The sequence below is a fragment of the Gobio gobio genome (genome assembly GCF_949357685.1).
Source record: "Gobio gobio genome assembly, chromosome: 22".
Classification (NCBI taxonomy): domain Eukaryota; kingdom Metazoa; phylum Chordata; class Actinopteri; order Cypriniformes; family Gobionidae; genus Gobio; species Gobio gobio.
The window spans coordinates 7,630,366-7,702,454 of NC_137118.1; the positions used below are offsets into that span (position 1 = coordinate 7,630,366).

At 38.8% G+C, this 72,089-nt stretch overlaps 2 protein-coding genes across 2 annotated transcripts in view; both read left to right on the forward strand.

Annotated features, from left to right (window-relative positions):
- med13a (mediator complex subunit 13a) overlaps positions 1 to 1,629 on the forward strand; it is a 105,122-nt gene extending 103,493 nt beyond the window's left edge. Inside the window, exons 29-30 of the mRNA XM_079804804.1 lie at positions 1 to 14; positions 109 to 1,629. The exon at positions 1 to 14 is cut by the window's left edge and continues 87 nt beyond it. Of these exons, the coding sequence (XP_079660930.1) occupies positions 1 to 14; positions 109 to 241 (147 nt within the window). The 3' untranslated portion in view covers positions 242 to 1,629. The remainder of the gene's footprint in view (positions 15 to 108) is intronic.
- An 809-nt stretch (positions 1,630 to 2,438) lies between these two features.
- Positions 2,439 to 38,573, forward strand: ints2 (integrator complex subunit 2). Its single transcript, XM_079803902.1, has 25 exons — positions 2,439 to 2,822; positions 3,411 to 3,704; positions 3,872 to 4,010; positions 4,751 to 4,853; positions 5,112 to 5,225; positions 16,199 to 16,329; positions 16,429 to 16,599; positions 16,682 to 16,902; positions 18,430 to 18,555; positions 20,254 to 20,325; positions 21,200 to 21,314; positions 23,186 to 23,254; positions 23,659 to 23,793; positions 26,412 to 26,582; positions 27,277 to 27,385; positions 28,494 to 28,598; positions 28,881 to 29,045; positions 30,836 to 31,037; positions 31,129 to 31,254; positions 31,767 to 31,968; positions 32,059 to 32,352; positions 33,253 to 33,360; positions 33,920 to 34,025; positions 34,486 to 34,662; positions 37,608 to 38,573. Exons 2-25 carry the CDS (start codon positions 3,412 to 3,414, stop codon positions 37,778 to 37,780), a joined length of 3,627 nt encoding a protein of 1,208 aa, XP_079660028.1. The 5' UTR covers positions 2,439 to 2,822; position 3,411; the 3' UTR covers positions 37,781 to 38,573.
- The last annotated feature ends 33,516 nt before the right edge of the window (positions 38,574 to 72,089 follow it).

Consider the following 72,089-nt stretch of genomic DNA (forward strand, 5'->3'; position numbering starts at 1 on the left):
TCTGATGTTCTCAGGTAACGCTCCTCTCAAGTGTTTGAAAAGCCATCTTCTATAATACAATTGAATGATAGCTAATATTGAATATGCCAAAATGTTTCTCTTTCGCAGATTTGTGTTGGAGCAGTACAACGCCCTTTCCTGGCTGACCTGTGACCCTGCGACCCAGGACCGCCGCTCTTGCCTGCCCATCCATTTTGTGGTGCTCAATCAAATGTACAACTTCATCATGACCATGTTGTAACACTTACAGAGCAGAACTGAGAGCAGGACCTTATCAGGGAACGAAAAGAGGAGAGTGGAGAAAAGGAGGATCTAAAAACAACCCAACAGATAACTACAGTGCTGGACTTTATATGTACGTGAGTTACAACGGAGACGATCTGGGTAGGCAGTCACTACACCCAAGACCCAGCACTGTGGAGGAGAATCAGGCGTCTGGTGTTTATAACACTCAAAGAGAAAGAGAGGATACGGTAATGAGTTTTCGGCAGTGTGGAGGCCAAAGAAAGAAGACGAAAGTGCTGACTGGTGGTGTTCTACATCCCTGGTTCCACGCGCGGATCCTCGGTCATCATGGATTCGGCCTCGGTTCTATAATCAACATGTATGGAGAAGTAATCTGTATAGAATCAGATGGAAAGGGACTTTGATGCTCTATGAAATGAGAGAATGAATTCTTGGTTTTGAGACCTCTAATTCCCTGTTTCTTTTGGATGGGATTATATCCAAATGAAATGCCTGCATCTGTCTTATTTATTGTAAGTTTTTAAATGTATAATTTGTCTGATTTCTTAACCTCTTTTATATATAAAAGTTCTAGAAGGTTTGTATTGCCTTCCTGCTTTAAAGCAATTGGTCAAAAATATATGTAATCGTCTTAATTACAAAAACAAACCAACAAAAAACCCACTAAAAAGATGAATAAAATAAAGTTACGGTAGGTTGCTTTTAGAGTATTATTTTTTGTAAGGGAGACAGATTATTTGTATTGTCACGATGTACAGAGGAGACCAGATAGGAGGTTTCTGTCCGCGCCTTTGCGTGTGGACACAATTACAGCTAATCTTTAGCTGCACGGGACTTGTACAGCAATGAAGTTCACTGTGTTTAAAAATAAAGAGGTACATTGTCGTATATTGTATTTTATACCACACATTTAGACACAAAAACGAAAAACTGCAATATATAAATAATTATATATGAATGCCGCACCAGATTTGGGTGGCACTGCTTCTGTTTTAGGAATAAAAAGTCAACTTAATGTTTTTCCTGTGCTTGTGTTTTTTGGGGGCTGTTTGGGGACTGTGATGTGAAATCTGATTGTAGTGACGGAGACTTGCGGCTTTGATGAAGATGAAGACCCATAATAAGCTTCTAGCCCCCCCTTTAGAAGTTCATTCATTTCACTTCACCTCGCCCTCCCTGATTGGCTCTCCTGTTTGCACCATTTCTGAGTGAAAATGGACACTTTTAGACCAAAATCACTTTTCTTTGAGTGTGACAAAGAAATGTGTGGTGTAAATGGACTTTACAATCGGATCTGGGTGCTTGTTGGAAAGACAGTGTTTGTGCACAGAGAAAGATCTATTTCCTGTATCTTACTCTGTTCAGAATAAACTGTATGCTGATATTCAAAGACCCTGGGATTTCTCTTACCTCCCACACCAGTTCTACATGCTTTCCAAATGCAAGTGTGTGAAGAGCTATAGGGTCAAGCACTTAAGGGTCAGAGCACACTTTAGTTTACACTGCATGTGTGATGTTTTCACCGTTTACTCTTATGAAAATCAACTTAGTGTAACTATAGACAGAACTATAGTAGGTGAGGAGCATATTCTAAAAAATAAGTATTAATAATAATAATGGCCATCTACTAATAATTTAATGAGGCTATTTGCAAACTACCACTTCAAAGGTACGGTTTTTCATGACATCCCATATTTTGCTTTATGGCTATAATAATATAATCACATTTGATCTAACAATTATTTTGTAGGCTGTACCCATTTTTACTATGGTCTTCCAATGAATACCACATTTAAAGGAGTTACAATGACAGCTGTAGTAAATTTGAACAAAAATACCACATTTAGACCACATTTACTGTGCTAAAACTATTACACAATATATATATATATATATATACTTAGTAAATCTGGAATACAATTGAATGCGAAAAATAGCTACAATTTAATAGTAAAACGATTCTCCGCTGTCTTGTCATGGTTGTGTCTCAAACCTTCTTGGGTTATTAATTTAGACAGCATTTTTGTCCATTGCAGGCATATGTTCGATTTTTATCTGATATGTAAATATTAATATATATTTTTACCTTTAGTGTAATGTACAATACTTCTGGCACTGTTACCATAATTTAACTAAGAACACGCCTATGATGTCCAAACAATGGTGCCTGGATAGGCGGCTAACTAGGCTTTGAGACGCAGTCCAGTTCAGCATGCACACCGCAGGGAAGATGAGCGCTTGTGCTAAAATCATTCACCATTCTACCTTTTAGCTTGCTGTCTGGAAACAGTCTGATGGACACATATCGTTTTAATGCAGAATAAGTGAATTATATGAAGCATATACATATTAATCTTGTAATTATAGTGCTTCAATTGGTTAAATCTTGATGAATGGATATCTTGTTAAGCGGGATAGCTCTAGCAGCTAGCCTGTTAGCTTACCGGTGAACTCTGCTACTTTGACCGACGACGCTCAACTTCCTTTTGGCGTAAGAATCACGACGGACCGTGGTCTCGCGGGCCTTACCGGGGTTTGTGTTTCCATTTGTATCCATCGGCTGTGGTAAACTCCAGGTAAGACGGTCCCACGGCTGTCACACGGTCCTATGTGATGCAAAATAGGCTTGTATTAGATTGTTAAATTAACGTTTGAGCCAAAGAGTTTTATACATGAAGCATAAGTTTGTACTTGGTTATGCTGTGTATCTGAGGACACAGTCTCTCCACAGTGAGTCTTCAAAGTGTTTTAAATATTAATTTAAGCATTTTTAGATCAACACATGTTAAAACTGAAATATAAATACACCTAAAAACGAAGTAAACTCACTCTTGTACAATGGTACTGTTTTATCCATGTACTATAGTATTTAAAGACGACTACTACTGCTTAAAGGAATATGATTGTATTACCATAGTACATGTCCAGAATATTGTAAGTCCAAAACATGGTAATAATAGCAGCACAGTACCTTTGCCAGTGTGGGTTTTAGTCACAACTGTGATTAAAAATATAGTTTTAATAACTTGAAACAAAAATCCCTTTGGCATTTATTATGATTTTACAGTAATAGCAATACAAGTATTAACTAATATTGTGTGGTTACTGTAGATATGTTTTTAAAAAGTTAAACGTCCTTTCTCTTTCCTTTTTCTTCTCCGCAGAATGGCAGACAGTGCCAGTCTTCAGTTTGTGAGCCCATATGCATTCGAGGCAATGCAGAAAGTAGATGTGGCCAGACTAGCAGCTTTAAGCGACCCAGAGCTGCGGCTCCTGCTGCCCTGTCTGGTGAGGATGGCTCTCTGCGCCCCTGCGGATCAGAGCAACACCTGGGCACAGGACAAGAAGCTCATCCTTCGACTGCTGTCAGGTGTGGAGGCGGTGAACTCCATCGTCGCACTGCTTTCTGTGGATTTTCATGCTCTTGAGCAGGACGCTAGAAAAGAGCAGCAGCTTAGGTGGGTTCAGAAGAAATTTCTTCAGGTTGGCCATTCTGTATCGTTGGCATAATATATCTGCTTAGTCAGTCTCGCTCAGAAGTGCTCTGAGAAGCTGAGAGGGATTTTATGGATGGGATTCTGCTTGGATATCTAATTATATATCTGACCAAATTTTCTCCATACAGGCATAAGGCTGGAGGCTCTAACGGTGAGAGCATCCTGGTCTCTCAGCTACAGCATGGTTTGACTCTGGAGTTTGAGCACAGTGATCCTCTCAGGAGACTCAGACTGGCTCTCAGTGAGCTGTTGGCCATTATGAACAAGGTTTAGTGTTCTTTTATTAACTCCTGAATAATGATCTGCCCTTCAGATTCTTGTGCAGTTTAAAGAGGAAATGTGTCATTTTTCTTCAAATTGAATTTTTACAATCTAAATGTAAGCAATTGACATCGGACTTGCTGTTTGGTGTCAATAGTTGTGCAGAAATGTTTAAATATTGTAATTTCAAAACATATGAATATATAAGGCATTTATAATGTTACAAACCATTTCTATTTAAAATAAAAGCTGTTCTTTTGAACTTTCTATTCATCACAGTTTCCACAGAAATCTTAAACAGCACATCTGTTTTCAACTTTGAAAATACGAAATGTTTCTTCAGCATCAAATCATCATATTAGAACGATTTCTGAAGGGTCATGTGACACTGAAGACTGGAGTAATGATGCTGAAAATTCAGCTTTGCCATCACAGAAATGAATTACATTTTAAAATTAATATTAATTTAATATGAATTCATATTAAAACAGAAAACGGTTATGTTAAAATGTTAATATTTCACAATATTACAGGTTTTTGTTCTGTTCAAATAAATAAAACATAAAACGCTTCTTACCAAAACATTAAAAATACTGACTCTATATAATACATTTAATGTGATTCTTTAGTTTTCACAACACTGCAAACCTGAAAAACTACATTTTAAACAAAAAAATTATAAATATGCTATGTATCTTTATTTTATTCTATCACACATCAAAATAGTGTTAAAATATCTTCAACAGGTGGCTGACTCTAATGGAGAGTTTTTCCTCAAGTCCTCCGAGCTGTTTGAGAGTCCCGTGTACCTGGAGGAAGTGGCCGATGTTCTCTGCATCCTACAAGCAGGTGAACGGTGTAACTTTTTTTAATGTAAAACCAAAATCGTTTAGCAAACTTGACAACTAGAGAACAATCATCTCAGTAAATATTTCCTTCAGCATGTCAGAAATGAAGACCTAGCTAAACATTTTCTTCAGCTTTGCCTGTAATTTGTCTTTATCTAATGTTTTGTCCTTTTATTTACTGTCTTTAAAGATAAAACTATAAATCGGTCTTAAACGAGGAAAATTACTTCTTGATTTTAAGTTTATCTGCTCCCAACAGAGCTGCCTTCTTTGCTGCCCATCATTGATGTGGCCGAAGCCCTGCTTCACGTGAGGAATGGGGACTGGTTCTTGTGCCTGCTGGTGGCAAACGTCCCAGACAGCTTCAATGAAGGTATGTCCATCACCTACTGAAATATTATGATTTACTTTAAAACCTCAGATATGTAACTCAATCCATTAGCTTTCCTATCCTTCAAAGACAACATACAAAATCTATGTTTATCAGATTTGTTTATTAATTAAACAGTGATCCACCGCTAGGGTTGTAATGATACACCAATGCCACGGTTCGGTTCACATTACAGTTTTGGAGCCAAGTTTCGGTTCGGTTCTGTTTGCTGTGGTGGCAGGGTTCATGGCAGGGCACCAGCAATAATAACACTAGATTCACTTTTAACTTAATAATAACAACAGAAAAAATGTAACTTATTAACTTTTGTCTTTATTAACTTTATACTTTGGCTTCACGTTTTCTTTAGAGCAGTTAGCATACCCGAGTAAACTAAAATGAAATTAATGCCTTCACTGTAGACTAGTCAGAAATAATCTACTAATTTTACCATTTACCGTAATGTAAAAAAAAAACAAGCAAATTTCTCTGAGGTGAAAGAGATTTTTTTAAATCTCGTAACAAGCTACGAAAATGATGTTGCTGGGACTCCACGGTAGTATTTAGCCAACCTGGCTAAATGGGGAAACTGGCTGTTTTTGTGCTTCCACCATGCAATTTGAGCGATCTCCCAAGTCACGTGACATGCAAAGTTAGTGTATATTTAGTAAATAATATTATGATAATAATATTTAGTAAAAATACAGCTCTTATTAGTTGTTAAAAGTGTACTATTTAATCAAATGTTAAGGAAGAAAGTAAAGTGAGAGCTGTGCTGGGGCAGCAGGGGGCGAGGCGCGGCGCGTGTGGTTCGACCAAGCGGCAACCTCCCGCAGTTTCTCTTGAAGCAAATACGGAAGTGACTTAAACTGCATTTCATCGACTGGCCTCTAGGGACAGGCTCCAGAAGGGAGCAGAATCTCATTGTGCCCCATGTTAAAATGCCCAACTTTACAGCAGAATAAAACATGTTTACAGCCTGGTACAAATTGTGCTTTTGGTCTAAACGGCTAATTTTGCCCTTCATGACGACTGTGCGGGGGGTGAATTTTTTTATAACTCATTCGTTTACATTATTTAAAGCATTAGAGTTCTGCATAATTAAGGGAGTGGCCACTTTGAGTGACAGGTGGATAGCCATTTATCTGCTGTCTGTTAGTCATCGCGTCACTTCAGCTCCGCCCACGTCCCTCCTTTTTGCCCATTTTCTGTTATCCGGGAGTGACGCGCTGCCATACTTTGTGCTTCAGAACGGCTCATCAGAATCCTATGGGTGATGTCACAGACACTATGTCCAAATTTTTTTACAGTCTATGTATCGTGGTTTTTCGATTCGGTTTGAATATCGTTACACCCCTATGCACCAGTCATGATTTTTCATGGCAGATGAAGTGAGTTGGCCAATTCTGAGACCAGTTGCAGATTTTTTACTTTTATTTGTTGTAGAGATGCACTGATTGCAATTTTCTTGGTCATTTCTGATTTTCTCGTGTGACCTGCCCAATACCGATTTTCTTTCTAATGGTGCGTTCACACCGGACGCGATTTGCGCGAGTGATTTACATGTTAAGTCAATGCAGAGACGCGAAATGGCATTCTGCGGCGCGATTCGCAATACAAATACAAGACGAATTATAGCTTGAGACACCACAGAGACATCAGAGCCAGCGGCAGACGTCAGAAGGACTGGCCGAGGAAAGGTTGCTCTCGCCGGCGTTGACAAGCGCTGAGCGCCGCTGATCCGCTGGAGCTCACAACTCCGAAAACGCCAGATAAAATGTTCAAATAGGCACTCTTTATACAAATAAACCACAGATTTGAGCTTTAAACAACTACATTAACCCTCAGAGCCCGACGGCATCGCCCACGACGTCACACGGCACCTCCGATAAATATCTATATTATTTCATGAAACTTTTATCGATTTTCTTACCGTTTTTTCCAGCAGAAAGCTAACGAGCTAGCCATCACGGGGGTGTCTTTGGTGTCTTTGTAGCCTTTACAGAAGGTTTTCTATCCAGCCTGGAACATGTGCATCTTTTTGGAGTTGTTCAGCAATAAATCAAAACGCTTACATCCAAGATATATCCACTTGATGTCCATAATTTATAAATTTTCCGTCATTTTTGCCGCTAGCGCGATGCTAGCTGCCATTTTGGATGAGGGTTTGACCAATGACAGGCTGATCCGTCATCCACGTTGGTGTGCGTCATTACGCATGAACCACAGCTCTGTTATTGTGAAGAGAGAGAGACGCACGGCTAGTGTTGAGGAGAGAGAGAGAGAGACGCGCTGCAGTTTTTAGTAGTTTTGTGGAGAAAGTTTGAGGAAAAAGTTTGAGGAGAAAGTTTGAGGAGAAGTTCCTGATAGGAACTGTTTTGAGGCTTGGCACCAGTAAATATCCAAAATCCAAAGAGGCCAAAAGCGCCTGGACTTTTTTTGGAAAAATGTAAATAGTTTTGGTTCTGTATAAGTTATCATGTTTATTCCTGAGTTCCAGGACTCTAAAGACTTGAACAAACTGTTTTCCAGAGGAAATATGCTTAGCTTTTATTTATTTGTGTGTGTTTTCAATAAATATTTGAGTGATTCAATTTCCGTTTTATGTTTTCATTTGTCTTTATGGTCCCATAACTTATTTTACATTCAGGTGACATCAATGCAACACAAATATACTGACAGAGCAACTTGTCTTGAAAAAAAAGAGGTATGTCAATTGTCTGTGCACAACAGGGTTGATGTTTTACAAGCTTTTTTAGTAAATAACACCAGGCGGAAAATTAATTGTAAAAATACCCTTAGGTCTTAAAGGGTTAAAGGTCCCGGTTTTTGTGTTTTTTTTAAGCTTTGATTGTGTTTACAGTGTGCAAAATAACAAGTGTTCATGTAGGGTTATGAAATTTACCTTGCGGTTATTATGGGTGGCTCAATAGCGCGGTCTGCGGTATTACCGGCGTTTTTTTTTTTTTTTTTTCAAACCTAATTTATCCTGATTTTACTGCATAAAAAGCTCTGTTGTTGAGTTATTATGTAGCATAAATTGTTGCTTTTTAACTGACAAAGAGACACGTTTTAAAACATTTTTGTTTATTGTTAAATGCAAAACAGCAACAAGAACATGCCTTTTCCCATTTAAAAAATAAAAGAAATCAAATAATTTTAACGTATCACATAAGAAAATGCATGTTCGATTTTGAAAAACGAAAGAATTCTAAAGTAGGCTATCACATGAAAACAACGTTTGAAAAACCCCCCCCGTGAAAATACAGAGAATAAACGAAATTTTACTTAAGCGTTAACGAAAGTGATTTAGACCTGGGTTATCATGTCCTTGTTTCGCGCTAAGAACACCAACATATTAACCTTATGTGGTTTCAGGGAGGATCGCATGGGGGTAACGATATTCCCCGCGTCACTGAAAACTCTTTCTGACGGTGTGCTCGTTGCACAAATACACATGTATTTGCGCGCGACTTTGGACAGCAGCGGAAATCTAAACTGATTATCGCGCCACCAGGACAGTGGATTCACGTTGGAGTCGATGCACTCCTCATGCAGATAGCGACTGAGCTCGTTATCTGCTCGCACTCACTTGGGTATGGGCGCTGACGCAGAAGTTGTCCGTGACTTCAGTAGGTCTCCTAGCCTGGGAAAACCCAGACAACTTCCGGCAAATTTAGATTTGCTCTGCAAGTAGTCTGGCAAAGACCCCATTCAAGCCCATTTCTAAACCCTAGAAATCGCGGCACCAATTAGAAACGTTGGGGCGGGCTTTAGACGATGACGACAGCGCAGCGACATTGAAGCAGATTTGCCGCCCGCCGTGGAGCATCACTCGTTCGAATCAGCTATCGCATCTGTTTTAAGCCATTTAAACTTTTCCTTTTCGTTAAAACCCGAGCAAAGAACAACACTCGAAGCCTTCATATCTAAAAAAGATGTTATCGCTGTCTTACCGACTGGATTCGGCAAAAGTCTGATACCAGCTTGGCCCTTTGGTGGCTAAATGAATGGGTCTTAGCGAGAGCCCTCTGGTAGTGTTAATGTTTTACAAAATATAGTTTAAGTCCTTTTCAGGCGTGAATGTAGTTGTTTAAAGCTCAAATATGTGGTTTATTTATAAAGAGAGCGCCTTTTTTTAAATTTGTTCTGCCGTTTTCGGAGTTGTGAGCTCCAGTGGTTCAGCGGCGCTCAATCGATCATTCAGCCCGCCGAGAGGCGCCTTTCCTCGGCCAGTCCTTCTGCCGTCTGCCGCTGGCTCTGATGTCTCTGTAGTGGTTAAACCGTCTCGTCTTGTGTAGATCTAACGGCTGATCTTTGCTCTCATTAATCTATAATTTGTTCCTAGACAGATCGTTTTGTCTGAGGGCAAAGTGAAGTTTCATAACTTTATATTTTTAGGATATTAAACTTTACCGTTGCAGTCTCCTAGCGCTGACTTTGACTGAATTGCTTTATTTATTGTATAGCTTCTTACACCTTTTACTTATACTTTTATAATTGCTATTGATGATCACACATAAACTGACATTTAACAAAAAGAGACTGGGTTGTGTTTTGTGTCATATTTAATTTATTACAGTGATAATCATAGCCTATATTATGCCTATAGTGTGTGTGTGTGTGGGTGTGTGTGTGTGTGTGTGTGTGTTTTTAAATGTAAACGAAAAGTTTATATTTCGTTTTGTTATAAACATGCATTGACGATAATATGCATTGCCTGCACTACATATATACTGAGTGATACTGTCAAGAACGCTGCTTGTCCATTAGCAGAGTAGGCGGATTAGTGTCCTCCCGTCCTCGGGAGTTCATTCTCCGGAGTCAAACTTGGTAAGTCACGGACGCAAGTCAGAAAAAAATTTTTTTAACATAATAATAGCCACACGAATGTGGTTCAGGCAACGCGTAGCTAGGCCTACATTGATTATCTTATATATTTATAATAAAACTAAGTATAAAACACCCTGCCTCTTTTCGTTTACATTTTAAAAATAATATATTAAACATTAATATGTGGTTTAGGTAAGGTGACCAGATTTCTGAAATGGAAACCGGGGACATTTCCTATTTGAGAACACAAGTACAGACAAGAACACATATTGAGAAACGGCCAGAGTCTCAGATGTTTCTCCGTCGCTCTGCATACGTCATCTCCCTCATCGCTCTGATTGGTTTTAGGTCTATCCAATTGCGCCGAGAGGCATTTGAGCGACGCCCGTTGGTGACGCCCCTTTGGAAATGATTTGTCTATGAAGCTTTGCCAGACCATAACTCAGTTACCACTGAGAATGGTCTGGTTTTAACCAGGTTATAGGTCTCCAAGAGTTTTTTTTCTTTGCTGCAGGTGGCACCTCCACTTGCCCTTCGTCTCCAACCACTGACGCACTGGCAGCGGTCTCTTCGATGAGTGCGGATTTTGTCTCCGTGTCATTGATAAAATTGTCCCTATATCGAGGATCTAAAAAACTGGCCTTTGCCAAAAGTTTTTGTAAGGCAGCTGGTTCATACTTCCCCTGTAGAACACTACACATTGTGTGCTTTATGTCCGATGTTAAGGTGGAATCCTCGCTTGATGGTTTAAGCATATCTTCTGTCAGGAGTTTCAGGACGGGTTTGACAGAAGACACTGTAACGTAGCTTTCGCCAGACAGCAGATCCGTAAACTCAGCCGCGGGTTGGGTACTCGTGTATCATTATTAATTTATTTAACATAAAATGCACATGATGAATTGTAAAACAAGGCCACAAAAAAAAAAAAAAACTGAACACTGCGGTTGCCACGGTTTCTGCGGTTGCTTTCCTTCCTCTGCGGTTGGCTTGTCAATAGCGCGGTTTTACAATATTGCGGTTACCGCGACAGCCCTATGTTCATGTTTCATGTTTAAAAAAAACAGTATTTTTCACACAATTTACTTATCTGTATACTGCTGTTTTCACTGTCCTCAAAACGGCCTGAGAATTTCCTCGTTCTATGAAGTCCCTCCTTCAGAAACACGTAACGAGTTCTGATTGTGCCAGCGGTTCCCGTGTTGTGATTCGACAGCAGCTTACGGCACGTTGCCTGGGAAGGTCACGCCTCTTACCATAACGGGGAGATGAACGCGCTCAAACTACAGCGTTGCTGGCCAAAGAAAGGTGATTTGACTCCGGGATGAAAATAACAGCGTCAGATGGCGACAAACGCAACCGAACCGAACCGAACGCAACACTTCCTCTTCTCCACGAGGGAGAACAAGACCACGCCCCCTTTTTCGCGTATTCTTGTGGGCGGAGGTTAGTCAACAAACTGTTCTACTGACGTAATTAAAGCAGGATGTACATGGATGTAGTCCAAACTGGCCGTTCGCTGTAGGCTTTGAAAGGGAACTTCTGTTAAATAAAATATCTCGCTTGGCATTGAACTTTGAGCTTTATAATTTTACAGGTATTATTTATGCTCTAACAGCAACATTACACACTAACTAAAGTTTGAAAAATGGGATCACGAAGAACAGGACCTTTAACGACTGAAAAAGTCTTAAAACTACGTTTTGTCACACATTAACAGTAGATTTTAACAAAAAAAGACGTGTAAACACAGCCCATGTCAGACATTTCTCAACGAGACGAGCTGCTGGCAGAAGCCCCTCCCATGACGCGTCTGTTGTGCAGTGAATGTCACACGCGATTCGCGCGAATTTCACGCGCAAATGAAGCGAGTAAACTCAAAATGTTCAAGCGTCCACCTTTGCGCGAATCGCGTCCAGTGTGAACGCCACATAAGAACTATAATTGAAAGCATATATATATATAAACAAAAATCTACTTTTCTTCAACGTAAAATTTTATTTTCATAAAAAATGTCCATAATAAAATAAGAACAAATAAACAAATTGCAAACAACAGCTCAAATAAATGCAATAGAATAAAGAGAGATATAAAATAAAACATGCCTTTTAAGTTTTTCCGGTGGGTAGTTTATTACAGTAGGGTTATTATTCAGGTAAGAACTACTATAGAAATGAATCAAATGTAAAATAACACTGGATGGTCTTCATAGTAAACATTAAATACAAATTAATGCTTACAATTAAATGCTTTTATGCAAATTCATGCTTTTGTTCTGAGATTCACATGACAGACAGCAGCAGGAATATTAGGCTGCTGTCACTTTAAGAGCTTATGCATGGATCCAAACACTGTTACACAACATGTTATCTTTCTCAACTATTAACATTCCAAAACGGACTGTATTTATCTGAATACTTGCCAAGACAGGCATTTTGACATTATTTTGTATGCATTTGACTGTTTAAGCGCAGTAAGCCACTCATTTTGGTACTTGCGACTCAAGCTGTTTGAGAGGCGGCTTTATGCGAGCGCCACTTATAGATCAGAGGTGTTCACACTTTTGGTGTGAGCACGAAACCTGCGGGAATTACAAAAATGATGCACAATACAAGCACTATTTAACAGGAGCGAATGAGAGAGTGAGTGAGAGGAGTGGACGCAGGTGTCACTTCACCATTGGAGGAAAGCGAGCTAGAACGCACAGCTAACGTTATTGCTTGTGCCGCTGGCTGTTCAATCCGAATGACAACAGACAAGATTTTCTTGTCTGACAAAACTTCTCTGAGTCACCTGAACGCTTACAGCGCCCCTGTGAGGACATGTAACAAACTCAACTTAACACTAGCAATAAAATGGACCAGCTCGGAATAGGAAAGACGTGAGGCTGACCGGCCAGTCACCGGTCCGGGCCGATCATGCAGAAAATCGGTTCTGGTCCCTGTCCGGTCAATCGGTGCATCTCTAATTTGTTGTTTACTTGTACTCTATAATAGGGCAAACTGGCCTTAAGCAAAAAGTATCTTTAGCTATTTGAAATTAGAGGCAACTACTGTATTTTAATCCAAACAAAGATGCTACACACATGTAGCATGAACAGTTGTTTTTGATTTGAATTAGATTGTATCATTTCAAGATTCAAAGCAGAAACACAATGGTCTGACTTTAGATTTGTGAAATTATGCTGCATAAGACACACCTGCTCAAAACAAAAACAGCTGACAGTGCAGGGATGACGTTCAACCCCACCCCCTGGTTCCCTCGAGATTTTCCAGTGGGGGTTTTCAATTAATGAATAAAATAAAGCCTGTGGTAAACTGACGATAGCTGACAATACTTTGACGTTTTTTTCTACAACATAAATTGCACATGCCCATACTGAAAATGTGCATTTTGAAGCAGTTTGCGGAACAAAACTGTGAGGTTATGTTTACCACAGGCTTTATTTTACTCATACATTGAGAAAACTCATTAAAATATCTCGAAGGAACCAGCTTCGAATCAGTCTTCAGGGTTCTGATGTCAACCCTGCTTCACTCAATTGCGAATTGTCTTTAAAATCAGTTTAAATGAGTTGTATTCAAGTGTTTCTGGTTTTTGACTCTGGTATGTACGATTGTTTTCCTTTTAACATACCAAAATATAATAATGTTTCGTTTTTCTTCATTGACTGTAAAGCCACATGAGAATCAATTTTACTTTACATTTGATCTGCCTTATGTGGCCATTGCACGATCATCCGAGAGGTGCTAAATTTCCTTTTTGATGAGTTTGGCTGCTGATTATGTGCAATTTGGGCTTAGGTGTGTTTTTTGCACCTCTTTATGTGTATGTGGGTTTTCCTCAGAGAAACCCGAAGTGGAAATAAAAACATCTCTGAGTGTCTGGTATCCTTTCATCACTCCCAGGTCCTTGTTGAGTCAATAGCTTATTTGTGCGAGGCCCCATTCAGAGCCAGTTTAAAACATTTCATATTATTGAATGGCCAATTCTCAAGGCTCATTACCTAGACAGGATCTTTCATTGGGAGAATATTCCGCTCAAGGCTGAATCATTAAGGGAAAGAGCTTGTCTATAGAGATACACTGTAATCAGATGCAGCATGAATTGTGACGGACTCGGCTACGTTTTCTCTCAATCAGATGGTTTTTTTCATAAGAGACTATTGAGACTAATATCATTCCCGCACTCAGTCATAAAAGGTTCTCTGTAATTCTAATCATTCTGCGCGGCAAACTGTCATCTGTGGTTAAAATCACAGAATAAAAGGGAAACCGATATTTTAATTCAAGGTGAGCACTTGATTCAGAGCCAAATAAAGAACAGCTTATTTAAAGATGTTTGTGGAAAATGTTAAAATAATCTCACCTGGGCCATAACATAGAAGTTAAGCTGTGGTGCTCACATGAACATGTAGGATCGAATCTGGTCTACATAACATCCCAATAATGGAGGAATGGAGGTCTATAAGACTTGTAGAAAGCTATGTGTTAGCACCACTCATCTCAATAAACTGAGACTAGCCCATTCTTGGCCCTTTTATTTCATAGCCAATTTTCTATATCCATCCTCTAATGTGTCTTATAATAAAAAGTGTCAAAAATCCCAAAATTAGAAATAGATATAGATAAATCTCTTTATATATTTGGCTGTATATTGAGACACGAAATATGTCAAAGTTGAAACGTTTAGGGTTGGTAGGAATTACTTAAAAAAAAAAAAAAATGTTAATGCTCACCAAGCAATTGTTTGATTTAAAAAATACACTATAGCCCTATTCGAACAGAAATTGTTTCTCGTGGTGTTGTAAGATATTTTCACCATTGATGGACTAGTCTGTGATTTTATTGCCGTCTGAATCCAGAATGTCAGTGTTTTTCTCCCACCACCCGTGTAAAAATCCCTGGCCGAATTACCTACTGTTTTTTGAAAAACACAAAGGTCGCGTGGTAATTTAATTGCCGTCTGAATCCACATCTCTGAGTTTTCAAGAATAGATCACTTCAAATTTCACTGTTTATATCCTTTTTGACCACTGCTGAGCACCGTACGGTTGCGCTTTGCTGTAATTTGGATGCATTTTAAAGATCTAGCCTTTTATTACTGAAATACTGGCAAGTATTTACAAGAGCAATATATTTCATCACCAAAAATCAAAATAAAAAATAAAAAGAAGAAAAGCACGTAAACATTTGAAATGGGCCGTTATTACGGCAGGCAGCAATTATAAAGTATGTTAAAATCACCAAGCAGCATTATGTTTACCTCATGTAAGTAAGAGGCTGTATTAACTTATTTCCGCTCATTTCCATGTGGAATAAAATGACATCCTTTATTTTGAGATAAAATACAAGACCAAAAACTATTTTAACTATAATGTGCGTCTATACATCTTCCTATTTTTAAACAGATTTAAATAATAAAAAATAATTAGGTTATTATTTTCCTATTATTCAATTAAATATCCATTTATTCTTATTATACCGAGGATATGACCTGTTATTGACCATGTGAGTAGTGCGTTCCCACAGGTGCGCAGGATCACAAAACTCTCCACCGGGAATAAATCACCATCTGAATGCTATTTAAATTGCAAATTTATTTTTACGGACGTCCACGTGAGAATTAATTACCGTCCGAATAGGGCTTATGACTAATATTGTGAAATATTTGTGAAACTGCTTTCTGTTTTAATATATTTTGAAATGTAATTTATTTCTGTGATTGCAAAACGGATTACTCCAATCTACCGCCACATGATCCCTCAGAAATCATTCTAATATGCTGATTTGCTGCTTAAGAAACATTTCTCATTATTATCAGTGTTGAATACTGTTGTGCTGCTTAATATTTTTGCAGGATTCTTTGAATAGAACTTTAGAATTAGAACATTTATTTTAAATAGAATTTATTTGGCATTATACATGTCTTTACTGTCACATTTGGTCAATTTAATGCGTCATTGCTGAATAAAAGTATTAATTTATTTTTAAAAAAAATCAATCTTACTGAACCAAACCCTTGAACTGTAATGTATATAATGAAAAAATAACAATATTAGTATCTTTTATGTGGCATATAGGGTGTTAAAAATGTATAAAAGCAGCACATTTAATCAAAATTGCTTGTTTCGTTCGTGTCTCCAGTGTGCAGGGGATTGATAAAGAACGGAGAACGGCAGGATGAGGAAAGCGTGGGTGGCAGACGTAGGACAGAAGCTCTCCGGCAGCTCTGTCAGATGAACCCCTCTCAGGCTCTGAACATCAGGGCCATGGTGGTGAGTTTCCAGCACTAGACCACCTGTCATGCTCTGTAATTGGCTGCAGATAAAGTGATCAGAACAATGTGTCATATTGATGTCAAAATCTTTTCACAGGTGGAGGAGTGTCATCTTCCAGGTCTTGGTGTTGCTCTAACACTGGACTATAAGCCAGACACAGCAGATGAGGCGGTCAGTCCTCTGGTGTCTTATGTCAGCGGCCTACTTCTGGGCACCAATGGAAAAGTGCGCACCTGGTTCAGTATGTTCATTCGCAACGGTCAGCAGGTAAGGAACAACAGTTGCACTAAAGCATTTGATGATTACCTACTTTATAAACACATGAAATCAAGAATGTTTCTCACTTCAGAGGAAAAGAGAGAGCAGCTCAGTGCTGTGGCAGATGCGCAGGCAGCTGCTGTTGGAGCTGGTGGCCATCTTACCCCGCTCTCGCAGTACCCACGTTCCCAACGACAGTGATATGGACTCTGAGAGCAGCTCGGGGTACTCTGGCCTGCGGGAGGAGCATGTGGTGAAGGCCAGTGCACTGCTGCGGCTCTATTGCGCACTGATGGGGATCGCTGGTCTTAGGTATGCCACAGTTGACACAATCAGGTCTTTACAGTATAAATATAAGTGGTGTAGTAGCTCTTAACCACATGTAACTTAGGCAATTTTAGGAGGATCTATTGACAGAAATGGAATATAATATACATAACTATGTTTTCAGTGGTGTATAAAGACCTTACATAATGAACCGTTGTGTTTTTGTTACCTTAGTAGGGCACTATGAAATCCGTTTTATTTTTTCCCAAATTCGTTTTTTTTCTGTTTTAATTTGTGGGAATTCAGTTTTTTTATTCTTAACTGTTATTTTTGTCGTAAAAAGAGTGTGTTTTTAATGTTAATATAATAGAACAAAACATAAAATAGGAATGACCTTAAATTTATTGAGGTAACAAACATCACATTTACTTTTCAGGACAAATACCGCATGATGCAACATAACACTGCACTCTAAGCACTTCAAGTCACAACTAAATATTAGTGCTGTGAATTGATAATAAAAAAAAATTAATCGCATTTTTTCTGTAATTAATCATGATTAATTGCAATTAAAAACATTGGAGTTTTTAATATTTTGATATTGTAATAATTTCAGTTACTCTCCAAATTAATTTAGAAACAATTTAAAGACAGCATATTTTAAATGTGTGTTGTAATGGCATCTTTTTATGAATGAACATTCAACACATCTTGAACATCAGTGCTACTGTCACTTTAAGATTTACCTCTGCCGAACATGATGCGGATCAGACGCGCTGTCCTGCGCATCTCATTTTCTCTCAAGTTCATTTAAGACATTATTTTCCATACAGTACACTAAAGTGCATTAAAAACAAGGCAAAATACTGCAAGCACTGCTCGGCTCGGTACTGAGATCTTAGCGTTGAGTTTCTTAACTTTTTCACCGTCGAAAGCAGAGCTGTGGTGAGCCGCTTCGCCATACTTTCATTGTTTTGAAGGGGGAGCTGAAATGACGGGAGGGGTTGTGTCGCCCAGATTTGCTTCCCCCGGTCTGCATATGTAAAATTCCGGGAAATTCCATGTTAACAATAGATTCCGCGTTAATATGCCAATTCCGCGTTTCCGTGAACGCGGAAATCATAGGGCCCTACCTTAGAATGAGCCATTTCTATCTCCATACACCGCGGGTCCCTTTACAGTGAAGTCATGCGCCGGCATGTTTCTACAGTAGCCCTAAACGGACAAACTGCTCTACAGAGCGCTAGCTTCTCTCTGCTGTCTCAGACGACAACATCTGTCCTGTGTTGGCCACCGTAGCTTCTCTATGTGCTTGAAAAGGAAGGGGTGAGCGGTGGACGGTTGCAATTCGCAACCTCTCCGCTAGATGCCGCTAAAATTTACACCGTGCGCCTTTAAGCTGCTAAACTTAATTTTCCATAATAAGAAATTCCTGGCTCCGTTCCATGACGAGGTTGAAAGTTATGGAATTAACTCCACCTGTTTGATTATGTTCAGTTCCTGTTGACAGCGAATACCTCTTTGAAGTGTTGCAAAGTTTTAAAGATGGTTTCAAATGTTTTCCCTCCACAGGCCAACAGATGAAGAGGCAGAGCAACTGTTGCAGTTGATGACCAGCCGTCCACCAGCCACGCCTGCAGGAGTGCGCTTTGTCTCCCTGTCCTTCTGCAAACTACTGGCATTCCCCACGCTCGTCAGGTACATTTTTTGCTGCTAATACTCCACTTGCTATACCCATTGAGATAAATTATGATTTAATGATTGGGTCATATCATAAATTAATTAAATTTTTCTCCATGAGGTCCACTTGTATTATACCCAAAACGAAAAAAACCCCAAAAGTTTTAATCCAGATTTGAGTATGAATCATTTTAGCTGCTGATCATTTTGGAAACATTACTTAAACACAACTGTCAGTATTTTTTTTTTTTGATAGAAATTAAATTCTTTTTTACAAGGATGCAATAAATTGATCAAAAGTGACAGTAAAGACTTGCATTATTTCAAAATATTTCAATTTTAAATAAATGCTGCCTAAACGTATTTATCAAAGAATCCTGGAAAAAATAATTACAAGTTCCACTAAAATATTAGGTAGCATAACTGCATTCAAGTGTTTCTTGCGCACCAAATCTTATATTATAATAATTTCTGAAGGATCAGGTGACACTGATGACTTTAGTAATGGCTGCTGAAAATTCAGCTTTGCCATCACATGCAAATATATGTTTTATATTTTAAATAGATATTTAGAAAACAGTTCTTTTAAATTTTAATAATATTTCACAATATTACTGTTTTTACTATATTTTCTGATCAAATAAAGGTAGCCTTGGTGAGCATAAGAGACGTTTTTCAAAAACCTTAAAATATCTTTCCAATCCCAAACTTTTGAATGGTAGTGTATCAAAAGTCAAAAGATCAAGGAAAAATGTCATTGGCCCTTTTCACATTTCCGGGTTTCTCAGAAGCGGAAGTCGTCATAGTTGGGTAAACTTCTATAGTGGGGAATGAGAGACTACATTAAATATATTTTTCATTTTCCCATTTGCTCAAATAGCTAAAGAAAAACTCCACTATAGTGTTTTCACAACTTTCAAAATAGGAAACAAATAGAGAGAAATTGACAACGGCAGTCGAAAGAGAAAAGAGAAAGATGTCAACTTTACGGACACTCCCATAGCAGCTGTATTAGAAACACCCTCACAGCAGCCTTAACTAGTTTTTTGTATTTTGATGCAAAGGTTATTTAATGCAAAGTATAGGTTTATAAATGTACATGCATAAAAAAAATGAAGCTGATGGCGATTAAACGCATCATCACTGTCTGAAAAAGGTCCATTGCTCGTGATATGACCCCTTTAAATGTGTAACATTAACAAGTACTTTAAGTGTTTTCAGTAAAACATCAAAGATTGAATGTTCTGTCACTGCTGGTTGTTTCTGTATTATTCAATATTCAATAATTCAATACCCATATTCAATAATTCAATACAGTTTAGTTTGATTGTAACACTTTACAAAAAGGTTCATTAGTTAACATTAGTTAACTACATGAGGTAACATCAACTAATAATGAACTGCACTTATAAAGCATTTTTTGTTATCTTTGTTAATTTTAATTTCAACATTTACTAATACGTTATTAAAATCCTGTTAACATTAGTTAATACACAGTGAACTAACATGAACAAACCATGAAACAGCTGAATCTTTGTTAACGTTAGTTAATAAAAATAAACAAATACAGTAACAAATGTATTGCTCATGTTAGTTAATTCATTAACTAATGTTAACAAATGAAACCTTATTGTAAAGTGTTACCAGTTTAATTTACTAAAAATCTGGAGTGAAACCCATGTGCGTCATCATCGCTGTTGTGTCTTCTCTCTGCAGTACTCCAGAACAAGAGCAGCTGATGGTAATGTGGCTCAGCTGGATGATAAAAGAGGAGGAGTATTTCGAGAGGTATGACAAGCCTGGATGGACAAGCCCTTCAAACCCATAATAACCAATAAATGCATTTTACAACAGTCTAAGTATGCCAGTTATTTTATGATCAGCAAGAAGGAAACGCTTCTGGAGAAGTAATAAATGACCGGAAAGAGAATTTTTATGCATGTACCCAACGTATGTTTATCCTGGTCCGGATCCAATTAGTTTTATTTCAAAGAGAAGTATTTGGAACTAAGTTTTGATTTATTTCCTCATTCATAGCGTCCTGCAATTATTAGTTCTCTGAGGACATGCATTCAGACCCACTTCAGTTCTAGACGTGGGCGGTATAAGTGCATGTTTTTTCATGTATAAAGGCCACATTACATATGAAGAAAAAAAATAAAATCTTTTGTGCGTGCACAAACATTTGTGGTAAAATGTGCTCAAATGTGCTTTCTATCTATTTGACAATTTTACGCCTATAAAAGGACGGGGGGGAAGAGCATGAATGATAAAATGAGAACAGATGGGGTTATGCAGAGGTTAGGCAGTGACAGCCTTTTTCAATTTAATAACTAATAAGCAGCTGATGGGTTATAAGTCATCTCTCCTGCAGCTTGCGCTCCTCGTGACCCACTGTGATTGGAGCGCTTATCCACACTATAAATTTAGAGATAAATGTCCATCGGTGCGCACCCGTGCGTTTTTGTGGTTAGTGTTATCATAGATGTTAAGCCCACTGTAACCCTGGTGGATGGTATGTGTGTATCCATTTCCTATGTACAATAAGAGTGTTTAAGTATCATTGACTCTTTTTAATCCATTTCCCCCTTTTTCCTCCTCCTTCCTTCTTCCCCCTGTTTTGCTTTTCCGTCTCCCTCTTCCCTTCTCTTATTCTTTCCAGTGCCGCTGGTGTCTCTGCCTCTTTTGGAGAGATGCTATTACTGGTTGCCATGTATTTCCATAGCAACCAGCTCAGTGCCATCATCGAGCTGGTTTGCTCCACCCTTGGGATGAAGGTGAGTTTAAGCCATCAGTTGAGCAGCACCAGAGCAGCCTATTAACCGTTTCCGTTTGACAGTTAATAAAAATTGGCTTAATAATCTACCTAAAGTTCCCTCCAGCACAAGGAAGATCCGTTTAGACCCGCTAACTAGATACCAAAGTAGTAAAATCACAAACCTGACTCTCCATTTTCTTCCACTTCAGATCGGGGTACCCTGAACTTAGTGATTCAGGTTATATTTTTTATTTCTTATGAATATTTTAATTCCTTTTCTGTGTAAAGCACTTTGAATTACCATTATGTGTGAAATGTGCTATATAAATAAACTTTGCCTTGCCTAACCAAATAAGAACATCACTTTAACACTATTCTGATGGGATTCATTTTCAAAATGACATTTGAGTTATAATTATTAACACTGGATGCGTGTCATTTCATGTACTTCACTAAGTGTCTTTCGAATGCATGTGGATATTACGGAAGTTCTTATGCTCACTAAGGCTGCATTTATTTAATTGAAAATACAGTAAAAACAGTAATATTTTTATATATTATTACTATTTAAAATAACTGTTTTCTATTTTAATTTATTTGTAAAATGTTACTTATTCTTGTGATGGTAAAGCTGATTTTTCAGCATCATTACTCTAGTCTTTAGTGTCACATGATCCTTCAGAAATCATTCTAATATGCTGATTTGCTGCTCAAGAACTATTTATTATCAATGTTGCAAAAAGTATTGCAACTGTGCTGCTTAATATTTTTGTGGAAACCGTAACACTATACAAACGTATTGATAGAATGGTCTAAAGAAAAGCATTTATTTGAAACTTTTGTAACATTATAAATGTCTTTACTTGCGCCTTTAAACAATTGAATGCATCCTTGCTGGATAAAAGTATTTCTTTTTACAACAACAACAAAACTTTACTGTCCCCAAACTTTTGAACGGTAGTGTGTATGATAAGGGAATTCCATAATGAATGTGCACTAGGTAGTGCAATGACAATTTTCCGTTTAATTAGAGCAATGAGGTGTGAATAAATGAGCGTTAAAAATACATTCCACAATCGCAGATGTTTCTATCCCTTTGGGTTTAATTTCACAGAGGACCCCAAAGATAGCCATTGAAACATTAGCTAATATGCGCTGTAATTTTTACCAGTGAAATCACAAAGTACATCTGTGAAACATATTTCAAACAAACCCACCTGAATAGGGATTTTGGCTGTTTTAAAACCCAGTAAACTTCCTACCTAAACAGCCGTTTTGGATATCATAAACATGTTTGAACATTCAATTTTAACTTATTTTAATAATGAGCAAAATGCTTTATAATTTAGCTAATTAGTTTTTGGCTAGACAAAACCATTAAATACTAGTGCCTACAGCAGTAGTTCAGGTTTATCCATCAGTGGCATACTCTAGAGGTATTAGGTTTTTGTTTGTTTTTCTATGAAAGCAAGTCTGATTTAGAACATAACAAAGGGTGTACTTAGTGCTGTTTACTTTTGGGCTTAAATGCCAACATTGGTTAAAATCCAGAATTAGACCTCTAGCTGTAAACATCCATTATACTTGGCTTGCACTGTAAAAGTCTCAGAAGGAAGTGAATTAATTGGTGAATTTATTGATTGTTAGTGCACATCCCTGAGAAGGCTAAAGCATGTCTGTGTGATATGTAATTGCCCTTAGTCGAGTCGTGCATTATTGAGTCACTGAGAGTTTGTTTAGCCAGAATGAGATCCTTTCGGCATTAAAAACCTTCATATTTTGTTGTAATTTGTTTTTTAAAACTTGTTTCTAAAACTTGCAGTTTGAGTTTAATTGGGTCGAGAAACGGGGTTTGGGTTTTGCTTACTTAAACTTCTTATCCTTCCACAGATCGCCATCAAACCCAGCTCACTGAGCAAAATGAAGACCATTTTCACTCAGGAAATCTTCACAGAACAGGTGCTTCTTTTCTTATAGTGTTCTTATAGATGGTTTTTTAATGCAAAACAGTCATTGCACGAGTCACTGGCCTCTTTTAATAAGAACAATGTTTTGGCAAAAGATAACAAATTGTGTATGTCTCTGAGTTTGCACATCTATTTGACTTATTGCAAGAACTGTGTAGGCACCAGAGCACACATCTTAATTTCTAACAGCTTGTCATATTATTACATGCACTATTATAGATATCCTGTCCTAGCCGATAACTTTGAGAATTGCATGCTTGCCATCTGTCCAACACAGCGGAAACGAGCACTTTTTGTCGTTATGGATAAGACATCTGCTGAATATCTTAAATGTAAATGTAGCTGCACAATCATTGCGTCAAGGCTGATATTAAGTGGATGTTTGTGTTGTGACAGGTGGTTACAGCACATGCAGTGAGAGTGGCAGTTACTAATAACCTCAGTGCCAACATCACAGGATTCCTCCCCATCCACTGCATATACCAGCTCCTGAGGAGCAGAGCCTTCACCAAACACAAAGTGTCCATAAAGGTAAACCTGATGATCTCCCCATACTGTTCTGACTGTGCTGTTTCCTCTACCTCTGTTGGAATTGTTGTATTCCATAGTATTTTTTTCTATATCAGTTTTTTTTTGTTCTCTTTTAATTTTTGTTGTTCTCTTTTAAATTTTTGTCTGTACACTTTTAATTGTTATTCTGTAGTGTGTATGTGAAGTTTTAGCTCAAAATACCCAACAAATCATTAAAAACACACCATTTGTTGTATGTGTTTGTAGCTACTGCTCCCAGCCCCCTTTCAGGAGAGGGCGGAGCTTCAAGAGCTCGAGTTAGCAGCTCCAACACACTAAAAATGTCAGAAACCGTTCAGCCTTTTATATTCAAACTGGAGTCGGACAATGATGGAGAGACTCAAGAAAAAGTGTAGAATGCAACAGGACTTTTCTGAATGGTTAGTTGATGAATTTATGTAGCTGATGTGGAGTTAACTATCTTCTAGTAATTGGTTGGCATATTCTGTCATGATGATCTATAAATCGCTCGTGTGGGAACGGTTGGAAGATCCCTACAGAGCCAGAGAATATATGCTGCATGAAGATAGAACAGGTATAGTTTAGTTTAATTACGGTCATAACTTGTTGTCATCTTACTTTTATGATATGCTAACCAAGCGGCAACCTCCCCCAGTTTCTCTTGAAGTCAATACGGAAGTGACTTAAACTGCATTTCATCGACTGGCTGCTAGGGACAGGCTCCAGAAGGGAGCAGAATCTCATTGAGCCCCATTTAAAATGCCCAACTTCACAGCAGAAAAAAAGATGCTTACAGCTTGGTACAAATTGTGGTTTTAGTCTAATTTTGCTGTTTCCCTTCATGACAACTGTGAGGGGGTTGAATTTTTTTATTACTCATTCATTTACATTATATAAAGTTCTGCATAATTAAGGGCGTGGCCATTTTGAGTGACAGGTGGATTGTTGTTTGTCTGCTTAAGCAGACTCCTAAATGTGCAACAACAACTCTTCCTCTTCTCAACATGGCCTCTCCCCCTTGTTGTGTGTTCCCGGGGGGAGGGCTTATGTAAATGTAAGGGTTTGTGATGTCATCAAGCCAATAATAGTCTTCTTGTAGTCCTTAAAAAGCGATTTCTGTAAAAGAAAATATCTCCCTTTGCATTGAACTTTGAGCATCATAACTTTGCAGATGTTGTTTATGCTCAAACAGCAAAATTACTCACTAACTAAAGTTAAAAAGTGAAGTCATATTCAAGGAGGCCAAGGTATTAGTATTTATTTTAATATATTAATAGTCAAGTCAACTTTATTTATATAGCGCTTTTAACAATGTAGATTGTTTCAAAGCAGCTTTACAGTGTTAAACAGGAAAATAATGCAGCATAATTTTATTCAGCTGTATAGCCATTCTGGAAAAATTTCAAGTATCATACAGTGACAGTGTGGGCTTTAGATCAATAATTTGATCAGTAATTTAGTTTAAATGGTTATTTTAGTTTATTATTTAGATGTATTTCGATGTTTAGTTGAAAAATGTAATGTCCCCAACTGAGCACGCCAAGCCAGAGGCAACAGTGGCAAGGAAACCAAAACCCCATCAGGTGACCTAATGGACAAAAATAAACCTTGGGAGAAACCAGGCTCAGTCGGGGTGCCAGTTCTCCTCTGGCCAATTAACAAACAGCGTATTATTATTATTATTATTCTGGCAGTTTTACAGCTCGGAGGTCATAATAGATCAGAATATTCGAGGGACCGGGGGCAACATGCTGGAGACGGGTTTATTGAGGATGATGTTGATTAAATAATTATTAAAGTGCAATATTCGAATGATCGGAGGCAACACGCTGGAGAAGGGTTTATTGAGGATGACATATCGATTTAAGTATTATTTAATTGTAATATTCGAACAATCTGAGTCAACACTCCGGAGACGGGTTTATTGAGATGCCGTGTCGATAATAATACTGTATTAATTTAAACTAACTTTAATGTAATTTAAAATGTGTTTTTTAACTATTGTTTTTATTGAAGATCATACAGTTCTTTATACTTCAAGAATCATAAAATAAATCAGTTAATGTATTTAATATATTATGTACATAACTTTTGTTCTGTTCTGTTTTCCCCCCTGTTCTGTGTTTTGCTTTGTTTTTAATTTTGTTCTATTCTGTTGTTTTGTGTTAAGGTCCGTTTTGTTCTCTTTTTTTTTTTTTTTTTTTTCCTATCCTGTTTTGTTTTTCTGTTCTGTTAAAACCCACTCTGTGCTAACTACACTACATTACTCTGTTGACTCTGTTCAGTGCTGGTATTGACTTGAATCCATTGGGTTCTATTATCTGTTTGACTGGCTGGCTCCTCTCCTGACTCCTGACTGAAAGACACTCCATTGATTTAATTAAGGATGTGGTTTTTGAATGTGGCAGTGCATCACCCAGCTGATCAGAATGTTTCCTCACAATTACATCGTCAGCCTTAAAGACTGGAATCTGCCTCCTCTAGAGTCAGTAAGCCATGTTATAGCTATTGATCTGCTCAGCTGGAAAGATGATTTAATCACCCGAGTGCCAGAGGTAGATGATTGGATAATTCGCTTATTTTGAATGATCTTTTCTGAGTCTTTCTTTCTTTTTCAGGACTGGATCTTCAGACAGCTGTGTGAGACGACCACTCCACTCCACACTCAGCTGCTTCCATTAATTGATGTTTACATTAACTCCATCCTGACCCCTGCTTCCAAGACTAATCCCGAGGCCACCAACCAGCCAATCACAGAGCAGGAGATCCTTAATGTTTTCCAGGCAGGGGTGGGTGGAGCTAAAGCACCTTTTTTTTTTACTCGCATTGACTGCAAAATCATCTAAAAAAGCAACAAAAAAAATTACTGTGATAAATGACCGCCCTGCAGTAACAAAAATCAGCCTGCTCAAATCACTGGCATAGATATTATTGAAGGTTATTTTTAGACGAAAGGCCTCTGGATATTGCAATATGTACAAACGATTTATAGAAGCATAAATTATATAATATCAAAAAGCATTTTTGAAAAAAAGCATCCTAAAACATGTGAGGCTTAACAGTATTAAAGCCCTGAGTCTGTGGTAAAGTATATGCCAGTGATACTTCCTAGAATAAAGACAATTAATATTCACTAATATTGTCTATTAAACTGCACTGACACTATCAGATGAGAACACACTTTTAACTGTTCAACATTGACAGATGAATTGAACTGAATTGATACAACATTGAACTGAATGACACTTGATTTGCAGCTCAAATTTAATTAGTTTGAATTAATATTTTTACAACATTAACACTTATTGTCTTGTTTATTAATGTGAAGCTGCTTTGAAACAATCTGTGTTGTATAAAGTGCTGTGTTGTATATGTGACTTGACTTGACTGTCCAATACAGATCAAAGCCATATATTCCTGTAACTTGTGTTGCTTTTAACCTCTGTTTGACCTCTCCATCTCCCCCTCTAATCTCTCTCTCAGGGAGATGAAGGGAAAATTCGTTCACAGTACACTATCACCACCCAGTTGCTCATTCTCTATTACATCCTGTCGTATGAGGAAGCTCTGCTCGCTAATACAAAGACATTGGGTCAGTATATCACACACCTGACATAATTAAAAAAATATGTATTTTATTATATTAAATGCTCTTTTCTTCTATATTGAATACATTTATTTTTACTTTTATTTATATAGTGTTGTATTTAATAAGTTAAATTACATTTTATCGGCTACATTTTATAAATATATTTTATGTAAAGACACTTAATTCTGAATGTTAATCGAATATTGTTGCCTGTATAACATTTCTGGTAACACTTTAGAATAAGTTCTCATTTGTTAACATTAGATAATGTATTTAACTGACAACTGACTAAACAAACTAACTAACAATAAGTTACAGTATTTATTAATCTTAATAAAAATCCAGCTGTTCATTGTTTGTTTGTATTAGTTCACAGTGTATTAACTAATGTTAACAAATATAATATCTGATGATGTATTAGTAAATGTTGAAATGAACATTAACTAAGAGAAATTAATGCTGTAGAAGTATTGTTCATTCTTAGGTCATGTTAACCAATGAAACATTATTGTAAAGTGTGACCAGATTTCTTTATTGTTGTTTCAATGAATCTATTCAAACCAACTTCATCCGGAGTTTTGCATGTATGGTTCTTTTGTGTTTGGACATCTTTTCTGTTATGTCGTCTCCTTACAGCCTCCTCCTTTGTTTAATTTTAAACCGTTCAATTATTAAATGAACAACAAGACTTAATCATTTTATCTACAGTTAATCTGGTGCATTCACGCTTATGTAAGTCCTGTCTTGCCACCCAGAGTGCTGTTATAATATTAGGATGAGAGCAATACAGCTTAGCTTCCCGCTCCCTCCTCTGCATGTTAAATTGCTTCAAACTCACACCAATCACCTGCAGTTTGACTTTGCTTTGGAAGCCTCTCATCGGTTATTAGAGCGGTTACTCTTCACTGTTTATGCGCACAGCTCTTCCCAGAGTGCTGTGCTTATTTAATCTCTCTCTCTCCCTCTCTTCTCCTCTATCATCCTGGAGTAATGATGCCCTTTGGCTGTGCTAATGAACTGGAATACAATGAAAAATCACCTGTACATGAGCTGCACCACAGAGGCCTATTTTTAACAAACAGCCTGATAACCATGCGTTCTCTCCTCCCAGCACTTATGCAGAGGAAACCAAAATCCTACTCTCCTGCCCTCATGGACCACATTCCCATTAAACACCTCATCCGCCAGGCCCAAGGACTGCAGCAGGAGCTGGGAGGTAAAGGACACCCGTTTAACCTCCAATGCACTTATATTCAGCAGAGTAGTTTGTGTGATAATAGTCATATTTAGATGTGATTTAGATTCTTGTGACGTTACACTGATGCTTGAAATGTTTTTCTCAATATATTTTTTATTTTAATGTGCATTGATTTCCAGGCTGTATTCATACAAACAGTGAAACAATCCAGTGGTGTTATACTAAATAAAATAAATATCAAAAACTTTAATACGTTTTGTAAAATTTTATTTTATTATTTCTTTTTTTTTTCATCATCAGTCCTGCACTCTGCTCTTCTGCGTCTACTTGCCACAAACTACCCTCACCTGTGCATGGTGGAAGACTGGATCAGTGAAGAGGAAGTGACTGGTACTCTGCCCTTGCTGAGGAAGATGCTGCTGACATCCTCATCCTGCAAATACTCACAGACACAGCTACAAGAGGGTATGAGCATCTCACAATCTCCCACTTAATTAGAGACGAAATGTGGAAATCATATTACTCTGAGTCTTAGGACAGAGATTGCATTAAAGATGTTCTGACATTTATTGAATTTTCAAAATACGATGCATGATTTAACAATCATTCTGACGGATACAAATATTTTTGACATTGTTCCACGTTAAAGTATACTAAGAAGAATTAAAAGTGAATAAAATGGGATATACAGTTGCAAGAAAAAGTATGTGAACCGCTTGCAGGATCTTGGAAAATGTGAGTAATTTGAACAAAATAATAGATCATACAAAATGCATGTTATTTTTTTATTTAGTACTGTCCTGAATAAGATATTTGACATAATTTTTTTTTAACTTATAGTCCACAAGATAAAAAACAATGACCCATTGATTCTTAATACTCTGTGTTGTTTCCTGGATGATACACAGCTGTTTCTTTTGTTTTGTGACAGTTGTTCATGAGTCTCTTATTTGTCCTGAGCAGTCCTGAACAATCCTCCATGTCTCAAATATTCTTCAGTTTTCCAGTATCTTTTGCATATTTGAGCCCTCCAGCAATGACTGTATGATTTTGAGATCCGTTTTTTCACACTGAGGACAATTGAGGGACTCAAACACAACTGCTAAAAAAGGTTGAAACATTCACTGATGCTCCAGAAGGAAACACAATGCATTAAGCATAAGCTGGGGGGTTGAAAACTTTTTGAATTTGAAGAGCAAGGTAAATTGTACTTGATTTGTCATCTTGGAAACATGCAAGTATCTTCTGTTGCTTCCTGAGGGCAGTATTAAATGGAAAAAAATTATACTTAAACAAAATAAGAAAAATTTGGACATCTTCATCCTGTTCAAAAGTTTTCACCCCCAGCTCTTAATGCATTGCGTTTTCTTTTGGAGCATCAGTGAATGTTTGAACCGTTTTTAATAGTGCCCTTAATTGTCCTCAGTGTGAAAAGACGGCTCTCAAAATCATACAGTCACTCCTAGAGAGGGCTCAAATATGCAAAAAATGCTGGAAAACTGAAGAATTTTTGTGATCTGGAGGATTTTTTTGAAGAACATTGGGCAGCTTATCTGCTCAGGACAAACAAGAGACTCAAGAACAACCATCACAAAACATAAAAACAGCAAGCGTTCACATACTTTTTCTTACAACTGTATATCAAAAATGCCAATGTTGGTTATATCAACTCAAAATAAGAAACTAGAATGACATGTCTCTATAACTTTTTGTAAATTGAAACAAGCATGGGTAAAAATAGAAACATTGTTGCTCAGGTGGATTCTGCAAAGCAGTTAGCACTTCTCTACTGTATGACGTGTTTCTCAAGCAAATTTCACACTACAGTAAACCAGACCACTGAACATTGATACTCATAGGGCCCTTTGGCACTGGAGGAGATCACAAGTGTTTATTATGGTCTATGATATGAATAGTTTGTTGTTGTGGTCTAACCTTTCATGTTCGTGACTCAGATTTGCACCTGTGGATTAATGAGCCTGAAGGTGTTTGTGTATTTATACATCACTGCTCTGACAGGCCTGTTTCTCCACAGGGCTCACAGACAGTGACAGGCTTGTACTATATTTAAGGATATTGAAAATAAAACAAACAATATTTTGACTTCTAAAGCCTCTAAATGTTTTACTTTTGTCTTTGAATTAATAATAATCAAATATTGAGCAATTATTTGCGATTTACTTTTATTTATTAATCAACATATCATGTAAAGCAATTACATTTTCAAACAAATCACATATGTTTTTTTTTCTTAGCTTTCCAGAGTGTTCTCTCTGGCGGGCCCAGGCTGCTGCGTATCCTGGAGCACCTGACTCTGCTCTCTGCGGGAGATCTGATCCCATACGCAGAGGATCTGACTGCCAGCATGGGGCTGCTCTTAGAGGACGGCGTCTCTCGCAGAATCCTACAGACTGTTAACAAACTCTGGATGGTACTTAATACAGTCATGCCACGCAGGTCTGCTTCCTCTCTGTTTTACATGCTGCAGTCAAATTGAAAGATATCTTCAGGACTAGTACTAAATCTCTATCGTCATTTACTTTGTCAGGCTGTGGGTGATGACCGTAAATGCTCTGCAACCCTCTGTAAAGCTCCTGCGGCAGCAGAGATACACTCAGAATGATCTGATGGTGGATCCTCTCATTGTCCTGCGCTGCGACTCCAGAGTCTTCAGGTATTAAATGCCAATTGTTATGCTGCTAATATAATTTGTAATGAGAGAAAGAAAGTTTTCTATTTTAATTTATTTTAAAATGTAATTTATTCCTGTGATGGCAAAGCTAAATTTTCAGCAGCCATTACTCCAGTCTTCAGTGTTATGATCCTTCAGAAATCATTCTTATATCTGATTTGCTGCTTGATAATATTATTTAATCTTAATCTCTTAATAGTCTTATTATCATCAATTTTGAAAACAGTTATGCTACTTTTTTGTCATTTTATATATTAATTATTTTAATTATAATATATTATATTCAATTAATTAAATTAATTATATTATATTTATTTATTTTATATTATAATTATATTCATTATTATATTATATTATATTATATTATATTATATTATATTATATTATATTAATTATATTATATTATATTATATTATATTATATTATATTATATTATATTATATTATATTATATTATATTATATTATATTATTATTAATTATATTTCTTCTGAAGGTGTCCTCCACTAATGGACATCACTCTTCACATGCTGAACGGGTACCTGCTGGCATCTAAAGCCTACCTGAACGCCCACCTGAAGGAGACGGCTGAATTTGAGCGACAGGCTCAGACCGTATCGAACCTTGGGCTCGGTGGCCAACCTGACACCCCCGAGGTCACCAGAGAGGAGCTGAAGAATGCTCTGCTGGCTGCTCAGGTAGACACATGGACACACACTTCACTAATATTCCTCTGAATCATGAGTTTGTACATTTGGCATATGTGTGTTGTTTTTGTCCACCTTCAGGACAGTGCAGCAGTACAGATCTTGCTGGAGGTGTGTTTGCCGTCCCCTCAGGAAGAGCTGCAGCTGGGAGGGGGTGGAGGAGCAGAAAGCCTATTGCGTAGCGTTCAGCCTGTTCCAGGTATTCCCATGCGGAAACAAATGGGCGACACGGTGGCTGGGCGGGGGTCCCGGCGGGAATGCGAGGCGGAGGGCGGACTGCTTAGTGACCTGAGGGAGGTGCAGTGCCTCATCTGCTGCCTGCTGCACCAAATGTTCATCGCAGACCCCAACATTGCCAAACTAGTGCACTTCCAGGTAACTAAATCTACAGAACAGTCATCACCGTTATGGTGATATACATACGTTGTAATTATCAAAATCTTAAAACAAACTTTTCAGATTTCTTACTTTTGTATTTAACGTTTCTTTTACGCATTTTAGAGTGAAACCAGATATTCAGTGAGAGACAAAATGTAGGGCGGGTTTTTGTTTTATCCATTGGGAATTGATTAGAGAAAAGTGGTCTCTGTATGACAGGTGGTTTAAGGGGAGCAGTTAAAAGAGGTGGAGCAAGTTACACTACCGTTCAAAATTCTGGGCTCTGTAAGATTTCCTATATTTTTTTTGAAAGAAGGATTTCTATTTCAAATAAATAAATTTTTTTAACTGTTTATCAATGAATGTTTCCTCAAAAAAATTTAAGCAGCAAAACTGTACCAAATCAGCATATTAGACTGATTTCTGAAGGATCATGTTACTCTAAAGACTGGAGTAATGATGCTGAAAATTCAGCTTTGCCACCACAGGAATAAATTACAGATATTAACTTAGAAAACAGTTCTCAATTGTAATCATGTTTACAATATTACTGTTTTTACTGTATTTTTAATCAAATAAATGCAGCCTTAATTAATATTAATATTAATATTGAGCATAAAATACTTCTTGCCAAAACATTACACAAAAATCTTACCACCCAAACTTTTGAACTATAGTGTAAAATTTGGATGGCAGTACGAAAAAAAAATGTTTCTTTAAAATAATGTGTACCAGGGAATCATTTAGCAAATTTAGCAGGAACATGTAATAATTTTGGAAATTTTTAAATTAAACCGCCATTAGGTTTATGCAAATCAGTTTCAGATGTAAAAAAAAAATGAAATGAAAAAGAAATCTCTAATTGGGTTTTTAAATGTTCTTTAAATGTTTCTTCAGGGTTATCCACAGCCTTTGCTTCCTCTGACGGTTGCAGGAATTCCTTCCATGCACATCTGTCTAGACTTTATCCCAGAACTCCTCGCTCAGCCACAGCTGGAGAAACAGGTAAGCAACTAACAATGTGTCCGTCCATATTATTAGCCAAAGCTAAATGGACCATGTATTGGGAGTGACAGCATCATTTGAATTTAGGTGTGAATGCCATAAATTATCATCCCGTGTGTGTACACAGAATATAATCACTCAAAAACCTGTCATGGTCTACTACGATCACCATAGTGACATTTTGTAACTAAATGAGACTCAGAATGACAGTGGTTTACTATATTTTAGTATATAAGTACACTCAATAGGATGTGAGACTGTTTATAGCTTTATAGTATATACTGCAACTTAATTTCGAGCTGTACATCTACAAGTTGAAGCATTAAGAGTAAGTAAAGTTTATTTGTACAAAACCATTCACAGACAATGAAGGGTCAAAAAGTGCTTTACAGTAATCTTAAAACAAATAACATAAAATACCATAGAAATGTAATAAAAGCCAAACCATATTGTTAATTAGAAATATGTATTACATCATTCAAATCCCTGACACATGGCGGGCCCTCAGGGTTGACCTCTGGGCTTGATGCTAATGGCAGTTTTGTTTTGTCTGCCACAGATCTTCGCCATACAGCTGTTGTCCCATCTGTGCACCCAGTACGCCCTGCCCAAATCCCTCAGTGTGGCACGTCTTGCCATTAGTGTGATGGGCACCCTCCTCACAGGTAGAAATAACTCTCTCTCATCTGTTTCTTTATCTCTCATCCATCCTCTCTTTATCTTGGTCTCTGTTCTTATTCATTTATTAGGGCTGGCATTTTATTAAAGAATGTCTAAAAATAACATTGGTAATTGGAGATATCAGACTATTACCCTGACCTTTTTTTTGTAACAAAAACCTACCTGTGCGATCTTGTCCCATTATCTTTGTACACACTGCCCTCTGCTGGCCATTTGTTACCGTCTCTATAGCAAACCTTCATCTGCAGTGTTTATAAATTATGCATCAGCCATCCATTTATTACGTTTTATTGAATGGTGATCTAGAGCACTCTTAAATCCTTCAGTTCCTTACAGTTTTGTGTCAGATCACTTAAGTTTTGTGTGTCTCGTGCATCTGTTCATTGTATGTGATTCTGTCCAATGTAATCACTTATGTAACACATTTTTTGGTATCTGTTACAGTACTGACCCGTGCCAAGCGCTATGCATTTTTCATGCCAACGCTGCCATGCCTAGTTTCGTTCTGCAAGGCTTTCCCTCCACTCTTCGATGACGTCATGTCCCTGCTGGTTCAGGTGGGACAGGTGTCTGCTGCGGATGTCACCACTAAGGCCCGAGACATTGACCCTCTCATTGCCAGTGAGTGTGTTCTTGTCTTATTTGACGTAATTGTTTTTATATTTTGTAATGTTCAATGGCTGTTGTATGTCGTGGGGATAGGGTAAGATTTTAGGTTAAATTATTTGACTCAGTTGACACTTTGATTTCTTCAAAGCATCTACTGAGTAAAATTATTTAAATAAGTTAGATCTAATAGAGTGCAGGCCCACTTTTTCAGAGGCCTTGGTTTCGGAAGTATTTTTCCCATAGGGGCTTAAAAAAAGAGTTACAAGCCAAGAACCAAGCCAACCAGTGACCAGATGAATCTCAACATCACAAAGATTTAAAGTGTGTATGTATAACATGTTTATTGGAAAACATGCATATCTATACAAATATTTAAGTGGCTTGAGAGCCTAGGGAGACTAACACATTCACAGTTGTCTCTGCATGATTTGCTTGTTGCAGTTCTCTAATTGGTGGGGATTTCTTTGCAGAATTAGATCCACCGATATTTAAAGTTGTGATCTGATGGTTTCTACATAAGAATATACCATCAGTTAAAATCTTTGGATCTCACAGTAGGTTCGTCTTTAAAGGTTAATAAATTATTGTTAAAAATGTATTCCTCTTTTTTTCTTTGAAGACCCAACTGTTGCACACTATTCAGTTTGTGTTTTTAGCAAAAATAGATCTTAAAAAGGTATACAAAAAAAACCTACATAGAGGTTTTCTATTGTAATTTGTTTTTTTTCTCTCCATGGAAATAGCTACCGCAGCTGGCAAACTTGTTAAAGGTTTGAATAGTTTTATATTTGCAATGGGCTGCACAATTATCTTGTTGTGTGATTTATTAAAAAAACACAAAAAGCCAAGATTTCCATTAGCATAATTCAAACATTTCTGACTATTACCAGTTATTAAACAAATCTAATAATGTGACATTGTGGTATAGAAAAGGAGATTTCAACAAATTTTAAATCAATAACTTATGACCTACACTCTGAAATTCAAAGGTCTACATTCAGTTTTCATATTAACATTTATTTAATCTTAATTATAATAGTATTGAAATATATAAATTATAGTAATATTGTATTAATATATTCATTATATTAAAACATATATATATCTCTATATCGGCCCGAGTCCAACTGGAGACGTTTTTTTTTTACTACTTTTACTACTATATATAAAATACAATTCAAATAACAAATAAATAAGAACATAGACTTCTCCGTGCAAGCTTCCAAAATTATTTTAAGTAATTCAAAATCAAAAAATGTCCCATGCTCAAAAGGAGTAGGAAGAAGTTCAAAACCAACTTTTCTGGTCCTACCCCCTTTTTCTCTATTTTTATCCCTTAATTAAATACAAAACAAGTAGATTCTTTACATATTTACATACACATACACCCTATATCTATTTACAGTACCTACACTCACATATACACCTAGACACAGATGCTTACTTTCATACATACGCATACACATTTCCATCTAATTTCTTCGTTTCCGTCTATCTATATCAAACCGAATACTATCCCAACCAAACTAGACTTATTATACAATCCCAGAAATCATAGTCAGTATACAATACTAACAACTCAATTCCAAAACCACATGTTTGATCAATTTATCCTCTCTAATCAACACTTGACTTGTCTTGCATATAATAAAATCCATAGATATAAAACACTTCAAGCAGATCACAATGTTAGTTTAAACGTTTACAATCACCACCACAGTAAAAAGGTATTTTTGACAAGCTGAGGCAGGCTGATGCTGCTCGCAACGGCGCTCGCAAACGAAACTGGCTATACAATATAAACTAATAAACAAAAAGACATGGTTTGTCCTATCATGCACCTCTCCGCAAAACGAATATAAATCTGATCTTCAATTCCTGCGCTAGATGCACATTTAACTGAGTTCACATCAACGAAATCAACAAATATGAGCAGCATTTTATTGATCATCAGCTTGAAAATCATTGACTGCAATAGGAGAAAGAGCGACCTAAGCACTGGTAAGGTCATTAGTTTTAATGAAGATGATTGTGTTTTTGAGCATTTTCAGTGTCACTTGCGGCCGTTTGCATGTTGGTTTGCTTGCTTTACTCATTTGCGGCGATGTGTGTTGCAGTAGCGCTGTCATATCTGACTACAACATGTCATATATAGCCTATTACACGCTCTCACACGTTTATTTTTGTTTCGCTCTCACACGTTTATCTATCACGTTAAATTGACAAATGTGATATAAACAACCAGATGCATTTACACTTGTCCAGTTTCGTCTGAAATGCGTCCCAGACCACCTTCTGAATTGGTTTGTTTGAGTGATCGGATATAAATCAGTCTCGAAAGAATTTCAGAAGGCATTTACTCCTGGTCTTTCCACAGTCGGATAGATATCTGATCAGAGAAAACCAGTTAAGTGACCAGTTGTAAAAAGACCATAACTCTTGCACCTGCGCTGAAGGAGTGCTCACTGCTGTTGCTGCTGCTGGCGCGGCCGCGGCGAGCCAGTCACGAGAAACGCGGTAGCATGGTCTTGTCGTTTCCACCAGTGCAACACATCTCATAGTTTATTTTAATTAATGAATGTTTAAAATATAAAACGAAGGCGAAGCCTAAAACAGACCCGAAGCCCGGCCCGCGTGTGAGGTATGACGTGAAAATTGTCCCGAAGACCAGCCCTAGGGGTGTTAAAAAAGTCAGGGTTTGAGTTTGATTCTCGAGTGTGACAACTCTTAAAGAGTAACTGTTTCTTGCTTGCAAATTTATTTATAGTTTTTGCACAGTCTGTTGAGCATGTGAGCTGCTGTTTTAAAGTGTTTTATGCCTTTTTGCCCTTTTATCTTTTTTCTAAGCATCGGCAATATGAGGTTATCCTTTCACAGTATAGAGCACAGTATAATATGATTTGGCCAAGTAATGTAGCCCTAGATTAAGATCTAATACACTGTGTTCTTGTGTTTAGGGCTTCAGTATCTGAGAGAGAAGCCACAGGAAATACCTCTATCAGAATCCAAACTCTCTCTACCAAAGAGATCTGCAGAGGAGCTGGGCGGAGCCGATCCTGACGTACAGCTGTGCTATCAGATAGAGGCCACCTTCATGGACATCATCAGCTCCAGCACACAGGCACTGTGACAAACACAAACATGTGGATGGACTGTGCATAGAAAGGAATGAGTATTATGTCCCATGTAAAAATGAAGTGTCATGTTACAGGACTCTAGGTCGTAGAAATCTACTTATGAACCTACGAAGCATTATAATGATAGATGTCTCACAGCGGTTGGACTGGTGCAGAGAATATTTCAGTTTAAAGTCAATCCACTCAAAACAATGACCAGGAATTTTCTATATAAATCCTGCATTTTGGCATCCCAATTCCACAAGTGATGGAAACATCTGGAATGAAGGTAATGAAAGATTGATTTGAGATATGGTTTTAAGTAAACTGTACTTACCATGATATATATGAAAAGTCAAATCACTGAGTACTATTTTTTTAAACAAAGGACAAGATGTGCTGAAAGATAAAAATAAAGATTGCAATTCCATATTCGGTCGCCAGCGAAATCCACAGTCTGTATTTGACTCGAAATAACATTGACTTTCCAGGAAGTGTTGTTTAAGTCTTACGTGAATTGGACGCTCATTCTCTGGCCTGTCCTAAAGGATTGGTTTAATTCAGGTCACAAAGCAGCTTGCTGTAGATGTTTTCTAAATAGCGTGTTAGTTAAGTGTGTATTTGAGTGTGCGGCGAGATGTGTGTCCAGGGCACTTAGCAGTGATATTATTGGTCTGTTTTCTAGACCAGCATTTAACTGTGTTTTCTTGGTTCAAATTCAGTGTGACGTCGGGATTTTTTTGTTACCTTGGTTGTTTACATGTCAATCCTTTGAACATTTGTATTAAAACATCTTTTTGGAAAGTCTTTTGTTTACTCACTTTTGATTATAACTTACTAAAGGCGTACCTGTAGTTGCTTATTATGCTGGGATTTTAACATGGGGAAAAAATACACACTTCACCTGTATTTAGCACATATTGAGAAAAACATGGCTGGCATTATGAACAGTTTGGGTTGCTAAAACAAAACTCTAAGTCACAAAAAGCACCAAAAATTTTACTGGATATTAAAGTCATTTACATAAACTTCAATATTTCAGATCCGTTATCTGTGGTGATAAAATGGTATTAATAAGAACACTTCCTTTAGATCCACATGGGGGCGCTCTTGTCTCATGAAAAAATACCGGTTCCACAGCCTGGAGTACACATGGAAACGCTTATGCATGTTCAGTGATGGCATGATCAGTGATTGGAGCATAACAAATAACTTGGCCAATCACATGCTCCCTTTGCTCCAGTACAAAAGTTTTCTGTGTTATGAGAGCTTTAGAAAATGCTCTGATTTAATTTGCAATCAAATATTGGCCCACGGTACTTCACATTAAAGTAGAGAAATCCAGTAAATATTTTTTTTCTGAGCCAGATTACGCCATGAGGCTTGACCCTACCTAAATAATCGCACACTTTTTCCCCGAATCACTTGTATAGTCATTTTCTCACTTTTGTAATGTCCCGTATAGAAGCTGTTGAGTTTTTTCTCATCTGATGTGGGGTGTATGCGACTACATAAGGATGCATAAAAATAACTACGGCATCCATCACTTCTAAGTGCACATCTGCCCATAGGGTGATGGTAGATGTTGTTGCGTTTGATAAAAGTGGAAGAAAAGGCACAAAATATGCATTTTTGTGGTGTAAACGGTTCTCACCGCAGGTCTTTTGCCTCTTCAGAGCTCTGAGCTGCCGTGAACAGCCTCAGGCTAGCAAAGGCAAAATCACAGCTCAGTTTTGTTTCTCCTTTAAGGCTCTGTCAAGTTTAAACACCTTTTTCACACAAAAAGCTTCGGTGCTCTTTTCTCTCTCTCACCTTTCCTTGCACCTCTGTTCTTGCGGCAGAGAGAAATGGAAATGTTTATAGCCTCCCCTAGCAGACCCGGCTTCCTCTGTTCCAGGGCCATTTCTCGTTACTTGCTCGTTCGACCTTCTATTGAGTTATTTTCCTCACTTCTGGATGCCTCGAGTGGGAAGTCTGCCGTTTGAATATCCGTGCGCGCATCAGTAAATCGGATTGACTTTGTGCTACGAGACAAAGGTCTGCCGAAATCTAAAAGCACCGATAATGTAATTCACGCTTCGATTTGGTAATTGACATCTGTTTAGTGTTGTGCTCCTCGCTGCACATCATCCATTTGTGAAATCCGCCGTGGCGGGTGCCAGCTTTCCATCTGGTAACGGCTGGCGGGCATGTGTTCGAGATTAAATCCGATACAGATCTTTACAGTAAACGTCAAGATTGTAGGTTGTGACCGGTCGGGCTATCTATCTTTGCATCTCGCCACAGACGTTCAAAGATGGAGGCGATTTGTCAAACGGGAATGTCAAGTAACTTTGTGAAGCCTGCCAGTTGGAAAGGCGAGCGCGACCGAGCGAATTTGTCTCTTGCCCAGATACTTATATCAAGTCTCTGATCTCAGGCAAGCCTTTGGTGAAATTCAAAACATCTCGCGTCAGAACGTGAGGCGCTGCGCTGAGTTTGTGTGTTTTATTTCCTACTGAATCAAAGCAAGCTGTTCCGCAAATCGTGTTGTCAGCGTAGGCCGACTGAACTGGCAAAAGCTATTTACAGACGCTTGCAATCAAATCACCATATTTCAGCTCCGGCCCCACGGGCTCCATCTAAATGCAATATGCCTCTGCGTTCATGGCACCCCGGAGCCTTACATCATGTCTTTAGTATTGTTTATGAGATTAGAGACTGCACCATGTAAAATACTCCGTTCTTTGTTAGCTGAAAGGTACCAGATGCCAGCGTGCGGTCTGCGGCATGCTCCATCTAATTACCTCCGCTATTACAGGCCGAGCTGTATGTAACCCCTGTGCTCCGCGGCCGGCGTTGCGGAGAGAATCGGATGCGGAGGAACCTTAAGGGCTCTTCCATGCTCTACCATCTGGAGAGACGGGAGAGTGTATTACATCCCACACCTGATGAATGTGTGATTAGCTTCGGGTCTGAAGCATAAATCATTTGCAGCCGGTTGCTTTGGGCTCGCGTTGACTTCATCAGTCGCTCTGGGTGACTACATTAGTAAAGGCAATAAAGCTATTGGGGAGATCGTCTGAGGTCACGACTGGGTTACAGGTGCTATCGGACAGAGGAGACTCTCTTAAACGAGCTTAAAAACGCCATTGCCCACTGGCTTCATGGATGTAACAGCATTGTGCTTTAGCTTCTCGGATTATGCACATTATATTTGCACATGTAATGTAGTTGTGTAGTAATGCGTGTTAACAGCACTGTACTGCTGCTTAGGTTCCCAACATGCCCTGTACCATGATTTATTTATCTGTTTGTTTGTTTTTGTCCGTCCATCCATCCATCCGTCCAGTCATTTCTTGTGCTTTGAAAGAAAACGATACAACTCACTGGTTCTTAACTTGTTTTGCTTTAGGACAAGTGTTGACCTGACGTAGTACCATAATTGTTTATCTCACACACACACTGTTCCGCTATCTTTGTAGGGACTCTCCATAGACGTAATGGTTTTAATACTTTACAAACTGTATATTCTATCCCCTTACATCACACACAACTTTCTGCATTTTTACATTTTCAAAAAACTCATTCTGTGTGATTTATAAGCTTGTTTCCTCAATTTAGTTCCCGATGGTGACACGAGTCCCCATGAGGTTGAAGTCCCCACCAAGATAGAAAAACACGAACGCACACACACACACACACACACACACACACACACACACACACACACACACACACACACACACACACACACACACACACACACACACACACACACACACACACACACACACACACACACACACACACACACACACACACACACACACACAAGCAAAATTGTACTTTATGCAATTATTTCTATTAAGTAGGGCTGGGTATTGACACAAATTTCACATTTCGATTTGAGTTCGATTCACAAGCTTTCGATTCGATTCAATATCGATTATTTTGGATATGTATCCGGTATAATACATGGAACATTTTCTCAAGGAAAACTAATTTCTGAACTAATGTTGTAAACTATGGGAGTCAGTTGATACTACATTAGCCTACTAATATTGAAGGTAAACATTAACTGATTTGTATACAAACACTTAAAATGACACAATTGTTTTTTTTTTTATATAATAATAAAGTTATAATATTAACTTTACAATTACATAATAATATTTCTACTCCAATTAGTTTTTTTGAAATATAAACATTTAAAGGGTGGCTGTCATAAAAACTTGGCAGATTTATTAAATATTGAAGAACATTGACAATGAATATCCTATGTAATGTGGTGCACATAATTAGCAAAATGCTCCTCTCTAGAGTTAATTTTTCTAGCTGACTAACGAGTTTATGGACACTGGATATGTTTTTTCTGAGGTAACTGTGACGTTGCGTGACATTGTTTGTTTACTTGTAAGCCGTTTTACTTACATCTTTCTGCGGTTGAAACACTGATTGAGCGATTCTATGTGACATGATACGGATTTCGGTAAGTTGTCCTGTATCTTTTAACACACTTTCAGAAGCTCATTCATGTTTATTTTGCGCTGCTGGTTCTCTTGAGCTGAGCTGCGGCAGAGCGATCTCACGCCACAGCGCCAACGGTATTTATGTTTTTAAATTTCGTAAAAAAAATAGACTAATCGATTCTTGGAATTTAAGAATCGATATTGTTTTGAAAAAGTGAGAATCGATTAAAATCGAGAAATCATAATTTTTTACCCAGCCCTACTATTAAGTAATAATAATTAATTGACAATTAAAACAATTACAATTAAACTATTTAAGAACAATTTAAAGGGCACCTATTATGCCCCTTTTAACAAGATGTCATATTGGTCTTGGGTGTCCCCAAAATGTGTCTATGAAGTTTCAGCACAAAATACCCCACAGATAATTTATTATAACGTGTTGAAAATGTCATTTTGAGGCCTGTCTATAAAAAGCGCTGTTTTGGTGTGTACTGCTTTAAATGTAAATGAGCTGCATTTCCCCGCCCCGTCTTTAGAAGAGGACGTAGCATATACATCTCTCAACAATGGCGGATTGCATACAGGTCTCACAGGGCGGGTCTAAGTTAAAATGGCAGTGTCAGTCAAACCGTGTGATGTCACACTGCAGAGAATCTGAGAACAGCTTGTTCTGAAACACCGCTTATGATTTTTGGGGATTAAAAAAAAAAATACTGGGTGGATTTTTATCGTTATAGGGTGGTTGTTTACACACACTGTCAACACACAATTATGTTCAAACATCATGTAAAAGTGGATTTTGCATAATAGGTGCCCTTTAATGTTAAAATGAAAATAAACTATTTAATTATTAAATGATTAATTATTATTATCTATTAAAATGAATAAATTAAAATAATATTAATATCTGTAGTTTATAATTCACTGTACAAAACATATTGCGGTCAGCACAAGTTTATTCTATATTGCAAGTATTCATGTATTTCGTCTTTACTTTTACCATGCTGATGGTTTTCAAGGGTCACGTGACCTGTTCCTGTTGGTGTCTACTTAGTGACAGATGTATTTGTGCTAGAATACTGTAGAGTTGCACAGCTTTTGATATTAAAAGCATTTTTTATTTTGCTTCTCTGATTATATGGTTTGTTGCTCTTAATTGTTTGCATTTAGCATGGTTTTCTTCCTGCTGTCCATGACCCACTAGTTGAGAAGCACTGGCCTAGTCCGCATTGATTTCAGAGTAACAACACTAAAATATTTAGTTCTTTTGTACAATAATATAGTGTTTGTTTCCCTAAAGAGGGTGAATGTTCATGAATTTTGAATCTGTTTTGCATTCATATAAGTGGCCGTGTTATTGAAACAATTTAAAAAATGCAACACAAAAAAAACCCTTACCTGTTGTCATTGGCAGAATGAGGGACTATCTTTGATGATGCCAAAGCTCACTTAAATACATTGTGATCTTTAATTACCAGTGCTGGCATGGCGTATTACTTTTCAGTGTTTCCCCTCAGAGAGTAAATTGCTCTTAACCAGCCAACCAGCCATTTAACGCCCTCATTATATACACATTTGACCTCGTTCCGACGGCTGTAAGCTGCGTAACGCGTCCTCTTAAAGTGCTGAAGAGCCTTTGAGCACCTCCCTCTCTCCCTCTCTCCCTCTCTCCCTCTCCCTCTCTCCCTCTCCCTCTCCCTCTCCCTCTCCCTCTCGCTCTCTCTCTCTCTCCCTCTCTCCCTCTCCCTCTCTCCCTCTCCCTCTCCCTCTCGCTCTCTCTCTCTCTCCCTCTCTCCCTCTCCCTCTCTCCCTCTCCCTCTCCCTCTCCCTCTCGCTCTCGCTCTCTCTCTCTCTCTCTCTCTCTCTCTCTCTCTCTCTCTCTCTCTCTCTCTCCCTCTCTCCCTCTCTCTCTCTCCCTCTCTCTCTCTCTCTCTCCCTCTCCCTCTCTCCCTCTCCCTCTCTCCCTCTCTCCCTCTCTCCCTCTCTCCCTCTCTCTCTCTCTCTCTCTCTCCCTCTCTCCCTCTCTCTCTCTCTCTCTCTCTCTCTCTCTCTCTCTCTCTCTCTCTCTCTCTCTCTCTCTACACAACAGATGGCTGCAGTGCTGAGAGAGTATACATATTAATAGCACAATTACAATGCTCTACATCAAGATTGTGTCATTATCATTGTGATTGAAAAAGCAATTATGGTTCTTGATTATCATCAGCCACTGTAAATCTCTGTTATTTTGTTGTTGCCTCTGGGCACGATCCCCATCCGCTGTCAAGAAACCGATCTCTGTGGTGCAGGGTTTGGGAGATGAGCACTCCTCTTTGACTGCCAATTAATTAGCTAGCCTTGCATTTGCATAATCGGCTCCTCGGGTGGTTTTGGGAGATGGCTCAGCCTCATTCTCAAGCTATGGCGACAGTTTGAAGGTGTAGATACTGTTCAGGGATCAGGCCGGCTGGCGTAGGAAGTATGTGCTTTGGAATCTGCTCTTGATGGGGAAATTCTGCAGGCAGGTTGAGATATATATATACACACACACCGATCAGGCATAACATTATGACCACTGACCGGTCTTCATCACGGCACCTGTTAGTGAGTGGGATATATTAGGCAGCAAGTGAACATTTTGTCCTCAAAGTTGATGTGTTAGAAGCAGGAAAAATGGGCAAGCGTAAAGGATTTGAACGAGTTTGACAAGGGCCAAATTGTGATGGCTAGACGACTGGGTCAGAGCATCTCCAAAACTGCAGCTCTTGTGGGGTGTTCCCGGTCTGCAGTGGTCAGTATCTATCAAAAGTGCTGCAAGGAAGGAACAGTGGTGAACCGATGACAAGGTCATGGACGGCCAAGGCTGATTGATGCACGTGGGGAGCGAAGGTTGGCCCATGTGGTCCGATCAATCAGACGAGCTACTGTAGCTCAAATTGCTCAAGAAGTTAATGCTGGTTCTGATAGAAAGGTGTCAGAATACACAGTGCATCACAGTTTGTTGCGTATGGGGCGGCATAGCCGCAGACCAGTCAGGGTGCCCATGCTGATCTCCTTCCACCACCAAAAGCTCCATCAGTGGCACGTGAGCATCAGAACTGGACCACGGAGCAATGGAAGATGATGTCCTCGTCGTTTTCTTTTACATCACGTGGATGGCCGGGTGCGTGTGCATCACTTACGTGGGGAACACATGGCACCAGGATGCACTATGGGAAGAAGGCAAGCTGGCAGAGGCATTTAACATTGTGTTAAAATGCAGTACTGATCCACATATGTTAGTGCTGGTAAATAAATCAATGTGTTTGTTTTACCAGCACAATCATTCCCAGAGCTGTATTCCCATCACATTAACCAATAAAGCTGTTTTTTTAGACCAAATTTGGACCAAATGATTGCTGTAGATCCGTTGAGAGGATATGTACCCTTTTGTTATGGGAAAGTATGATTCTTTTTTGGGAGGCGGGGGTTGCTCAAGGGGAGTGTGCGTACCTTCACTTTGTAAAGTCACAGATCCAATCTGTAACGCTATTGTAACCTCAGGTGTGAAATCTCGTACACCCCACAGCTCAGTGGCTTTAGCAGCTCAGCTGTGAAATTATATCTGTTCTACCTCTTGAGAGCTCCAGAGAGGTGGGAGTAGTGTGTGTATGTGTGTGTGTAATGAAAAAAAAATGTATCTGAAAGAGAGAACAAAAGACAGAGAAAAATAAGTGGTAGGCCAGATAATAAGTAAAAGCTGTTTAAAATCCACATGTATCCCTCACCAAAGGCCCATACCACAGCTGCAGCTTCACGAGTGATTCTCAGCCTCCAGCCTGCAGTCAGTCTGTCTGTCTGTCTGTGTGTCTGTGTGTCTGTCTGTGTGTCTGTCAGTTCACTCACTCCAGAAACCAGCTGTGTGGTTAGAGGACTCGCATCGGCCAACACGGCTTTTGGAAGAACCTGACTGTGTAAAATGTATAATGGAGTGATTGTGTGTGGACCAAACAGTGGACCAAAATGTCTTTGGGCGCTTGTTACATTTTAAAATGTCTTTCATATGTTGTATTTCATTGCTACACAAAATATAAGTGTCAAAAAGTTGATCAACTAAAGGTCTAGTGTCATTTGCTTATATTTTAAGTGTGACTTAAGTGCCCAAATACCATCCATCCATCCATCCATCCATCTAGCTGTTCATGTGTCGTTAATCAGTCTTTTCCATCCATCTTTCTGTCAATCATTCATTCCATCCATCCATCCATCCAGCTGTTCAGCAGTCCATCCATCCATCCAGCTGTTCAGCAGTCCATCCATCCATCCATCCATCCAGCTGTTCAGCAGTCCATCCATCCATCCATCCATCCATCCATCCAGCTGTTCAGCAGTCCATCCATCCATCCATCCATCCATCTAGCTGTTCAGCAGTCCATCCATCCATCCATCGTTAATCAGTCCTTTCCATCCATCTTTCTATCAATCATTCCATCCATCCAGCTGTTCATTAGTCCATCCATCTTTCTATCAATCATTCAATCCATCCATCTAGCTGTTTATCTGTCCTGTCCATCCATCGGTTCATCAGTCCTTTCCATCTATCCATCCATCCATCCAGCTGTTCATCAGTCTATCCATCTTTCTATCAGTCATTCCATCCATCCATCTAACTGTTCATGTCCTTTCCATCATCTGTTCATCAGTCCTTTCCATTCTTTGCGTGTTTGTGTATGAGCAAAAAATCATCCATCCATCCATTGTTCATCAGTCCATTAATTTTCTATCAATCATTCCATCCATCCAGCTGTTCATCAGTCCATCCATCCATCGTTCATCAGTTCTTTCCGTCCATCCATCCATCGTTCATCTGTCCTTTCCATCCATCTGATCGTCCATCCATCTATCCATCTGTTCATCAGTCCTTTCCATCCATCTTTCTATCAATCATTCCATCCATCCAGCTGTTCGTCAGTCCTTTTCATCCATCCATCCATCCATCCATCCATCCGTAGTGTGTGTACTGTGTGTGCGCGCGCGTGTAAAAGTATTATTTATTGATATATATTAAATAATGTATATTTTTACATGCATATAGTTCTTTGTATTTTTAGGCTTAAATATTGTAATTATGTAAATGTCCACTGAGGGTGTTCCTGTTAAAGGTTCACAGCACTACAGCGTAAGAATCTGGTGCATGCAATGATGGCTAATCGTTGACGGGATCCATGACGGGATTTTGGAATGCCAGACACAGCTTTATAAAATGAACCATGAAAGCTAATCAGATTTTTACTGCAAGGATGATTTCATTTTGTGCTGAACCAGTGTGGTGATTAACTCCAAATTACATTTAAAAGGCTGCTTCACACTGGGGATAATGAAATATGAAATCGGTAGTTTTTCAGTTGACGGAGAGAATGTAGGTGGATGGGAAGATGGAGGGAGATGAAGGAGAAATGCTGTGGATGTTTGGGAGCACTTCTTTGGAAAGCCTTTGTTATGATTGGATCGTCTTCCAGCTGTCGTCACCTTTATTACCACCTGTTTATTGTAGCTCTGGGAGCGATGAGACAATTCGTTTTCCCCTCCAAGCACATAAACGCACGTAATGGGCTCTTTATGACACTTCTGATCCTTTATGAAGAGCATGAACAGACTGTCTGGACAAAAATATTAGGTTTAGGGCCTCTGAGAGAGAAAACAAAGGGAAGAACAAAAAACTGTTGCTACTCCCCCCCCCAAGTTCAGGTTAGGTGCCCTTTCAGTACCCACTTTAAGTGGTGTCAGATGCAAACTGACACATACAACATGAACAAGGCCTAATCGCTCCTCAGCTCATTTAAATTGCTAATGAGATCCCTTGAAATAATTCCCATGCTTAGGTGAAGAAGACACCCAATCAGATGATAGAGAAGAGCAAGGCCCTTTATAAAAATCCTTATAAATGTATACAGTTTCATTGCCAATTTGATAGTAAACTGATACTAAAATGATTTAACGATTTTATTTTATTTTACGATTGCAACACTTTTTTTCAAAAGTGCTAAAACCACTACCTTAGACAAAATATTAGTCTGTATTATTGCACTGTAAAAAAAAATTCTAAAAAATAGTGTGCACTTTAAAGCCTGCAAATGAAATTCCCGGGTTTTAGTGTGATAAAAAGTCATAATCGGCTTCTGAAAAATGCTCCACATTTGTCTTCATGAACTAAGCCGGCGTGTAATTGCTCTTTTGACACATGAATGTGTGTGTTTGTGTGTGAACAACTGTGTGTGTGTGAGCTCTTGAGCAGCCCCGGAGGTAATTTTCACCCGTCTTTGCATGATTTTCTCTCCTGGTGAGATGTAGAGTAACACAGAACAAGTGTAATATCACCTTTCGGAGGTATCAGGGCACCTTTTATTTAACACTCAATAAATAGCACCATTTTCAGTATTTATGTGATTCTTTTTATCAGCAGTGCCTTAAAATCCTCTCAGATTTCTCTAAGCGTTCTCACACAATGATAATGACATAGCTGATAAATTCTGTTACATATTGAAATAAGCAAGTAAACAAAAAAACAACAACTTGTAATTTCATTTGAATTAATAGTTTGCGCAGTTTTGCAGCGTCTTTCAAAACATTATTGGCTTTCAATAACTGGTTGCCTTCACATTTTGGGTTTTCTATTCTTTGTGTCATGTGAAATGCCTCTTCCCTCTTGCTGTAAGAGGAAATGAGCTCAGTGGTGTGTGTTTAGTGCTCCAAATGCTGCTGTAGATCAGGCTAGTGGCTCTCCGAGGGGCCGTCAGTATGTCCTTTGCAAAAAAGCAGCTCATCTCTGGTCCCGTGACTCCAACCCTGATAGCTCATGTTTCTCACAGCTCATTCCCAGAGTCATGAATGAAAAGTATGTGTGTCTGTTTCTCTCTCAAAGCACAGGCACATTCCACTCAAGATGGCGTGTTTACAGTCACCATGAAATCAAAATTCATGTGCTCTTATAATCTTTAATCAAAATATCTCTTCTCTAATGACGTGTTCACTGGCACAAGGGCGGGACAACCTGTCACTCAGATGAGATCACAGCAATAGCAAACTACAACCATCCAATCCATTCCAGATTAACAAAATCAAGTCTTACCCTACATTTTTTTCTTGTTTGTGAAGCCGTTTCACTCTATATGTGACCCTTGACCTCAAAACCAGTCGGAAGTCGCACGGGTATATTTGTGGCAATGGCCAAACAATACATTGTATGGGTCAAAACTATCGATTTTTCTTTTATGCCAAAAAACATTAGGATTTTAAAGGTGCAGTGTGTGATTTTTAGCAGGATCTAGTGGTGAGGTTGTGAATTGCATCCCCACTCCCCTCCCTTTCGGAGCACATAGTGAAGCTACGGTGGCCGACACTGGACAAAAATGTTGTCGTCAGAGAGAGTAGCTAGCGCTCTGTAGAGTAGTTTGTCCGTTTAGGGCTACTGTAGAAACATGGTGGCGCAAAATGGCGATTTCACTGTAAGAAGACCTACGATGTATGTAGATAGAAATGACTCATTCTAAAGGAATAAAAACATAACGGTTCATTATGTAAGGTCTTTCTACTCCACTGAAAACATAGTTATGTATATTTGTCACGCATTGAAGCGAGGTCTTCATTAAAAAGGAGGAAGAAGGCAGCAACCGGCTGACAATAAAGTGAATTTTAATGAAAGTAGAAAATAAAACAGTGAACAGGAAGCGGCAGTCCTCCGTGAGACACACATAGTGTAAAACATAACGCAGGCCTGGTCCTCTCTCATCCTTCACTGGTGTCGCTCGTCCTTATATGCCTCCGGGCTCCCTAATGAGAGGACTTGAGAGTGGTGATGCTCATTCTCAATCACGCACCGGTCTCGCTCGCTCCTCCCACGTCTCTCGCTCGCCCACCTCGCCACAATGTTATTGCGATTCTACCGTAAATAAATATATATATATATCAGCCAAATATTGTCCTATCCTAACAAGCTTATTTATTCAGCTTTCAGATGATGTATAAATCTCAATCAAAAATTGACCCTTATGACTGTTTTTTTGGTCCAGGGTCACATGTATGTCACAATAGGGGTGGGTGTGCAAAATCACGAATTTTGATCATGGACGGTTTAAATGTCTCCACGATCTGCTTTTGGAGAAATATCGTAGTGTCGTGCTACAGTGCATTCTATCAGTTGCAGTTCTGGCGCCTCCGTCCCAATACTGTACGTTACATGCGACGAACATTCACATCACATGATAACACAGCGGTAGATTTACACTCACGGGACACTGCACTAATTCACAATCACAAAAGTTCATTATTGGCATGTGCTTTAAAGCCTTGCCGGTTAAACATTTCATTTGCGTGCTGTTCTGACATGCGCTTTTTCTGAGCACATACACCCGAAGCACGCACCTGATCAGTATCTTTCGTGTCCGGTTGCGCTAATGCTATAAAATACACACGGTTTACATAAACACAGTTGGTTATGTCTAAAGAGAATGAAAACAATTGAGAGAAAATCGTATGCGTGTCTAGCCTGACGTCGTCACACTCAATTCTAGTCAGAATATGAGTCTGATACTGCTCCATTGGGTGTGATTATGGGGAGTGTTTCAACCAAACCAGGAAAGACCTCAATTGGATAGACCTGTAACCAATCAGAGCAAGCATAGTTGTCAACAGAACTCTGGAAGAAGAAGAAGAAGATGAGTGTAAACAATCTTTGCCAGTGTTGTAAAAAGAATGTAAGGATACACAGAGTACTTACCAACACGATCATCATTTTTGAGAGAAATAGTAAAGGTGAATGCGTATACGAACAAGTTCTCCGTTTAGGACTAGAACGAATTCAACCCAAGCGCTTTTTGGTGACGTGGATGATGACGTTACTGTTGATCATCTGTCCACCATTGTCAGGGCGGGCTTTATACGATTTCATTGGTCCGAACACCTGTTCGGGCATAGTTGCTCCACTACGGAGTCCAGACCGAAGTTCCCAAACTCAAATGTTGTGGGCAGGGCAAAATTCGGCTGGCATCCAGGCTAATGCGTGTCTGTATCTAGATCAGATGCGTGCAGGTCTTAAAGTGACAGCACCTAATAGTAAACATGTTGCCCCTTGTCCTTAAAGGGATAGTTCATAAATGTCTGCCATTCTTTTTTTTATTATATATTTTGTTTATTAGTACTGCTCATTCTGCACTACCAAGCCTGTAGTGCTCCTCTCAGAAACTGAAGCTTCCGCGCCTTGATCGCCCCCCAGTGGCCGGTCCCAGTATAGCTCCTAAACCCCACCCCTCCATGTATTTGAATGGACGCGAGACGCACTAAACAATTCAATTACACTTCAAATAATTGTTTTCAAAAGATGGTTTCTGTCATTTTAGGCAGTTTTTATCACAATGATTTCATTTAAGTGTTCGCTTTTTAAATAAGTTTAGTTTTAGTGAGTTTTTTGATGCTATAAAAACAGGGGGTGTGACGTCATGATTGACAGCTGAGATTGACGGCTTCTGAGTGAAGTTGTCACTGAGGCACTAACGGACTTTTTTCGGGATTTTGGGGAGGAGATTGGAGCTTTAGCTTTCATTTCTACATTTCCATAACTGTTTATTTCACACCAACATAATGAATTGTTCTTCATCTGCGAGAGTGTGGGTGGGATTTTGATAATCGCGCCTCTACTTCCTGCTCTCGACTGCGCAACTCCGGTCCCGAGATCGCTACTGCGCAGACTCGGTCCCAAGATGTCAGCGCCGTGTGCGGGCCTACGAAAGCTTCAACTCTGGTAAGCGGAAGTCAATGAAGTCGCGTTGTCCATATTTTTTTACGGTCTATGTGTACTACTGTTTGGTTGTACTGTCACTGGCAAAATAGTCAAACAAACATGAAAAAGAATTGTGATAAAATCGTGATTTTCCTTAAAAAAAATCACGATATTATATATTTTTGCCATATCGCCCACCCCTACAATAGGGAAGAAAAGACTATCGCAACTTTGGTTTCATGCCGACTGGAGGAGTCAATCTTGAAATGATCCATCCATATGCAGTATATTGTCTGTGTTGGGGTCATGATCACCTTGTCTCAGCCCAGGCTACAAAGGCAATATCTGAGAGGAGATTGCAGGTGACCTCACTTCCTCCCACTTCCTCCCTCCGCCACAATAAGCCATTTGTATTCCTCTCATGTATAAAACTCCAGGCTGGTGAGATTACTTTCATCCAAATTATTTTTGTGACCTAAGGATATCCTATCAGTCCTTACCTGTTAAAGCCACTCTTTTCCTCCTTCCTTCATCGCAGGCTCCAGTGAGCTGGCAAAGGGAATGTGTGTGTGTACAGTTTGACTTTTTCCCCCTCTAAGCCGTCTGTTTCCTTTGGCAAACACTGCCGTGTGCTTTCAATGTTTATTAACTGCCTCCTGGGTCCCCTAACTTTTTCTTGGAGCCCTGTTCGTGAAGTTTAACAAGATCTCTCTGTTTTAAAATCAGCTTGATTTAGTTTCCAGACGCTGCAGGGTGAGACCTCAGGGGTTCTGCGACCCTCCTCAGGCTCTGCTGGTTTAAAGTGGGAGCGTCCTCAGTGAAGTGTGTGTGTGTGTGTGTGTAAAGAAACATTACATAGACTGAACACGTAATACACATGCGCACCGTTTTCACAATTCACTTTTTTTCTAGTTTACACAGAGACGATAGTCGTATCGTTTTCAAAAACGTGCACTTTGAAACCTGTTTTCAAAAGTTTGCATTTTCAGGCCAAAACGGCGTTGTCGTGTTAGTGAACGGCCAAAACGCATACGTTTTCCATTTTTAAGTTGAAAAATGTATCATGTAAACAGCCCTTAAACTCGTCCGCTATGTATTGCTTCTAACAGCTTTCACAAAGCTTTTGTTCAGGTTAAAGTTTACCACTAAAAGATTTCAGATTACAGCAGAGTTGAGAATAAGCCTGACAAACATGCTAAACAGCCGCGACAGCTCAGATTTACACGGCCCTGTATTTAATTCAGAGCAAAAAGAGAGCGAAAGACATTTTGTCAGTGCAGTGTTGCTTTATAAACAGTCCCAATTAACAAGATGGATGGTTCCTGCCTTCGATTTTGTCCCACGAGGATGTAAATATACAAGTCCTGTAATGCTGCAAACAAACAGGCAGGTATTTTTCATTCTTGCCGTCTCGCTGCGTGCCTGCTGTTTTTATCATACCTGACAACGCTGTGCTATTTTAGGGAGAGGGCTTGTGGGACAGATCGACAATGGATTGCAGGAGTGGGTGTGGTGTGGGATGATGAGCTGGAGATGGAAGTGTGTGTGTGTGTGTGTGCACTTAATATCGAGCAAAGCCTCTCGTGGGATAGAGCCGAGACATGTAGTGATGTTTTCTCTTTTCCCAGGGGATTTTTCCACATCCTTCCTTTCCTAGCCACTAACCAGACAGGATGCTTCTTTCACAGACAATCTGCCTGACAAATGGGAAGCAGAGTTTAAAAAAAAAACAGTGCTCTATTTCATCTTATTCCAGCAGGTTTGACTTTGATATGCAGCATAGCTCTGTCTCATTAACCCCTGATTCTCTCTTTGATTTCTCTTCTGTGAGCAAATTCCAACATATCTTGCCATCAAAATCTAATGTAAAATTAGAGTCCAGTTTACATCGAGGTGATATAAAAAAAAACAACAACATATAATGTTCTTTACCAAACTGATATATAGTAAAGCACTGTATCAATTTAGGGTCCCTCACACTGGTGAGTAATTTAACCCCCTGGTGCTGTTTAGTCTTTATTCAAAAAATGCTTAATTGGAATGGCACGATTTATTTTATATGATTTTAAAAGAATACTTTTGTGGCACTTGCTACGTGGCATTTTTGTTTGACTTTTGCTATGTTTGACTATAATAATAATGCAAATACTGACACTTCAAATCAACATTTAAAAATCTAAACTTTGACAAAAAATGTCTTTGATAATGTCTAAATATGTCCAAATGCAAAACCTAATTCAATTAATTATGACTGAAAACACTGATCTGTCCATCCATCCATCCATCCATCCATCCATCCATCCATCCTAATCTATATACAGGTACCTGTACATACACTGCGTGCAGAATTATTAGGCACGTTGATTTCTGATCACCAATTCCAAACCACATTAATCTTAATAACTACTATTCATTTTGTATTTAATCATTTATAAGTGATAAATAATTGTTCATGAAATGAAAAACACCTCATATTCATATGTGCTGAATTATTAGGCAAGTTTTCTTTTACTGATAAAATGAGCCAAAAAAAGCGATTTGGCAATACTAGACATTGCAGTTAGGGCATGACCATTGGACAGTGAAATGTTCATTGACAAAAACAGGCAGTGAAGAAAAGACACGTTAACTGCTAAATAATTAAGAATAAAGGTGAAGAATTGAGTGTGAAACCACCAGGAACCCTTTAGTCTTCAGGGCCACCATTTTCCAGAACTGCAACCTACCTGTCTCCAGAAGTGCAAGGTGTCAGGATCTCAGAGACAGAGAATCCTAAAAAATGACCCTCACTTAAGAAGAATCACAAGCTGTATCTATACATTCATATATTCATTGAATTTTAAAGACTGTTGCTCTTTTAACTTAAATACTGTATTAATTTCCTAATATTTTAAATATTTTGTATATAAATAAATGGTTTTAGAGGGGAATGTTGTTTAGTACTATGAAATCCCCTAAAAATACAAGATATTTATTAAAAAATGTTGAGCTATGAGCTAATGTAGCACATTCATCTCATAATTTTTTTTTTTTTACGCTTATTGTCTTTGCACTGTTTTGACAGATGAAGTACAAGTGTGAGCTCCAAATAAACAGCGCCAGAGGGTTAAGAAAATTGTATTGTCATAAATATTTTATACCAGCCAAGAAACTATTTAAAAAAATGTTTTTACTTTAAAATAATTGCCTCCATGATCACATATCTGGTCTGGAGTGATGCATGTTAAATGCCATGTGTCAACCAATCAAACCTGAGGACCAGAACTTAATGTTGAATAAATGTATATTTTAAACCATTGTCTATTTTGCAATTCTTTATAAAGTTACCAGCCACTTTTTACTCTCATTTGGCGTGTGTTAATTTTGGGCCCTGCTTCAAATGCTTCATATAATTATGCTTAGAAACTCATTATTAGGAAGATACCCTGAGGACAGTAATGAGTTTGCCTTTTGTCATTCTATATTTATAAATTAATTTTGCTAGGGTCAAATTCAGCCCTGAGGACATCTGTTTCCACAGCTGTAAATCAGGATGATAATTGTGGTAGTCTAAATGGCAAGTGATTCATCGTGTGTGTGTGTGTGCATGCAAATATATGTCTACATGTGTGTTCTTCTCTGATTTAAAACGTCTTATGCTAATTGCACAACTCAGATTTGTCATATATTTATATTGAAATCAATTGATCTGCATTTCATGTATTTATACATAAACTAGAACAAACACACACCCGTGCTATCTTGCACATTAAATCCTTTTGACTGCTCATCTTTAGATATTTGATAAACAAGAAAGGAGAAAAGGGAAGAATTATCTTTAGTGATGACAAGAATTGATTTCCAATTTCCTCCAGAATGGCTGCATTATCGTGGGCGACTCAGGCCATTTGGTCTACATTACTGCGCCAGCCTGAGGCTGTAGATCAAGCCGACAGCTGTCGTAACCTGGACGAGAGCTCACACTGACGAGGGACTGAGAAAGACATGCAGTCTGAATAGCTCTATCAAACACTGCGGAAATGGACCCTGAAGAGGAAGAGAGAGTGGTTGATGTCACTTGTTTCATGCTAAAATTTGCATGATAGAAGCTATATAAAAAATATAAGAAGCTCCTGCGGGGCTTTGTTTGGAATTTGGCTTGAGACAACGGTCAAATGTAAATGATAGAATCATTGCAGAATGTCGCAACTGACCAATCAGATGCAACTTAGTAATCCAGAGCACCACGATTGAACAAGGATTCCTGTTGTGTGCAGTTCATGTCGGAAAGATCGTATTTATGCTTACAGTCCCACAATATAGTGAGGTGTAAGGTAAGGTGCATCACACTAACTCCCGACAGTTGAACAAAAGAACAATAAGCCGGGATACCTGTGATTTCCCCAAAAAGAATCTTTACTTGAGGAATAAAAAATTCAGTACAAATGAACTAAACTTCCACAAAACAGAGAAACAAAATAGTTGCAAGGGTCAAAAAGTAGAATAAGGCACAGAATTAACTCGAGAGATGTTCACTGGATGAACAGAGTACATAGGCTACGGACTGAAAACAAGGCAGGGAACACACAGGGTGCGTTCCATTCGACCGTAAGTGGACTGCGAAGTGGACTTCAGAGGGTATTCCGCCATCTTAAGTGAGATTCCAATCCAAAGGGAGCGAACATGTTCAGTCCGAAGGGTACTGCGAACGGCGCAGGGAAGAAGGGAACATCGATACATCACTTCACAGGAAGTAGAGAGTGAAAATCACCCAAATGTATTTGCGTGTCGCATGCATCACCTGTCTGAACTAATGATGGTGCAGAGCCATTGGTTGGAAGAGTTTTTAAACAGCTCTGCGATTAAGGAGTTTACATATGCATTTGAATATTCATAGTTATTATACAAACTAGATTATTTATGAATGGTTATGGCAATAACTGTTACATTTGTATATTATATTTGATGAATATGTAAACAAATTAAAAGTGTTGAGAAGCACCTGAGGGCTGTCATGTTTTATATTTTACTTTATTTACCTCAGGAATGTTTACTGTGCAGCTGCACTTGGGAAAGAAAGTGCACGAGATGAGACCACTACAAAGACCATTAAGAATAGCCTACATACATAGTTAACCAAATCAAAGTATTTTCATATTGAATGACAGGTGCAGCTTCAAATCTGTTCATAGTCAATACAGGTTATAAGTAAACTAATAAAACTAATGGACAATGTTTTGATTATATGTTTTAGATAGCCTATACTGTGTGTTTTGTAACTGTATTTGCTTATTATATATATGGTTTTCAATTTGAAAGTAAAGTAAATTACAATATTAATTTATGTTATATCGTAATCTGCACCCGTCGTTGCCTTTCTTTGATGACGTTGCAGAGTTCCAAATGAGCGATTATTGTCAGCGAAGCCCACTTCAGCTTATATACTGTGCTCAGGGAGTAGGGAGCAGTGGACAGTGCGTAGGGACCCTGTCGAATGGAATGCACCCACAGACTTGTGAAGGGAATCAGGGCTAACGAGCAGAGTATTGAGCAAGGTTAGGGACACTGGCACAGAGCTCAGGGTGTAAGGGCCATCTGCAGTCCTGGAGGGAGCATGGCATAGAAGGCTTGAGGAGAGGTCAGGAGGGGAACAGCAAATCAATCATTACAGGAGCCTCTCCCTAGGAACAGCTTCTGACGTTCTTCTGACATTGCCCTCGGGCCCGGTGAAAGATGGGAGTCAGTCCAGTATGTCTCGTGCAGGAACCCAGGTCCGCTCCAGGCCATAGCCCTCCCTGTCCACCAGGTATTGAGCCCTCCCGCTGACCTGGCAAGAATCCAGCAGCCTGCGGACCATGTAAGTTGGCTGGCCATCTACATAACTGCAGACAGTTTAACCAATAAACATGAAAAATGGGGTGAATCTTCATGGATCTGGGCAGAAGGAGTTAATAGGAAACTGGGTTAATCTTTCTGAGGATCTTGAAGGGACCTATGTATCGTGGGGCTAGCGTGCGAGATTCCACCCGCAGAGGAAGATATCGGGTTGAGAGCCATACTCTTTGCCCTGGGTCCCGCCCTCTGGCGTCAGTTTGCCTGCCACTGTTGTCAGGCGTCTCTCAATAAAACAACATAGGCTCTTTGCCAGGATCATCAACGGTAAAGGGTATTATGTGCGAATTCAGCCCAGATTAATCGAGAGCTCTATGTGGACTGGTTGTTGGCGACCAGGCACCTCAGTGTCTTTTCAATGTCTTGATTTACCCTCTCTGTCTGGCCATTGGACAAACGCCTTCCAAAACCGGGAAGTGAACTGTGGGTGCTGATCAGAAACCATATCCTGGGGGAAGCCGTGGATCCTGAACACTTGCCTCATCAACAGTTCTGCTGTTTGGTTTGTTGTGGGGAGCTTGGGCAAGGGTAAGAAGTGACTTCTTCTATGTACATGAAAATCTGTCCACCACCACCAGAATTGCTGTATTTCCTTGAGACTGCGGTGAGCCTGTGACGAAGTCTCTGGATGGGTAGCGAGTGCAGCAGGCCTTGAGGGTGGGTCCTTGGCTCCTTGTTCTGGGCACAAACAGAGCAAGCAGCGACGAAAGGCCCAGACGTCCCTCTGCAATTTAGGCCACCAGAAATTCCTCTGGACATGATTGCATGTTCTAGTAGTTCCCGGGTTTCCAAAAGGGAGGATGAGCCCACTGCAAAACCTCAGAGCACAGACAGTTAGCGACAAAGAGGCGCCCTGGATGGCCATTACCTGGACCTGGCTGCTGCAGTTGGGCTCACTTGACAGCTGTCTCAATATCCCACTGGATGGGAGCCACCATCCTGGAAGTAGGGAGAATGGGTTCTGGACACAGTAAAGTTAAACCAGTTAAAAAAGAGGGCCGAACGGGCTTGTTGAGAATTCAACCTCTTCCCCTCCTGGATGTAAGTGAGGTTTCTGTGGTCTGTCCAGATGAGGAACGGGTGTTGGGCAATGCCTCCACTCCTCCAACGCCATTTTAGTGGCCAGCAGCTTCCTGTTCCTAATATCATAATTTCTCTGAGTAGTGGTTAGCCGGCGAGAGAAGAATGCACATGAGTGAAGCTTGTTATCACTCTTACTTTTTTGTGACAAGACAGCTCATACCCCCCACGTCTGAGGCATCCACCTCCAACACAAAGGGCATCTCTGAATCAGGGAGAGTTGGGACTGGGGCGGACGTGAAGAGTCGCTTCAAGCTGTTTAAGCCTTGGTTGGCTCTGCTGTTCCACACGAATAGCTTGGCCGACGGAGTGCAGAGATAGACTCTGCAACAGAACTGAAGTTTCTTATGAACCTCCTGTAATAATGGGAAAAGCCCAGAAAGCGCTGTACCTGCTTCCCCGAAGTTGGACAGGGCCAATCCTAGACTGCCCAGATCTTGCCTGGATCCATCTGGAGGCAGCTCTTGGACACACTGTAGCTAATTGCCTGCACAAAATATGATTGCATTTTAATATAACCATACAATATGTAACAATGCAGTTTACAGTGGCTTCCTAAACGCATTAAACACATAAAAATGCAAAACACACCTGATGCACATTGTTTGTTCTTCATTTTCTAGAAGTAGTGTTAAAAAAATATCTTGCTGTATTTTTGTGTAATTTATTAAGAGGAGGTACACCGCCATCTTGAATGCACCTGACCTCGTAAACACAACTTCCTAACTCCTAAATACAAATTTCCGAGGAGGTCGTGAACGCACCATTACGTTTGATAAATCGTGCCATCTAGCATCATATCTGGGTAACCTAACCAGTGCTACTTTTATTCATTTAATTTACTAACTATTATTATGAACTTTATTTATTATAACAGACTAACATGTGAAAATATAAGCCTGTCTGTCTGTCGATATTGCGATAATAACCGGTGTCTGACTGTACATTATCCCTTACTTAATCAGTTTTTACAAAAAGTAGTAAGCAAGTAAAGCTGTGAAATAGTAAATGATCAAATCACAATATTTGAGTCATGCTGCTGTTTATTCTTCATAATACATCTTTCTCATGGTCTCTCCTTTACCTATCATTTCCAGAGGCAGCATATCAGATCAGGCGTCAGATTCAGATAGTGCTTCTCTGTTAGACTATTCTGTATAAGAGTGTATTTTTATCTTGGGCTTTGGCAGGCAGAATAAATGGAGGCTCATTAGTTAGCTGTAATGTCTCTCACTCTGTGGTCTGTGAACACGCCGTTGTTTGGCATATTGAGGAATGACCTGAGCAGGGCTGTGTGTGTACAGAACTGGAACTGAATACCGGCTTGTCTCTGTGTTGTCGCATCAGGGAGGATTTAGAGTTGATGCAGGGATTTAGTGGCAGTGGATAAATGTGTGTGTGCTTCTGTAAAAGCACTTTAACTGGCTTTTGGGAAATGAAGTATGTGTGTCTGATACAGTGCTGCTGTCTCCAGAGAAATGTGAAATTCTGTTATGGACATCTGAACTTCTTGTGTTTGAACACCATTAATAATCACTAACAAATTCTGATAATTTAACTTTAATGTAATTAAATAACGTGTACAATATGTTTCCAGAAAATAAAATAAAAATGGTTATGGTGTATATTAGCCTGGATGTCAGCCGAACTTAGCCCCGCCCACAACATTTGAGGTCAGGAAGTTCAGCTGGACTTGATCTGTTGTGGAGCAACTATGCTCGAACCAGAGCTGCTCAGACCAATCAAATTGTCAGGGCGGGCTTTATACGATGATGGACAGATGCTCAACAGTAACGTAATCATCCACGTCAAAGAACGCTTGGGTTGAAATCGTGTACTAAACGGAGACCTTGTTCGTATATGCAGTCACCTTTACTATTTCTCGCAAAAATGATGATCGTGCAGGTAAGTACTCCGGCTTACCGGCAACACCGGCAAAGATCGTTTACACTCATCTTCTTCTTCCACGTGCGTGCAGTAGAGTTCTGTTGACAACTATGCTACGCTCAACATACGTCACTTACTCGGTTGCTCTGATTGGTTGTAGGTCTATCCAATTGAGTGCAGAGGCATTTTCTTTCCTGGTTTGGTTGAAACACGCCCCATAATCACAGCCCAATGGAGCAGCATCAGACTCATATTCTGACTAGAATATATCAGGCTAGGTGTATATTACATTTCAGAAAAAAATGTGTGTGGTGTTTGCTATCAGTGACATTCTGGTCTCTATATATCAGGGGTCTCTATATGCATTATTCCTGTAATGTAAGTAAGTATATGGGAGTCAGATCCTTAATATGTTGCTTTCAACTACCCTCTGTCCTATTACATCAGAAATATTATACTGAAACCTCAGAGGTGAGTTTTTTTATCGTCATGACTGAAAAAAAAAAACATTCCATTTTATCACGAAAATCTTATTTTGGGGCGGGGGCACATTTCCCCTAATGTCCTCGCCTTGCGACAGCTGTGGACTGATACACTCCCAAATAACCTGATAAGACATGGACGGTTCCTCTGTAAACCCTAGAGCATGTCTGATAACAGCATCACTGATGAACAGGCCTCTGTTAAACCCGTCTGGACTGTTTGCCACTTAATTCAAGAACATCAGCATAACCCATTAGTTTCTCGTTTCAAAGGCTCCTATTTGTGTCGACAAGCATCTTGTACGCAGGCTGTAATTTCCTGCAAAATGTCTGCCTGCATTTTACATCATTTCAAATAATGACAGCTGCATGATGCATGAAAAGGGGAGAGTTAATTCACAGAGCCTTTCAAATGTCAAGCACTTCGCTGTTCATATACACACAATGCCTGACTAGGAGCATAAAAGACATTACGGAGGCGTCTAAAGCAAATCCCATAAATATTTAACCTTGTTAATTCTTTAGAGCATCCTAGAGGGATGTCTTTAAAACATTTACCCCTCCTTCTTACATACTGTATTTGCTTTTTATAGATCCTTTATGGACATACAGGACAGTGCTTTGTAGCCTTACTACTGTGTGACATGCAAAAAAGCATTTGCAATAGAATACTGCTTTAGGGACCTTCATTTTAATAGAGCCTGTTCATATGCTATTTCAATTACAACAGAGCAGTAGAGTGGCTGTTAACTGTAGTGGGCACACTGACCTCACTTAAGAGCACTTCATTAATAAAAGCTGATAATGGACACAGACCAATCTAAGATCTGAGCTCCTTAAATAAAGCCATCTAAAGGGGTCCTGAAAACAGAAGAGTTGTTTTAAGATCTAATTTAACACCGAGTTCACAGTTCATTGACACTTTTGCCAGCCTGTTGTCATTTCCCAGTAGTGTTTATGCATATTATAATAAATGAGTTCACAAAACAGATGGTACTACAGTGTTAGTAAGTGGAATGAGACGTGCAAATGATGAAAAGCATAGTTTGAATAGATATGGCATGCATTTTTATCACACCGCGTACATTTTAAAGTTATGCAAATTAAAAAAAAGTATTATTCTGCCGTGCCAAATAACTTGTTAATTCACCTCATTAGAGGTAGAGAATGAAATGAATACAAAAAAAGGAAAAAGATTAATTACCGAATGCAACAACCTAACAATTTTCTCAAAAAAACAACAACAAAAAAACATCTTAACCCTTAAATGCATGAATGTTTCACCAGTCATTATTACATATTTGGGTCTTTAGCGACCCGGATCTATATCTAACACGGATGGATCTGTGGTTATAGTATAACTCTCCTGATATTAGAGTAACAATTACAGAAGAATGAAATAAAGCATATTTTGTTGCCTTTTGGAGCTTGGGAGGGTTGAGTTTGAGCAGATGTTTATCATCACTGTCCTCGTCAGAGCTCATTTCCCAGTACATTCAGCATCTGGCTCATAATCGCTATCTCAAACATATTTTCAAAACTATCATTTTCAAAATCAATATTTTGTTTGCTGACAGCTTCTTCACCAGATCCACCATCAAGTGACAGCGACACTAATATTTGGTTTGTGCTCCACAACATCAGGAAGATAAGACCTTTCCTAACAGAGCATGCAACCCAGCTTCTCGTCCAGGCCCTGGTCATTTCTAGGCTTGACTACTGCAGTGCGCTTCTGGCTGGACTTCCATCATGTGCGGTCAAAACGCTCCAAATGATCCAGAATGCCGCAGTATGTCTTATCTTCAACGAATCCAAAAGGGCCCACGTCACACCACTCTTCATCTCTCTGCACTGGCTACCACTCGCTGCTCGCATCAAGTTCAAGGCGCTTACAGATCCACCACGAGCTCAGTTCCTGCATACTTTGACTCGCTCCTACAAGTCTACACCCTCACCAGAAGCCTTCGTTCAGCTAAGGAGCAACGGCTTGTGGTACCATCACAGAGAGGCAGAAAATCCCTCTCCAGAACATTTACATTCACCATTCCCTGCTGGTGGAACGATCTTCCCACCTTCCCACCCATTCAAATGACAGCTGAAAACTCACTTATTCCGTGAGCACTTAACCTCATCTTAATAAAATAAAAACGTTTCCTTATTTTCCTTCTATTTTCCTCTACTTCTTCCCTGCCCTAGGGTATGATGCTCTGTGCAATGTCCAAAACGTAGTACTTCAGGAACTTTCCTTGTTTCCTTGCCTCCTCATGACGCCGGATTGCTTCCTGTACTCCTCAGTTGTAAGTTGCTTTGGATAAAAGTGTCTGCTAAATGCATAATTGTAAAATGTAAATGTAATTGCGTTCAGTAGTTGCTCTGCAGTAAATCACTGAGCCATTTCAAGTTTTGCTGATTATACTCTTTTGTTTTCTACCTGCGGTAACTAAGAGTGAACCATCACTTCATCATTGTGTATCAAACATCTTGCGGAAGAAAGGTGAATTCAGTCATCAAAGATTCAATTATTGTTGTGCAGAAAAAATATACTTACACTGTTACACACCTCGGGTCGTTAGCGACCCTATACAATTTTTTACCAATAATGAATGGGAAAACAGGCATTCTTTTGCAATTTCATTATTTTGTTCTTGTAATATTGTTTATAATGAATTGATTGAGGAATACTAAGAAGGTTGATGTCTAACTTTAAAAAATGAATGAGGAGGAGGGTAATGAATGATATGTCATAAAGACCCGAGGTTTGCGTTTAAGGGTTAAAGAAAACACAGAATTGAGATCATACACATACACTGTAAAAAAAAAAATCAGGTCTTCAATTGAAAATTTTCCAGTGACCGATCACATCAAAATTTTTTAGTTGGCCAAATTGAATTTCTGTGAATAAAATTGCATCAATTCACAGAAATTACATTTGGCCAACTGAAAAATTTAGATGTGATCGTCACTTGAAAATTTTCAATTGGAGACCTGATTTTCTTTTTTACAATGTAGGCCTAGTAGCCTAGATACAACAATTAAATACTTCAAGTAGCAATACATTTTATTTTATTTTACAAATTATTATAAACAATTGCTTATACTTAAGCAATATTACATGAGAAAGAATGCTGTTGTTTTCCAAATATCTGATTGCTCTGCCAAAAAAATCTGAGCAGAATCAATCGTATCTCTGAGCAACACACAATAGCCTAATTGCGTTTAGTTCTGAATGAATCAGCGTTTGGTTGAGTGAACAAATCAATGACTCGATTTAGTTCCTATCAGTGTTTTGGAACAAATCAGTTAATGACCCGCTTTCGTTCAGAGTATGTGAGTGGAGTGGGAGCGGAGCGAGGAGTGGTTTTGAATGGAGTGAGGAGCGGATTTTATAAAAGTCGGAGCGTCGTGGTTTTCACTCGCTTCAAAAGCGCTCCACTACCGCTCCATCACGAGTACAATTCATCCCAACAGCCCATTATATAACTGCATTTTTAGCCAGAACTCGCATGTTAAATACATTTCAGGAAGAATGTAAAGGTTATGATGACGGCCATGGACATGAGCGGGATGATATAGTTCATGGAATTCTTTTGTACCTTTTACATAATGAATATGATCAGGTGAAAGCACATTTTAAAGAGGTAGCACTTATTCACACACACAATCGCTCTCTCTAATGTAGCCTAATCTTACAGTGCTTATCTGCTTACAGTTATCTATATCTGATTTTAAATGATCCGTAGACAAAACAACTGATGAAAACTGTTATTAGCCTACTATTTTCATCTTTCCAAACAAAATCTGCACGGCAATAAACTACGTTGAAACTCTCTCCTATTGTTTTTTTATTAATTTTTTTATTTAATGTATGTTATAAACCAAACTTTTGTGATATTTCAGAGCTTATTAAATACTTTAGCTGCAAATTTCCTTGGAGCGAAGACGGATCGGTGAGCGAGGAATGAGAAATGGTGAACCCGGAGCGGAGTGATTATTAAATGCTTAGAGCTTGGAGGGGAAATTGCTGCCACTCCACTCCGCTCGCGTACTCTGCTTTCGTTCCTAAATGAATCAGCATTTTTGAACAAATCAGTTGATTGATTCACTGATTCACTTATAAAAACAGTCACCTGCCGCCACCTACTGGTCACATAAGAATATCACGAAGGTGTGAGCGCTGTTGTGACTCAGATCAGACAAACTTCCTTCTCTTACCTTTTTAATTGAATCTGTCTAATGAATATTTTTAAAAACAAATGCAAACGGTTGACTTTATACAAAAGAAAAGAAACGAATTTAAGCTTAACTACTTATATACTGCAAATGACATTAGATGAATCTGATATAGGCCTATAAGAAATTAATCTTGTGGGGGGGTCTTTCATAATAGAGGAAACATATCTGATTATTGAGTGATGATTTAGCTTATCCGCCAAGCTAACATCGGATCGATCAAATAATAAAGAGTGTGAGCCACAGTCACACAGCCACAGGCAGAAAAAAAGATAAAGTGAGATACTGAAAATCAATAGAAAGAAATTTATGCTCCGCTGTATTTTTTAAAAGCGTGTTAAAAACTCAGGACGGCCGAAAGAGCACTTATCACTCACTGAATGACCCGCAGATATAAGCCCAGTTTAATGGGGTGTCTGGGAAAGCCATTAAAAGTGCCGAGCCATCATTAATGGAGATCTCATATTGTGTCAAATGGGCTTGTTCAGGCATCAATTCACACATTGTAGCCGTTACAGCTAAATTCAATCAAAATCCCAATAACCCTCGTTTTAGCGGTACTTAATCAAAACACGAACAGAATATGAACAGGAAATCGTCAACAAATGCAGAATCACTAGTAAAATACAGTTCACTCCTTTAGCAGGAAATGTTGCATAATAGGAAAAATATATTACAGTTATAGAACCTGCAGCTGCAGAAAACTGACAGATTTACACAGAATTGGTGTAAAGAGATCCATTGTGTGTTTATTTAACATTTTGGCTAATTTGCTTACCAATATGAGCTACTTTCAGCTTCATTTACCACCTGTTAAGCTAATGTCTGTTGCATTATTTTCCTGCTAACACTGTGAAGCTGCTTTGAAACAATCTGCTATATAAATAAAGGTGACTTGACTTAAGCAGATTTTCCCTCAATATAAGCATTGGAAATGTGGAAAAATCCCACCGATTCTGCCTGGGCCTGGATATGGAGTGCTGATGGGAATGACGTCTGATCTGAAGCTGTTTCTCACTGTGAGGGAAGGTCGTGGTCTGAGTTTGTAGCCTGGCTATATTCTCTCTCTCTCTTTTAACTGTTCTTGGCTTATTTGCATGCATAGTTTAAATGCTCTCCTTGGTTTGAGGCCTGGTACTAAATACGATTAAGCAGCCAGTTAGTTAGAGGTTGGAACTGGAAGTTGTGTGACCATTTTTTCTGAATGATATTTTAGCAGTTTTTATAGTGGTGAGTTAATGAGCACAACTCCTCTGAGCAAATCCTATTTTGGGATCCCTCGTCAGATCAAAAACCTCACATTACTTGTCTTATTATATAAAACACAGCCGGTGCAGCTCTGGGTTACTTGCACGATGCATGAGGAGATTGTTATATTTCACGATAACATTTTTAAAAGGTTGATAATAGCTACCTACATATAGATACAAACACACCAGTTGAAATGAAGACATTACAAACTAGACATCTTTTCTTCATCTTTGCTGGACATACATCTTTTCACTAGTGAAGGTCAATTCATTTCACAAGTAATTGCACTTCAAGGTTCTTAATTTTAATGAGATAGTTAATCATTTAATTCCCAACCATATCAATAAACCCTGTCAAAATTATTCTTTATTAACCTCATAATTGTCAAACCTCATTAGAGCAAATGGGCAGTTATAGTGTATAGCTGAGCCCAGGTAATGAAGGGTGGATCCAATCGCTGTTCAGGGCCTTTAATTCCTGTTTCTCGTGCTGTGAATTATCCGTCCTCTGTGGAAAGCATTCTGAAGCTGTTTACTATCATAAAGATCCTGTAGCTGGAAATTACATGTTTAAATCATAAAACATCAATCACCTTTCCTCATTAAGCCCAAATCAATCAGGCCTAAACAGCTGTCCATCAGTACAGTAAATGTAGACGAGAGCAAATGATAGCTGATGTCTGTAATCAATGTGTTTTCTTTTTTCCCAGAATCTTATATCTTATAAATAAATAATAAAAGTATTCCTTTAAAATGGTTTACGATAAAACAGTTTCCCTTAATTGGAAATAATTATTTTCTATTAAAGTCGGAATGAAATGCAAGTTGCGGCAGTCTTTTATTCCCTATTGTGGTGAGTATCCGAGTGAACAGGAACAAGAAAAAATGTAGGCCGGGACTTGATTTTGTCCATCACCGTCGGAAACTGATTGTATCATTTGATTGTTGTGGTTTGCTTTCGCTGTGATCTCATGTGAGTGACAGGTTGTCCCACCCATAGATATACATAATAAAGGCTAGATGTCTCGTCCGCGCTGCTGGCCAATGGAAGTTGACGGCCGCACCTGGCGGCCATCTTGTCACAGTCAGCTCGCTCACTCGTAACATTGTGTTTTAATGGTGCATGTACTTTTTAAATAACCTTAACTTGCTAAATTTTCTACCGATTTTCAAACTGTTTGGTTTGTTATAAACGTCAGAGAAGTAGCTATGACACTGCATACTTATGAATAATTATTCATAATTTGTTCAAGCATCCAGAATTATAGCCACGTTAATAACGTTTGTAAAAACCCAAACCATTTGTAAATCCGTCACAATTTCAGCGAGATAAGAGTATTTGTGTTCGTGCAGATCACTCACCTTACATCAGGTACCACAGAGCCCGCCAAAAAGCTTGCCTGTGACAAGATGGCCGCCGGCGATGACGTTAGAGACTCCGCCGTAAGACATTTAGCCTTTATTATGTATGTCTATGGTCCCACCCTCGCGCCAGTGAGCACGTCATCAGAAAAGAGAATAAGACGGTGTCCGACATCGATAATTTAAATAGGGCGCTATTTGAGGGGACAGCCATTTGTAGTGGTGTCCGAAACCAAAGTGGACGTAGCGCACTCATTCAATCCCACAATAACGAGTGTACAACTTATGTACACTCAATTGCTAGAGAATACCCATAATGCACTGTGAGGTTCGCGCCAAATGAATTCTCGCGTCTCACCAGAAGATAGCGCCCGCAGCTGAATCATCCATCTATCCATTTTCCAAACCGCTGGTCCAATGTGGGTACAGCTTATTATCATACAGGTATATATTTATTTTTAATTGATTTAATTGTTTAATTAAGGTTTATACATGCTAGTTTCCATTACAGAGTTAAAGATAAATATTTTCATTACTACTGGAGCTGCTAGTTTGCTAAGTTAATGAGTGGTGCAGGTAAGACGTCACTTTGTAGGCCAACCGTCGGTTCGCATCACACTGGTTCCCTTGAGAAAAACCCAATGGGATTTTCCCATAGGCTTTTGGATTATCGCAAAAAAAAAAAGCAAGCTCTGTGATCATCAAAAGTTTATGATACTTACACGTTTTGTCCAGCAAGATAATTATCGCAGAAGAACACAACTTTTATTAATTTTGAAGCCTAAATGCAGTCGCCAGAACTAAAAAGCTAAAGGTAGGCTATAAACGAACTACACCACGGTCGCTCGACTTCAACGTTACCATCAGTAAGCTTCTGAACAACTCTTTCGATTTTATTTAAAAAACATTTTCCCAGAACGTTTGTTAGACTAGTTTATAAGAGCACAGTTATGAGCATGATACTGTAAAAGTGGTCTGAGTTTATCTGTTCGGCGTGATGACGTTTAATCTCCTCGACAACCTCTAATCCCATTTAGCCACCTGTTAGCAAACGCCTTTTTCAAGACACGTAACAGCTTCAAAAAAATCACGAGTGGGGTAATACCAATGTATTTTATGTCGTAGAATAAAATGTGAAAGCGTTTTGAGCTTATGTTCAACACAGACCTTATTCCAGCCATTTAAACAAAAACCCATTCAAAAAACCCATTGACTTCAGGACGAGGGAACCTACTTCCGCGTTTTTTCCTACAAAGTGATGTCATACCTGCACTACTCTATTTTGACAAAAAACGATGATTTAAAAATAAAAATAATGATGTGCATGTATAAATAATTTATCATAAATACTGCAATATTACATATAAAAATAACTTGAAAATAACTTGGTGACTTGAAAAAAGCTCATGATGTCAGACCTAAAATCAAGGTGACCTTTACAAAAAAAAGAAGAAAAAGAAAAAAAAAGATTTAATTCTGCCTACTTGCTTAACTCCCACAAGGCACCATGCTCTTGATAGATTTCATGCTCACCTGCTCGTATCAGCGGAAGTAAAAACCTGGTAGAGCACGCGACTCGTGAACCCTCCGCTCCTGAATATTTCAGTATTTAGATTACTTGCAGCAGCATTGCTGAAGATTTGTCGGAGCACCTCAGACAGGAGTGTAACGTAAAAACCAAGCAGGTGGGTTTTGAATTAAAGATGAGCTGTGGGGTTTAAGAAACGGATTCGACATGAATTTTTGATCTGAATCTGCCAGACGAGCAGATTCCACTTACCAGACGCAGTTACACAGTTGGCCACTGGGTGGTACTGTTCAACCGTGAATATTTGTGTTAATGGAACCACTTGAAAGCGCTGTTTTGATATCGCTTGTATTTGACCTAAACTTATTTTTCAATATTATTAACACGGAGAAACTTCTAATGTTGTTTTTACTCATCTTACATAATTGCAGTAATCTCTTGAAATATCTAAAGCTATTTTGTATACCATGGAGTCGTTGGACTGCATGATAGGCCTGGCTTCTGATAACATTCCTATAGTTCCTTATTCTTATATTTGTATACTTTATGATGCATACATTGAAAATACATTTAATTAACCATAATCATTATTGATGGACAAAGTCATATACATTTGGATTTTACTTCATATGCCTGCAGTTTAAAATGTAATGTAAGTGGCACAATGAAACGTTTAGATGAGCTTTAGCTTCTTGTTAGTTATCCTAATATTGTATTTCTTTGACACATTACATTTTTTTCTTAATTAGTTTGAGGGCAAACAATAATTGGAGGATCCCCTACTCTCTCAGACTCATGTCATACAGGTTGGTGGTCATATTGTAATATTATTTGCTATTGATGTAAACATAGGATTTGGGGTTGTGGATGTAATTATTTAAAGGTTTAGTCCACCCAAAAATGAAAATGACCCCATGGTTTTTACTCACCCTCAAGCCATCCTAGGTAGCCTATGTAATTCTCATTTCAGATGAACACAATTGGAGTTATGTTACAAAATGTCCTGGCTCTTCCAAGCTTTATAATGGCAGTAAATGTCAGCCCGAAATTTGAAGCCCAAAAAAGTGCATCCATCCATTATAAAAGCAATCCATATGGCTCCAGGGGGTTAATAAAGGCCTTCTGAAGTGAATCGATGGGTTAGTTACACTTTCTTCGTAAGTTGAATACAGAAGGCGGTCTGCCGGAAGCTAGATATTTTACTTCATAAAGTCTTAAATATGGATATTTTTCTTACACAAACCCATCAATTCACTTCAGAAGGCCTTTATTAAACCCCACCCCCAACTGGCACTTCTTTTTTGTTTACCTTCATATATCCTTAGCTACCCGCTGTAATTATGGTAACATATGCACTTTCTGCAACAACATATGCAGGTTGCTTTGATAATCATCTGGCAAGAAAACAAATGCAAATGTGATTAGGCAGTGTGATTGAATTATACAGTATGGCACAAATATCTTTTGAACATGAATGGAATTAGAACAGCGTTTTATTTCAACTCTAGGGTGCAGTAGCTTTGGGTTTGGAGCTGAAAGCGGGAGTTCTGCTGTCCTGCTTGTCTTGGCACAGACAGAGTTTGTCTTGGATTGGTGAGACTGCCATCAGAAAATCAATGAACCGTACTGCAATCTGTAAGTGGTGTTCATTTCCATAATCGCACACAGACTTTTCATGGGGGGTGCTGAAGGATTTTGTGGCCCTCACACTCTCTCTTTCTCACTCTCATCTCCTTATGTACACACATATATTCACCCCATCTCAATTAAATGGTTTTCAACAAACAGAATTCGATAATCCTTCCCAAATTCAGTGTGAATCCCAGCAATCTGTGGACTCTCTTCAGTCACACCATGTGTTCCTCTCACTGTGTGTTTGGAGCACATTCAATTTTATTGGTTTATTTATTTTAAATCATTAGCCTTTTAGCATTAATACTTGCAATAGCCTACACATTTCCCTATTTGAGTCTGATTCACAAGCTCTCAATTACTATATCAACTTTAAGCACAAAATATTCCATCCATTAATCCTGAAATATATGAAAATACTCAACCCTATTACTCTACACTAGTAGTTATGTCAACTTGATGTTGATTCAGTGAACCGCTAATGCTGCAAGACGTGTTTTCAGCTATTTTGTGGTGAACTTTTAAACGATTAAAATGTTACTTCTTTTGCCACAAGGCTGGAGATTTCTTTGTGGATTCTTTCAGAGGAGACTGTAAGCAGTGTTTCACAGATGTTATGGTTAAAATATGTAATTTTGATATCAACATGCTTGTCCTCCTTGATGTCACGCAGTTTCAAAGCACTTTATGAATAAACTGATGATGTGTATGTAGTTTGAAGAAGTTTTGTATTGACTAGCATATTATACAATTTAAAGGGTTAGCTCACCCAAAAATTTAAATTCTGTCATTTACTTACCTTCATGTCTTTCCA

Bases quoted from the DNA above. Each gene is read 5' to 3' on its own strand.
- ints2 (XM_079803902.1), top strand. From the start codon at position 3,412: ATGGCAGACAGTGCCAGTCTTCAGTTTGTGAGCCCATATGCATTCGAG. The intron at 3,705-3,871 runs GTGGGTTCAGAA...TTCTCCATACAG, and splicing joins AGAAAAGAGCAGCAGCTTAG to GCATAAGGCTGGAGGCTCTA. The intron at 16,600-16,681 runs GTAAGGAACAAC...TTCTCACTTCAG, and splicing joins TCATTCGCAACGGTCAGCAG to AGGAAAAGAGAGAGCAGCTC.